The sequence below is a fragment of the Dromiciops gliroides genome, chromosome 1 (assembly GCF_019393635.1).
Source record: "Dromiciops gliroides isolate mDroGli1 chromosome 1, mDroGli1.pri, whole genome shotgun sequence".
Taxonomy (NCBI): Eukaryota; Metazoa; Chordata; class Mammalia; order Microbiotheria; family Microbiotheriidae; genus Dromiciops; species Dromiciops gliroides.
Window position 1 is genome coordinate 497721485 of NC_057861.1, and position 72089 is coordinate 497793573.

Here is a 72089-nt window from a genome sequence, read left to right on the forward strand (position 1 = left end):
AATAGACTGGAATGATTATAGGTCTGATCACTTTGGGAAATCCTTTGTACAAGTATATTAAAGATCCCAGGAAGGTGAAATAGCCTGTAGAGGGTAAAACAAGCAGACAGTTCTTAACAGAGCATATGACTAACAGGTTCTAGTCTACCACTGTTTTAGAGTTATTATTAGGAGAAATTTTAATCCACTGCTTTACTTTTACAGAGAAAGAAATTAAGACCCAGAAAGGTAAAGCTTTTTTTCCATTTCTTTAATATCATCAACCCAGAAAAATGATTTCTAAGCCCCTGGCTAAGAAATCCAAAATGTGTGGGTTTTTTCCCAAACAGATTGGTTTCTAACATATAGATTAATATAAATAATTGGAAGTATCTTTTTAAACTTAAAAGATCTCAATACCTTATTGATATGTTTTTTTCATATCAGAAGAAACCCATGCTTACCTAAACAAGAATCCCTTTATACCTGACTAGTGGCCATCCACCTTTTATATGAAAATTTCATGTGAGGGGGAATCAACTGTCCCTTCCACTTTGGGGTAGCTCTAGCTTTTTTAAAGATTTATTTTCTTTATATTAAGACTAAATTTTCTTCTCTGTAACTTTCAGCCATCTGACCCTGTTACTCTCATCTGGAGCCAAGAATAAGTCAAAATTGTGCAGTTGGGGGCAGGGGATGTTGTTATAGATCTGAATAGAATCAGAGGACTTGATTTTGATAACTGAGTGATGGTAGACAAGTCACTTCAATAGTCTAGGCCTCAATTTCCTTAACTATAAAATGTGGGATGAGGTTATAAACCAGATGACCTCTGAAGTCCCTTCCAGGTCTAAATCCTAAATGTTTGAGGGCAAGGACTGCCTTTTGCCTCTTTTTGTATCCCCAACACTTAGCATAGTACCTGGCACATAGTGTTAAATAAATGTTTATTAACTGGTTAAATCTATGATTCAATTATCTAAATTCTCCTTCCAGATAGCCCTTCAAGTATCTAACAGTTAACATAACCTCCCTTAAGTCTTCCCTTCTGTAGACTGAACATACCAAATTCTTTCAACCAGTTTCCATATGGCATGAACTATAGGCTCTTCACCATCCTGATTGCCCTCCTATGGAAATTCTCCTTTTTATAAAGAAAAAGTGGTACCTCAAAATGAACATAATACTCTAAGTAACAGGTCAAGATCTTTTTTAATCCTGACTCATGTGACTTAGTATGTTAATTATTCCTTTCAGACTTATTTCACCAGCAAGTTTAATAAGATTGTCATAAAAGCCTTTATCCAAAGGATTGATTTAAAAATAAATCTTGGTGAAAGACACAGAGCCAAAAAATATCCATGGAACACTCCAGTGGCCCTATGTGTTTAACAACTTGACATCAGACCACTGATGACCTATTCAACCCTTTTGCTTTGTTTAGCTTTCATTGCTGGTACTGTTCTTAATGGGTCATACCACATTTTCTATTCATTCTCCATTTCCTTCCATCTTCTAGATATCTTTTCTTTCTTTAAAAAAAAAAAATCTAAATCTGTTGGTGATTTCCACGTGCATCCACATTGTTCTCTTTGAATAACTACTCTTTTTTCCTACTCACTATTTTTTTTTCTCTTTGTGTCTTCAGAATTTCATTCTTGGGTATTTCCTACTTTCCAGGAACTATTTTTCCCTGTGGAATTTTAACCCATAAGATTTTATTTATCCTTCCTTAGAACCCTTTGAAATCTGTTCTCCCAAAATATAAGATACATATCACATATTCCCAGTCTTCCTCTCCTCTGTCATAAATTCCAATATGGAGTGGTCAAAGTTCCTATCACTCTCACCCCCAGATATAATGCACCTTCAGACATTGCCAATGCATCCCTAAATGAGTACCTTCTCTTCCCCTCTTCCTCCCTCCCTTTAGTTCCCTTTTAAGTATTGTCTTCAGCTATTAAAATGAAAGTTCCTTGAGGCCAGGGACTATACTTTTGCTTATATCTATATCCTCAATGCTTAGCACAGTGCCTGACACATAGTAAACACTTAATAAATCCTTGTTGTCTTGCTTATCCCAATAAGAATTCTCCCTTTTGAGTGAGACCCAGATTCCAAAAGAAATTTCCCTTATTGAATCCTTCACCTTTTGAAGGATAAAATTATATTAAGACAAGTCATGAGGAGGCAGCTAGGTGGCTCAGTGGTGTAAGCACTGGCCTTGAATTCAGGAGGACCTGAGTTCAAATCCAGCCTTTGACACTTGATACTTACTAGCTGTGTGACCCTGGGCAAGTCACTTAACCCCAATTGCCTCACCAAAAGATAGATAGATAGATATAGACATAGACATGGACATAGATGTAGACATAGACATAGATATAGATACATACACACATACTTACATAATGTATAAACATTTATAAAAGCTATACACAGGATAAATAGGAAATAACTAAGAGGGAAGATACGAGGGTTGGGAAAGTATAAAAATTGGGATTTTATTTGGGACTTAAAAGAACTCAGTAGGTGGAGCTAGATTGTTCCAGGCATGGGGAAATACTTGGAACCAAATAAATGCATGTTGGATTGAATTACACTGCAGCAACTCTTTATATCTAGTTTAGTGAATACAATTTTCCTATTCTCCCTTTTTTATTAGATTTGTGAGATTACAGATGGAAAAATTCTTATTTATCCTTATTAGGTATACTCTCCCTCATCAGGAGTCTATCATTCCTTTACCTTGAGCTATGGTCTAGCAGTACAAATTCCATCCTTAAAAAATCATTTTCCTAGCCAGCAATTCACTTACCATATCTAACTTTGTCTTCTAAATCCTTTGCCCTTGGAGGACAGCAGAGGTTAAGACACTGTCTATGTCCCTAGGTCATCAGGCTTCTAAACTAAGATTTCATAATCTTCATCAATGCACATTTTAGAATAAGGTATTGTTGCAGAATGCAACATTTTTCTTTGTTTTTTGTAGGGTAATGAGGATTAAGTGACTTGCTCAGGGTCACACAGCTAGTCAAGTGTCTGAGGCTGGATTTGAACTCAAGTCCTCCTGAATCCAGGGCTGGTACTTTATCCACTGCACCACCTAGCTGCCACCAACATTTTTCTTAATACTTAAGAATACTGGAGTCTACCACTATAGCAAATTATTTCAAAAAATATTACCCAAAGGGCTATAAAGCTGTGCATACACTTTGACCCAGCAATACTACTTTTGGGTCTTTTTCCCAAGGAAATCATAGAAAAGGGAAAAGAACCCACATGTTCAGAAATATTTATAGCTGCTCTTTTTGTGGTGGCAAGGAATTGAAAATTGAGGGGTTGCCCATCAGGTGGGGAATGGCTGAATAAGCTGTGGTATATGAATGTAATGGAATTTTATTGTGCTGTAAGAAAAGATGAGCAGGAGGAGTTCAGAGAAACCTGGAAGGACTTGCATGAACTGATGATGAGTGAGATGAGCAGAACCAGAAGAACATTATACACAGTATCATCAACATTATGTGTTGATCAACTGTGATAGACTGGATTCTTCTCACCAATACAATGGTACAAGAAAGTTCCAGGGGACTCATGATGGAAAAGGCTCTCCAAATCCAGAAGGAAAAAAAAAAACTGTGGAATATGGATGCTGATTGAACCATACTATTTTTTTTGGTTTTGGTGCTGTTGTTTTTCCTATTTTGAAGTTTTTCCTTATTGCTCTGATTCTTCTCTTATAGCATGACTGATGGAGAAATATGTTTAATGTTGTTACGTATATGTATGTGTGTGTGTGTGTGTGTGTATATATATATATATATGTATATATATATATATATATATATATATATATATATATATATATATATATAACCTATATCAGATTGCCTGCTGTCTAGGGGAGGGAGGGAGAAAAAATTGAAATTGGAAATCTTATATAAACAAATGCTGAAAACTATTTCTACATGTAACTAGAAAATAATAAAACACTTTTATTTTTAAAAAAAGAAAAAAGAAAATTTAGAAAGAAAAATACAATACAAAGTACTTGCAGAGTTTAAGGTTTTGTTTTTGTTTTTATTCCAAATACTTCTAATGTCTCCCTAAAATCAAAATGTGTTTTTAAAAGTCTTAAACACAGGGGCAGCTAGGTGGCACAGTGGATAGAGAACCAGCCCTGGATTCAGGAGTACCTGAGTTCAAATCCGACCTCAGACACATGACACTTCTTAGCTGTGTGACCCTGGGCAAGTCACTTAACCCTCATTTCCCTGCCAAAAAAAAAAAAAAAAGAAAGAGTCTTAAACACAAAACTGGACTTCTTCAAATTGCAATGGTTCATTTAAATATATTTCCTTGTTTCCACAATAATTATCTTTAAGCCTGCACATATTTTTTGTATCAGGGCTGTCTGTCTTATATTTTAAGTTTCTAGAAGACAATGGCTAGTTACATAATTATAGAATGATGGATCTTCAAGATTACCTAGTCCACAAGGTGCAAATAAGACATATGGCCAGTACAGGAATTGATTTTGCTTCACTATGCATGTTGTTGCAAAGGGTGTGTGTGTGTGTGTGTGTGTGTGTGTGTGTGTGTGTGTGTGTGTGTGTGTGTGTGTGTGTTTCCATTAGAAGAGATGGGAAGAAGAGAAAAGAAAATTTTGATAACATGAGGGAAAAAGTCCAAGTCCCTAACTTAATAAATGAAGGAGCTGAGTCCCAAAGAGTAGTGAATAATACTCTCTTTGTATAATACCAAATACAGCTTTACATGAAAGCACACTCTGGTAAATTATGAAGGCAGAAAAGGGGGAAATAAAATTGTTTTTAAATTATTTAGAGTGATTAGGGATCCTTTTATATTGGATGGTTGTGGAGTAGCAGGGGGGAATAGAGGGAAACAGAAGTATCAGGGATTGTATTATAAACACCATAAGAAGAAATTAGTGTCAGTTGGGCCTCTGCAGCCACTAGGACTGCTGGGAACTTTCACAAGATCTAAATTCATGAGCACTAAGTCCAGTAGCATCCCAAAGGAGGGGAAAAAAAGGAAAAGTAATTATATCACTTCAAAGGAAGCTCCAGTTGAATACAAATCCAGTTTGTATCACCATAACCTTTGGAAAAGAAGATCATCCCTAAGATTCTTTCTAGGTCTAACATTCTCTGGGGCTAGAAGAGATATAAGCAAATTACATACAAAGTTCATCCTTTGTACGGATGTCCTTTGGCACCTCACCAGGGTCTTTCTCAGGGAGACAACTTAAGGCCTAGTAATCGAATATAGGACCCAAAGGCCTTTAACAGTTTTCAAACAGCTAAAAGGATCCATCATTCTTTAGGTTGTTTGTAATCTCTTTAATATTGTGTCCCTGTACACCATGAAAAAGGAGGGGAGGGGAGTTGTTTCCACTTTTCTAATCAATTCCTTTAGCATCTTTTAGAGCTCTTTAGCAGTGGTCATTGTGTTTCTTGCTGTCATTTTAGCTCACACTGTTCAGTACAGAAGGAAGCTCCCCAGGGCCCTTCCCCAAGCACCTCTGGTGGGTGGGATGACTACAACCAGAGACCACTGTGTTGTACTCTGAGCTACCCCAGCCCCTACTGAACATGCCTCTGTTTTCTAAGAAGGTACAACAGGCATGCGAGAGACTAAAGTGAGCAAGGGAAATATTTTCTTCCTTTCCAAAGGTAAACTTTTCTCAGCTTCCCCATTTTGCAGTGATGCCTGGAGAGTTCCATTTTTTTTTCCCCAGATCAGCCAGTCCTTTTTTTTTTTCCCCCTGATTTTATGCAGACTGACTGTTAAAAATGCAGCCTTTACATCACAAAGCTGCAGCTGAGTTTTGTGAAGCTGGAGGCTGAGGTCACCATTGAAAACCACTCAACTGGAACTAGTCAAATATACCCATTAATCAGAACTATTTTACTCTTAAAGTTAGGCCCTAATCCCTAATGTGATCCCCAAAGAAGCCTGTGTTTTGATTTTTTTTTTTTAATCCCTGGAGTGTTTTGATATTTACATGAGCCACTGAATCTTTCTCTCCCTCCAGTTTGCTCCCTTACAGAGGAGTAGCAAGTACTGCTAAATTGGTGGAGAACCTAAACTAACTTTTCCCCCAACCTTGAGCAAAACCAGACATGTTTGGGGAACATCTGGAATTCCTATCTTTTTCTTCCTAAACACAGCAGGCAGCTTTCCCTGGAACGTCCCAACCTATAACTATCCCACCTGCCACCTGGCATTCACCCCCCCACCAAGTCCCAGATCCTCCTTCTCAGATACTAACTGTTCTGGTCTCCCTATTGTTTCTCTGCCTTTAAAAAAAACCCCACCAGGACCCTCCCACCAACAGGAACTCCCCACCAACAACTCCCTTGTTACAACATCCCTATTCCATAGGAAAGAAAAGAATGGAAAACACAGGGGGGGAAGAATATCTCCCAGAGAGGAAAGAATTAAAATTTAAATGGATCATTGAGATAAAGAAAAAAAAGGATTGCTATCCTTATCAATTTCATGGGTTTGAAAAGTATGTGTAGGAAAAATAATACATATACAGAAAAGCTCTCCCCTCTACATATTCTACCCTAGGGTGACACTCACCTCCTCTGCTGTTTCTTGAACAAGAAACCCCATCTCCTCACTCCAGGCATTTTCCCTGACTGTCCCTAACCCATGCCTGGAATGTTCTGCCCCTTTACCTCCAGCTCTTGGCTTCCCAGACTTTCAAATCTCAGCTCCAATCCTATCTTTTATCTGAGTCTAGGCACCCTCCCTCACTGATTATCTCTAAATTATCCTGTATTTATCTAGTTTGTGTATAGTTAATGGCAACTCCTTGAAAGCAGAGATTGTATTTATTTTTGTTTTTCTTTGCATCCCTAGTGCTTATACCTGGCACATAGTAGGTACTTAATAGATGCTTACTGACAGCTCTCCTAAGACATTTTTTCAAAGAACTAAAGGCTATTTAAAATTAGAATCACAGAATTATAAAGATAAAAGGGATTTAAGAATCATCTAGTCTAATCCCTTCATTTTGCAAATGAGCTGGGTCACCACAGGGGTTACAGGTACTGTGTATACTCCAAGTTCTTTAACTGTGCATGCAATTTGAACCAGTATTAGTCCTGGGGGAAATTGCCTTTAATAATAGAGGTTAGGCTCTCTTTCCTCATACTCATTGATTGGCTCATTAGAACCCTACTCCAGCACCTCAGAGATGACTTTATGACTTACTTCTAAGGCCTCATCCCAAAAAGGGGAGGGAGGAAGAAGAGTAAAAAGGAATTTCAATATACAATATTCATTAGATATGGGGCAGGTAATTTATTACCACACACAAAGGAATACTAAATACAGGACTGTCACAAGTATGTATTTGACAAATTTAAAATAGTATTCATTAACAACTTATAATCGGGGGCAGCTAGGTGGCGCAGTGGATAAAGCACTGGCCCTGGATTCAGGAGTACCTGAGTTCAAATCCGGCCTCAGACACTCGACACATACTAGCTGTGTGACCCTGGGCAAGTCACTTAACCCCAATTGCCTCACCAAGGAAAAAAAAAAAACAAAAAACAAAAAACTTATAATCTTCCATGAGGATGATAGTTATACTTCATCAGAGCATAAAGCAGTTTCTCAGTTTGCTGATTAGTTATCTTACATTTCATCCTATCTCAGTGCTATTACTCCTCTCCAAACCTGAATTTTGTTCTCAGCTGCTTCTACAATCAAAATCTCCTGCTTGTCCTGCTCCTCTCATTGGGCCTAAGTCCTTTTAGACCTCTCAAACTTTCAAGTCTGGATATATCCATTTTGAGATCCATGTTCAGTCAGTTAATTAAGAAAGGAAACAAAAAGAGGAAAAGACAGACAGGAGCCCAGCTTCAAGCTTACCAACTTGAGTTCATAATCTATGAAGGGAGTATAGAGGGGGCAATAGGATAGAAAACACCATTTTCTACATGCTACATGAGACAAAGCAAAGAGGGCACTACTTGTCACACCAGAGAGTATAACCCAAGAAGGCCAGCCTCTACCCTTCATAGACATAGCATCCTACCTCCCTGCTGCTGTCATAAGGTAGGGAAAGGACCAATAGTCAATTTAGGGTTTGATACAACTTTGGAAGACTTTAGAATTCTGATCAGTAAAACAATAAAGCACTTGACTACATGACTGAAGATGAAACATGAGACCCATGTCCTGCCAGTCAACAAGAATTTATTGCCTACTATGTCCCAGGAACTGTGCGAAGCACTGGAGATACAGAGAGGGGATGGCCTTAAAATACAAAATGAGAAATACATTTTTGGGCATAGTCAATGTGAGAATTTGTTTTGTTGTTCTATACATCCTTATAGTGAGGGGTACTTTTTTATTGTTCAGATGGAAGTAGAGAGACAGTGGGAGGAAGAATAATAGATGCTTTTAAAAATAAATATATTGGGGGCAGCTAGGTGGTACAGTGGATAGAGCACCCACCAGCCCTGGACTCAGGGAGACATGAGTTCAAATCTGACCTCAGACAACACTTACTATCTGTGTGACCCTGGGCAAGTCACTTAATCCTCATTGCCCTGCCCCCCCCCAAATAAAAAGAATACAGGCTAAAAATAAACATACCGGGACTTCTGAGCCAAGATGGTTGAGTAGAGAAAGTTGAGCTCTCCCAACATTCCCCTCCAAACAACTTAAAAATAAAGCTTCAAATTAAATTCTGGAGTGGCAGAGCCAGCAAAGGTCAGAGATATTCTTCCAACCCAAGACAACACAGAAGAGCTAAAAGAGAGATCTGTGATGTGGGGTGAGGAGGCTGACCTGGAGTCCGCATGGATGAAACACCAGTAATGTGAGTAGGTGATGGTGACAGGAATAGCAGCACCATCAGGAGCTCTCAAGACAAAGACAGTGAGGAAACCTAGTAACTTATCTGAAAGAGATTGAAGGGTATCCCTGTGCTAGCCCTAGATGCAGAACCAGACACTATTTGGCAACTACATTGCCTATATCCATTTCTGGGTCATACTCTTTAAGGGCAGAGAGGAGCACTCTCAGTCGAGAGAAAGTGGGAACCTTGAGGGGCAAATGTTTGTCAACTCCATTGCCTATACCCACTTCTTGATCACAGTCCAAAGGAGTACTTTTGGTCTTGAGGCAGTAGAAGCCCTGTTGAACAGTATCAGTTCCAGCCCCAAGAAATCAGGGACCCTGAGAAACAGTATTGTTTCTACTCTAGAAGACAGGTCCTGAGGAGAAGTATCAATTATAATACCAAGGGATCAAGGGCCTTTCCTGGATAAGGACTAGATTGAAGACCAAGAGATCAGTGACCACTACTCTCTCCAGATCACACCTCCTTGGAGGCACCAAAAACTTCCAAACCACCAAAACTAGCTCTGCAAAAACAGTGTGAAAAAGCCTAAAACTTGAGACAGAGCCCCTCTCCCCCATGCTGAAAAGAGAGCCCAATATCAATATAAAGTTCCAAATTAAGAAAGAGGGTATAAATGAGCAAAAAACAGAAAAAGAACTTGACCATAAAAGTTACTTTGGTAATAGAGAAGAACAAGACACAAACTCAGACAATAAAGTCAAAACGATTACAAGCAAATCCTCAAAGAAAAAAAAATGTGAATAGGACATAAGCCCAACAAGAATTCCTAAAAGAGATAAAAAATTATTTTCAAAATCCAATAAGAGTGGTAAAAGAAAAGTTAAGTAAAGAAATGAAATGAAATAAAGAAATTATGGGAAAAACAGCTTGGTAAAAGAAGCACAGAAAAAATACTGAAGAAAATAACACCTTGAAAAAATAATTGGCCAAATGAAAAAAGAGGTACAAAAACTCACTGAAGAAAATAATTCTTTAAAAAGTAGAGTTGGGTAAGTGGAAGTTAATGATTTAATATGACATCAAGAAACAATAAAAACAAAGTCAAAAGAATGAAAAAATAGAAGAAAATGTGAAATACCTCCTTTGAAAAACAACTGATCTGGAAAATAGATCAAGGTGAGATAATTTAATAATTATTGCATTACTTTGAAAGCCATGATCAAAGAAAGAGCCTAGACATTATATTTCAAGAAATTATCAAGGAAAACTACCCTGATGCTAATCCACTGTTGGTGGAGTTGTGAACCGATCCAACCATTCTGGAAAGCAATTTGGGACTATGACCAAAAGGTTATAAAACTTTGCATACCTTTTATCCAGTAGTATCACTGCTATGTTTATATCTCAATGACATCTCAAAAAAAGAAAAAGAACTATTTCTACAAAAATATTTATAGCAACTCTTTTTATAGTGGCTAAGAACTGGAAATCAAAGGAATGCCCATCATTTGGGGAATGGCTAAACAAGCTGTGGTATATGATTGTGATGGAATATTATTGTGCTATAATAAATGACAAGCAGGATGATTTCAGAAAGGCCTGGAAAGACCTATATGAACTAATATATAGTGAAGTAAGCAGAACCAGGAGAATGTTGTGCACAGTTACAGCAATATTGTTTGATGAAGAACTTTGAATGATTTAACTATTCTTAGCAGTGCAATTATTCAACACAATCACAAAGGACTAATGATGAAACATATTATCTGCCTCCAAAGAAAGAACTGTGATTGAACACAGATGAAAAGATGCTATCTTTCACTTTCTTTCTTTCTTTTATTCAAGTTTTCTTATACAAAATAAACACGGTAATGTTTTACATAATTGAACATGTATAGCCTATATCTGAATGATTACCTTCTCAATGACAGGGTGGGGAGGGAGGGTAGGAAGGATATAATTTAGAACTCAGAATTTAAAATAAAAATGTTTATTTTTTATAAAAATAACTACCCTCACATCCTAGAACCAGAGGGTAAAATAAAAATTGAAATAATCAACCAATTACCACCTAAAAGAGATCCAAAAATGAAAACTCCTAGGAATATTTTGGCCAAATTTCAGAGTTTTCAGGTCAAAGAGAAAATACTTCAAGCAGTTAGAAAGCAACCATTCAAATACCATGGAGCCATAGTCAGGATCACACAAGATCTATTAGTTACCACATTACCACATGAGCTTGACATATGATATTCTGGAATGCAAAATAGCAGAGATTACAACCAAGAATAATCTACCCTGCAAAACTGAGCATGATCCTGCAAGGGGAAAAAATGGATATTTAATGAAATCAAGTACTTTCAAACATTCTTGATAAAAAGACCAGAGCTGACTACAAAAATCTGACTTTGAAGTGTAATACTCAAGAGAAATTTTTAAAAGGTAAACATGAAACAGAAATCACAAGGGACTCAATAAGGTTAAACTCTCTGCCTTTCAATATGGAAGATGATACATGTATCTTTTTTTTTTAGTTATTCCAAATATTTTAATAAGAGTTCTTTGCCAGGAATTTAAAATGCCAGTTAGTGCAGATAGACTCCATTGGAGAGAGAAAATACAGAATGCAGGTAGCCACGGAGCTGAGGAATCTTCTTGATTTGATGAGGCAGGATCTGAGAGTCCACTGCTTTCTGGTCAGCCTTGTGCTGCTCTGTAATCTCGTATTTCTCTTTTTCTGTGTCAAAAATCTCTCCTTCTTGGTGTCTAGGTTTACAGATCCTCTTCTTTTTGAAGTAAGCATCAGTAAGGTGATTTGGAATTTTCACACCTGAAAGGTTAACCCTGGTAGAGGTGGCAATGACAAATTTATGATGGGTTCTTCGCAGAGGAACACGGTTGATGGTCAGAGGTCCAGTCACCAGTAGCAAGCCACTAGCCAGATACTTCAGGAAAACCACTCTCTTGCCCCTGTGGAGGCCAGTGAGCATGATCAGAATGGAGCCTGGGGTGATGCTAGATTGGAGTCTGCTCACGTGCTGGCTGATGGGCTTTTTGCCATAACTTAGCAGCTTTCTAGGCACATCCTCTGTAGGATAATACCCAGGCATTTTGTGAATCTTCACCACAAGGGTTCCTCCATTCTTATCACCACCAACTGGCTTTGAGATGGTAGCAGACACCTTCTCTTTCTTTTTCCTTTCAATCCAGGTTTTGGTTGCATAGTACTTGGTGCTTATACATGGCCCACCAGGAATATATGGCAGACCTTGATCATCTGCTGACCCCTCTAGCCAGGACCCGGTTGCTGCTGCAATGCTTTCAAGGCTTTTTCACCACCTTTTTGGCAAGATCTTCCTTTTTAGCCTTCTTTTCCTTTTTTTCCTTTTTGACCTTTTTTCCCTTTAGTTCATTTTAGGGGTTTTTTTGTCTGCCATCTTGAGAGAAGGGAAAGAGATATACATGCATCTTCTAAGAACTTTATCATTACCAGAGCAGTTAGAAGGATTCTATGTAGAAAGAGGGTGCAGGAGTGAGTTGATTATGTTGGGATGATGTAATAAAAAAATGGATAGGCAAGAGAAATGTGCTTGGATAAGGGTGAAGGGAGAGGAAGAATGGGGAAAATTATCACATAAAAGAGGAGCACAAGGAAGAGTTTTTATAGTGGAAGGGGAAATGGTGGGCAGGATGGGTAATGCTTGAACCTCACTCATATCTAAATTGGTTCAAAAAGGGAAAATATATAGCATACTCAAATGGTGATGGATATCTGTCTTTTCCAACAGAAAAGTAGGAAGGGAAGGGGATAAAAAAAATTTCACATGTAATTGGGAAATATTTAACGAAATAAAGAAAAAGAAAAAAAAGAATAGATCATTTTTAAAAATTAAAGTTCACTATTCATACTAAATTTCCAAGTGAGTCAATACTGGGCTGCCACAGAGACAGAAACAGCCAGGAAGTTTTTCATCCTCCAAAGGCCTAAGCAATGAGGGACGATGTCCTTTAAGGCTCCAAAATTTTCTGGATATCCCTAGAATGTCCCCCATATATCAATTCAACCACTATTACACGTTTCCTCTCAGTCAAATATTTGTTGTCCTCAGCAAGTTGGTTGAACTACAACTGGCACATATACCCAATGTTGGGGTCCCAGGACATCTCAAGCATTCTTTCTCTCTTCTGAACCCAAAGTTTCACTTGCCATCAGCACATGTATACTATAATAAACATGGCCTCAGCTATTGTGGTGGATGCTGCTACTGCTGCCATACTCCAGACCTTTTAAACTTACAAGATCATCTCAACCTGGACATGTCCATCCCCAGACTGATGCTTGGTCACCTACTCAGGAAAGATAACATAAAAGAGGAGATTAGGCACAATTGCTTCCAGTTAAGTCCTCCTTTCCTATGACCTGTGGCCATGGTTACTATGATTCTGAAAAAGAGAAAGAGCAGCCCTTCCCTGCTCCTAACTGGAATTCCTGAAGTTACGTGATACCACTTAGAGAGTCAAAGTCAAAGAGAAAAGGGAGGGGGTAGGACATTCCCTTTTGTGCAGCCATTAAGTCATCAGTTCTTCCAGCTCCCCAGATAAGAGAGAGACTCCTCATCATTTCACAATGAAAGCCAGGATGAGTCATCCTGGTCCAGAAGCAAGGTCCAAAAACTTTCAGGCAGTCATCTTGAACCAAGAAGGGAAACTCTGAGCACGACCCTTCTTGTAGAAATAAAAAATCAACAACTGAGCCTAATTCATACAATACTAATATGGAAATATTAATAATAATTAGTTAAAATAGGAAGCTATGAACCCCACTAATATTTAATACTACTCCTACTCCATTGAATTTGTCTTACTTATATCATTTTTATAGCAGGATAATTTGGGGAATTTGGTGTTGCTTGACATAGCCCAAGTGTACCGCTTGCCCCAGTTAGTTATAACTCCATAATGTTAGTTATAACTCTTTATATGCATACATATTTGTTATAAATATATGTGTGTGGGGGCAGCTAGGTGGCGCAGTGGATAGAGCACCGGTCCTGGAGTCAGGAGTACCTGAGTTCAAATCCGGCCTCAGACACTTAACACTTACTAGCTGTGTGACCCTGGGCAAGTCACTTAACCCCAATTGCCTCACTAAAAAAGAAAGAAAGAAAGAAAGAAAATAAATAAATAAATAAATGCGTGTGTTTGTGTACATATATATATATATATATATATATATATATATATAAAGTAGTAGGGATCGACAGGATTTTGAGCATGATGGGGACATGGTAATCCTTAGGAAAATTACTTTGACCACTTTGTGGAAGATGTATTAAAGAGGACACAGTAGAAGTAGGGAGGACAATTAGGCTTCCTTGCTTGATTTACTCAATCAATCCCACCCTTATACAATAGTTTAAAGCTGTACAAGACCTTTGAAACACTGTGTGTGTATGTGTATGTCTGTATTTGTTTATATGTATGCATATGTATCGAAAATTCATGGTTTATTATACAATCCTTTTTTGGTTTTCTTTTATATTAGGATATGTGTTTGTAGATGATTGTTAAGCTCATAAATTTTTTAAAGGTTGTATATTAAAGAATATGTCTTTCTACAGCTGTCTAGGGAAGATGGTGCCCTGACCAACCAACACCAGCATTCTTGTTACTAGGTGAATATATAGAAAAGGTAAACCCATCAGGCTGTTATAACTTACTGAGCTCTTCCTTGAAATCATCAAATTCCTTTGGTTCTGATTAAACACCAATCTGTTGATGTTATTTATATTCTCTCTCTCTCTCTCTCTCTCTCTCTCTCTCTCTCTCTCTTTCTCTTCCTCCCCTCTCCTCCCCTTCCCTTTGATCATTTCATCAAAGAGATCTGGTACACAGGGCATCCATTTGAAATCAGAGAGACCAGAGCAACACATCCAAGAACAGTGATACATTGAGAATACAGTTGTATACAGTAACAGCCATATTGTTTTAAGAACAACTTTGCATAAATAAGTCATTTTGACTATTATAAATGCCCAAAGACATATGAAGGAAGACAATATCTGTATCCAGAAAAAGAACTGATAAATTGAAGGTTGTATAGAATGATTTTACACACACACACACACACACACACACATATACACCTTTGTGTCTAATGGTAGATGCCTCTGAGGGAGGGGGGAAAGAAGAAATGATAAATTTATACAATAATTTTATTATATATTTAAAAGGAATAGCAAGATATACATAATAAATTTGCAGTTTCATGTAAAATTATCTTTTTATTATACTAGACTATCGAAGTACTTTTTTATTCCAAAAATTAAAAATAAAATAAAATTTTTAAAAATTTGGAAGAAAATAGAAGTGAAACCCCACAGTGCTTATTATCATTGATGAACTGCCTGAGTCCACTAATTTGGCCTTACCTTTGTTTCCTTCAGTGTTTAACATAAAGACTTTATTTTACCTGTAGGAGACTCTTGGCTCTTAACTTAGTCTGACTCCCCAAGATGGTACTCAAATTATGAATGAAATTTTGACAAATTCTTCTACCTATTTAGCTCCATTACTAACAAAAGGAAGGAAACATTCATTTATTAAGCACCTACTATTTGCCAAGAGGATTTACAAATTTTCTCATTTAATCCTCACAGGTAGGCATGATTATGATCCCCATTTTACAGATAAGGAAACTGAGGCAGGAAGCAGTTAAGTGCCTTTCCTAATCTCACACATGGGGTAGGATTTTAACTCAGGTCTTCCTGACTCTGCTCTAACTCAGGTCTGGTGCTCTAACCACCACATCACCTAGCTGCTTCAAAAATGTAATATCATTTGGTTCTCTAAATAAAGCCAGACTCATTCTTTTCTAAGAGGCTGTTTCATCTGTTTCAGTTATTGCCAGCAGGAACAACAGCAATAATGCAAAGAACTTGCAAGTTTCACTCAAAAGCATGAGGCTTCATTTCTTCCCCTATAAAACTCTTCTTTGAAAATAGTCTAACCAAGAATTTTATGGTCCCTTTCAGATTTTCTTCTTCTTTTTTATTATACAAAGGCATCACATTTTAAAACTAATAATTTTTTTTGCTTTTTAAAAAATAGAAATGAATAGTTTTCAAAGTAAATTACTTACAGGAAACTGGCAGACTGCTTAACAACATTTCATTAAAAACCTGGGATGAACATATGTCAGATCAAACACACACACACACACACACACACACACACACACTGGTGCAACTAACTAGTAAAGTAAGAGGCCATTACAGAAGAGAAAATTTTAATTTTTTTTAAAATAGAAAAGAATCAACCAACTTGGGAAAAAAAAGGAAAGCCCATAAAATATGAGAGATCAGGCAAACTAAAAATTCCTTCAAGGCTATGTGATTTCATTAGTTTGAACTATACCTACACTAATACATGTTGTAATATAAACTCTTCTCTTTGGTTTTTATAACCTGACCCCAACCTATCCTTCCAGGCTCACAGTATATTACTCTACCTCCAGTTCTCTATAATCCAGACACATTTGGCCTTCTCTCTGTTCCTAACACAGTACACTCTATCTCCCATCTCCATGTATTTGAACTGGCTGTTCCCCCATTCTAGGAATGTACTTCTTCCTCACTTCCACCTCAAAGAATCCCTCTCTATCTTCAAGAGAAAGCTTAAGTACCATCTCCTAGGTGAATCCTTTTCTATTCTCCCAGGTGCCAGTGCCCTCCTTCTCAAACTACCTTATATTTAACTACTTTGTCTTTATTTTTATTTATTCACTTTATTAGTATTCTGGATATATTTTAAAGTTTAATTGCTTGGAACTGAACTAAGACTTTTGGAACACCCTGTACATGTCCCTGATTTCCCTATTAGAATGTAAGCACCTTAAGGGGGCAGCTAGATGGCGCAGTGGTTAAAGCACCGGCCCTGGATTCGGGAGTACCTGGGTTCAAATCCGACCTCAGACACTTGACACTTACTAGCTGTGTGACCCTGGGCAAGTCACTTAACCCCCATTGCCTAAAAAAAAAAAAAGAAAGAATGTAAGCACCTTGCAAATAAGTATGATCTCACTTGTTGTTCTTTTATTCCCAGTGCCTGGCACATAGTAGATACTTAATAGATGCTTGTTGGTTGATTGATTGATTGATTGATTGATTGATTGACTGATTGACTGAAGGTATTAACTGGAACCAAGAAAAAAATGCCATTTTTTTCTTTTTTTAATTTTGATGAGGCAATTGGGGTTAAGTGACTTGCCCAGGGTCACACAAGTAGTAATTGTTAAGTGTCTGAGGCTGGATTTGAACTCAGGTCCTCCTGAATCCAGGGCCAGTGCTCTATCCACTGCACCACCTAGCTGCCCCCAAAAATGCCATTTTTAATGACAGGCCTTCTGCTTACAAGTCCCTTTAAACTTACTAGACTGTTTCCCAGATAGCAGATATATAGTCAGTCACAAGACCCTTGGTTGAAGTCTTTCCAACTTGCTGGTACCTGTCTGAACTTGTGTTTCACTGACACACACTTTAAGAACTCAGAATCCCCTCACTTACTTACTAATCCAGGAGTAGGAGTTGAGTAGAGGAAACTGGAAAATTGGGATGGCCAAAAAAAAAAAAAAATGAACAGCAGTCCTGGTCAAGGTTATAACTACAGTGGGACACTGAGGAATGTTGCCCCAATGAGAGTGCCCACGTCCCCACTGGAATTCCCTCCCCTCAATACATAGGTACATCACATGCACCACCACCCCCTCCCCAAGACTAGACTTAAAGCCTCATTAGAGCAAAATGGCTGCATTTAGCTCTGACCTACAGGATGAAGCAGAGTGGAAATAAGAAGAAAGACTTGGGTGTGTTAAGCTAGATAAAGCATGACTGTGATTATACCAATTACCTGCAATTTGCCCTCCTACATATAGTTTGTATCCTGAAAGTCTCTGCACTGTAGTTAAGTTTTTCCTACACTCAAAATAGTTAACAGTGTGTGAAATTCTAGTGACTCACTACCCACAGAGAAGAGACTGAAGAGGAGTAAAGGGGCAAGTCTGAGATCCCCAAGATCAAAGTCTAAAGATGAGAGCCTTCCTTAACTCCTTTGGTGGCTTTTTCAGTCATAAAACAAGGAGGGTTAGACTGGATCAGAGAGGTTTCTGGCAAATTTTTGTGAGGAGAAGCTGCCTTTCATTTCACTAAAGCCTTGAAATTTCATAGAAGGAAAGTATTGATAGTGAAGCCCCAGAGTGAAGCTGAGTAGGAATAATCCTGTCTGCAACACTGCCCTCCCCAGTAAAAAACCCAATATACCTCCAAGATGGAAGGGAGAAAGTGAAGGGGAGATACAGTGTGTATTGATGTCTACCAACGTGGAACTCCACTGGCCAAAGACCTGTGTGACATGTGTGACCATAGACAGCTTGGCTTAGTGGCTAGAGGCCTGGACTTGGAATCAGGAAAAATTAAATTCATGTGCCATCTCCGACATCTACTAGTGTGACTAGGGGCAAGTCACTTGACCTTTCTGAGTTTCAACTTCCTCACCTGTAAAATGGAGATAATCCCTAGAGTACCTACCTCACAGTTGTTGTAAGATTCAAATGAAATTAAATATTTAAAGTACTTAGAAAACTTTAAAAGGCTATGTAGGGGGGGACAGCTAGGCAGTGCAGTGGATAAAGCACTGGACCTGGATTCAGGAGTACCTAAGTTCAAATCTGGCTTCAGACACTTGACACTTACTAGCTGTGTGACCCTGGGCAAGTCACTTAACCCCCATTGCCCCCCCCCAAAAAAATTATGTAGGGGCAGCTAGGTGTCATAGTGGATAAAGCAACAACCCTGGATTCAGGAGGACCCGAGTTCAAATCTGGCTTCAGACACTTGACATTTACTAGTTGTGTGACCCTGGGCAAGTCACTTAAACCTCATTGCCTCACAAAAAAAAAAAAAAGAATTAAGGCAAGCTACAGAAAAGTTTTCCTTTTCCCAATACCCTCTCCCACTATTTACATGTTTGTCAATGCCCTTTTAATATGACCTACTATGAATGCCTTATACAGCATGTCTGTATACTTATTCCATTATGGGGAAGGAGAAATGGAGGATGTCAATGACCACCTGTGATATACAAAACCAGAAAACAGGACAGGAGATCAGATCTATACTAATGGTCAGAATTTTATTTTAACTTGAGAGCTCCAGAGCTATATGTGTGAAATGATATCATAATGATGGGGTTTTTTATTAATATTCTGTATTTAAAAGCAGAGAAAGGGACCCATGTGGACTTAAGAGCTGTTTTCATTGTTGGAGCCATATTCAGATCACTAGAATGGAGTAAACATAGACAAATCTCTAGCTTGAGACAATGAAAAGAAGCAGAAGAATCATGGACCAAAGGAAAGATCACACCCCATTGGCCACCTAGTAGGAGGAAAAAGATGTGGGTCTGGGAAGATTCAGGTCTTCCCCAAATTCCTATAGAAGGAGGGGAAAAAAAGATCTGAGTAACCAGCCAGTTTTATACCATAGCAACAACTTCAAGTTACACCAATAAAAGCTATTTAAGTTCTATAAGACTATTGACTAAATCATTCTGGAAATAGTTACCCTATTTTGCTCCAAGGAGTTTTGCTTCAATATACAAAAAACAAAAGAGGAAAATGTTTGTTTGAAGGATTTCAGTGTCATAAAATAGTGATCAGAGAACATTACAAAAAATTCAAGAGTACATATTGATTTCATAAATGTATTATTTTTTATATCATCTGCAGTAACAGATTAGGATTGGTTCATTAAAAGTCTAGGTAATGGAGATAATTGTGTTACTATAAAGATGTCATTTTTAGAGGAAAAATTTCAAGCACAGCACAGTAGAGACCCCTCAATCATCCTTAAAAGAAGTCTTTTGAATTGTCAATAATTGGTGACCCCGAGACAATTTGTATTGCTTTTATTCATAATGTATATAAACAGTGAGTTTTAAAAGAAACTTTTATTGAGTCATTTCAGTTGTGTCCAATTCTTCATGACCCCTTTTGGGGTTTTCTTGGCAAAGATACTGGAACAGTTTGCCCTTTCCTTCTCCAGCTCATTTTACAGATGAGGAAACAGATAAACAAAGTGACTTTCCCCAGATCTCACAGTTAGTAAGTGTCTGAGGCTGGATTTGAACTCACAAAGATAAGTCTTCCATACTCCAAGCCCAGCATTCTATCCACTCTACCACCTAGCCAAAGATAAACTAGTGGAAGTAATAACGAGAGAGGAGAAAAGTTGTATTCCACATACCATTCAATCTTTTTTTTTTAAGGGCAATGAGGGTTAAGTGACTTGCCCAGGGTCACACAGCTAGTTAAATGTCAAGTGTCTGAGGCTGGATTTGAACTCAGGTCCTCCTGAATCCAAGGCCAGTGCTTTATCCACTGCGCCACCTAGCTGCCCCTACCATTCAATCTTAAAAGTCAAAAAAAGAAAGAAATGTAGAGAAAATCTAGAGTAACTAAAGCTGAATCCATAGGATAAGATAAATGCATTGAACAAAGTAGAAATCTCATGAAATAACATATGATAACTGAAATACTTATAGCTCTTCACCTAAAGCCTACCCCACTAGCCAATTGGGGCCAGAACTAACAACCATGTAATTTTGAGTTTCAGAGTCCAGTTGTAGGAACTGACAATTGGTTCACCAAGTTCTTTATCCTTACTAAGCCTTGGTTTCTAGATGTATAAAATTAAGAAGCTAAACTAGATGACCTTTTTTTAGATGACCTTTAATGTGCCTTTCAGTTCTAGATCTGTGATGTAGAAGTACTAGCATAACTAAGGATTTAAAGAAAATGGATAATTACCTACAAAAATATGAAATGCCCAAATTAAGAGAACATAAAATTGAGGTCTTAAAAAACATAATTTAATTGCGGGGGTGTCCATCAATTGGGGAATGGCTGAACAAGTTATGGTGTATGATTGTAATGGAATATTATTGTGCTATAAAAAATGGTGAGCAAGATGATTTTAGAAAGACTCACATGAATTGATGCAGAATGAAGTGGACAGAACCAAAAGAACATTGTACACAGTAACAGCAATATTGTATAATGATTAACTGTGACTGACTTATTCTCAGCAATATAATGATTCAAGAAGATTTCAAAGGACTCATGATGAAAAATGCTATCCATCACTGTAGAAAGAACTAATGGAGTTTGAAAGCAAATCAAAGTACACTATTTTTCACTCTACATTTTTTGGGCTTTTTTGGGAGGGAGGTCTGTATTTTCTTTCACAACATGACTAATATGTAAATTTGTTTGTCATGATTGCATATGTATAACCTATATCAAATAGCTTATTGACTCAGGAAGAGGAAAGGGATGGAGAGAGGGAGAGAATTAGGGAGAGAATGTGGATCTCATTTTTTTAAAAAGATGTTAAAATTTTTCATATGCAACTCAGAAAAAAGAAAATATTATATGTTTAAAATATATTATCAAAAGTACATATTTAGATTGATAAATCAAAAATGAAGGAGTAGCAGAAAGAAGTTGAATCGGGCTCTCCCAGCCAAACTCTTCAAAATAGATCTAGAAAAAGAAATTCAAGAGAAAAAAATCACAGCGATCCATTTTTCCGGCCCAGGTTGGCACAGGAAGACAGACAATGCTGTGCAAACAATGGAGAAGATTGTCTAGCTAAGAATGGAATTGCAGGGAATCTTAGGCATGGAGGAGACTTTACACTTAGGCAAAAAGAAATTCCCAAGTCCAGCACAAAGAGGTCCAAATTTGTACAGAGTGCAAGAATGGATGAAAGCTGGCAGCTTTGTTTCTCACTACTCAGTTCCAAGTTACATATCTGAGAAGTGGACCAGTTCCTAAGTGTGGTCTTCCAGGTGTGAGGAGTTGGTCACAGGCCCTAGGCTGTGTACCAAGCAAAGAACAAGGTCAGAAGTAAGCAGCAGCTGTGTGGTTCTGACCCCAGGAATAGAGTGGATCTCAGTCTTAGTCTAAACCCTACAGTAGAAGAACCAAGGTAGTAATTCCACACTAAAGGGGAGCTAGCAGTTCTGTCACTCAGTACCAGTAGAGCTTTCTGGTTAATTGATAGTAGTCAACTCCAGAAGCAAATTAGTAGAACTCCAAAAGAAGCAAGAACACAGGCTTATTGCTTAGACCTAAACTCATGTCAAGAACTTTCAGAGCTCAGACCAAGAGGGAAGAAATCAGACATGGCTCTAAACCAAACCATTTTAGAAGCATTTAAAACTTGCCAGTTCTGGAAAGATATAACATTCAATATCAAAGAAAGAACCAGGAGGACTAGACATTCTCTTTAAAAATGCACAAAATCTGGGGGTAGCTAGGTGGCACAGTGGATAAAGCACCAGCCCTGGATTCAGAAGAACCTGAATTCAATTCCGACTTCAGACACTTGACACTTACTAGCTGTATGACCCCGGGCAAGTCACTTAACCCTCATTTCCCTGCAAAAAAAAAAAAATTGCACAAAGTCTGGCCCCAACATAAAATCTGAAATGAGGAAGAAGACTGAAAGAAACAAAATTTAAAAGCCAATAAATGAATAATCCCATCACAAAGAGTTATTATGGTGACAGAAACACTTAAAACACAATGTCAGGAGAAGGGAAGACACCAAAACAACTACAAGGAAAGCTTCAAAGAAATACACAGCTTAGGCACAAGTTCAATTAAAATTTCAGGAAGAGAAATAAGCATTTTTAAGGATTTAAAATGTGTTTATAAGTGAAATGAGAGTACTAGAGAAAAAAATCAAAAAGGAAATGAGAGCAATGGAAGAAAGAATTAGAAAGGGAACAGCTTGGCATAAAAGGAATAAAACCTTGCCCAGGCAACAAACTCCCTGAATATTCAAATGGACAAAAAAATAATATGATGACTACATAAGACTACCAGAAATATTAAAAACAAAATCAAAAGACTGAAAAAATAGAAGAAAATGTTAGAGATCTCACAGCAAAAAATAACTGACCTGGAAAATAAATTGAAGAGAGATAATTTAAGAAGATAACTTGAGTACCTGAAATCTATGGACAAAATTTAAAAGTCTAGACATAATATTTAAAGAAATAAAAGAAATATGGCTTGATCTCTTAGAACTAGAAGTTACAGTGGGAAAAGAAAGAAACCAACAATTACCTTCTGAAAGAAAGCTCAAAAGTAAAACTCCCAGGTTTATTATAACAAAAATGTAGAGTTTCTAGCTCAAAGAAAAAGTATTGCAAGCAGCCTTTAAGAAAGAATTTGACTATTAATGACCCATAATCAAGATCATATAAGACTTAGCAACTACAACCTCACAGAAACAGAGACCTTGGAATGCAAAATTCCAAAAGTCAAAGGGTATCTCACCATCAAGAATAACTTACCCAGGGGCAGCTAGGCAGTGCAGTGGTTAAAGCATGGGCCCTGGATTGAGGAGAACCTGAGTTCAAATCTAACCTCAGACACTTGACACTTACTAGCTGTGTGACCCTGGGTAAGTCACTTAACCCTCATTGCCCCGCAAGAAAAGAAAAGGAAAGGAAAGGAAAAAAATTAATAACTTACCCAGAAAAACAATATAATCCTATTGGAGGAAAATTTATCTTTAATAAAATATACAACTTTTTAATATTCCCAGTGGAAAAAAATCAGAGCTGAATAGAAACTTTGAAGTACAAACAACAGTCAAGAGAAACATCAAAATGTATATATAAGTAATCATGAGTAACTAAACAAAAATGAATTGTTTATTTTCTAACATGGAGAAATGATACCTGTGTCTCCTTAGAATTCTATCATTATCTAGGGGCCTAGAGGGAGTCTAATTAAGCAAAGTTCCTGGGAGTGTTTCTGGTATGTCTTGATCATCTTAAAAGAAGAATGAAATGGGGTTGTGGGGGAAAGACTACATTAGGTGGAAGAAGTAGAGAGAGGAGCAGGTGATACTTGAACCTTACTCTGGACCAAACTCTTCAAAGGAAGGAAGAATAAACATACATACACACACACACACACACACACACACACACACACACACTCAAGTTAGGTACAGAAATACATTTCACTGAACAGGGAAACAGAAGGGAAAGGCATAATGGAAGTGGAGAATAAGAGGGAAGGTAGACTAAAGAGGGGGTTGTCCTCAGCAAAAGAAACTCTATTAATAAAGATGTACAAAAATATTTATAGCAGCTCTTTGCAGGGTGACAAGGAATTGGAAAGTGGGGGAGATCCCCATCAACTGGGAAGTGAATGAACAAATTATGGTATATGAACACGCTGGAATACCATGATGCCATAATAAATTATGAAGGGAAAAGTTCCAGAGAAACCTGGGAAGATTTTATGAACTCATGCAAAATGAAGTAAGCAGAATTAGTGAACAATTTATACAATAACAATGTTGTAAAAAAACAATCAGGGGCATCTGGGTGGCACAGTGGATAGAGTGCCAGGCCTGGAGTCAGGAAGATTCAACTTCTTGAATTCAAATCTGGTCTCAGAAACTTACTAGCTGTGTAACTCTGGGCAAGTCACTTAACTCTGCCTTTGTTTTCTCATCTGTAAATAAGCCAGAGAAAGAAATGGCAAGTCACTCCAGTATCTTTGCCAAGAAACCCTGAAATGGAGTCATGAAGAGTTGGAAATCACTGAAAAATAACTGAACAACAACAATAAAGACAATCAACTGAAAATCTTAGAAACTACGATCAACATAAGGACCAGTCATGATCTCATAGGACTCATAATGAAATGGATCATCAACCTCTTGATACAAAGGTAATGTACGTTAAGACATTTTTTAAAGACACGCTTAACTATGAATATTTGCAACAGGAGATTGTGGTTTTCTTGCTTTTCCAGTGGGGGATGGAAGAGAAGAAGTAAAGGGATTTAGAGAACCAAGGGATGGCATTGTTGGAAGGGGTCTTACTTTATAGCAACAAGAGGAAGGTGAGAGTTTCTAACCAACCCTCACAGAAGAGGGTCAGTCCCTCAGGGACCTCCAATGTGGCAAAGATTTTGTATTCTTCCACCCATGAACCTTCCAGGGATAGAGAATTCCTGACTAATGAGCCAGAAAACACTAAGTGGGTAGTCATACAGGACAATTCTACCTGACCTGTGATAAGAATCGGTGACTATACAGGAAGTATTTATATATTTGCTAGATCCCAGATATTCCTAGTACTGCCCTTGGTTATGGTCACTTTTTTAAAAATGTTATTTGTGATATATAAATTATATATAAAACATAGATGTAATATGCACATACACACATATATGACATATATAATATATATTTTCTATGTTATTACATTAAGATATACCTAGATATAGTCTAGTACATATAACTTAGTATTTTAAATCCTTCCTTTTCCTTTTTTTTAATAAACAAGCAGTTTTCTTTTTTTAAACAGGTAAATAACTGTTTTATAACTAACGAATACATGTCAATTTATATAAATAATATAGGGGCAGCTAGATGATGCAGTAGATAAAGCACCAGCCTTGGATTCAGAAGGACCTGAGTTCGAATCTGACCTCAGACACTTTACACTTACTAGCTGTGTGACCCTGGGCAAGTCACTTAACCCTCATTGTCCTGAAAAAAAATTATATATATGACCAACTTGCTTAAATAAAATTACTATATAAATAAGACCTAAATAACTCATATATGCACAACATATATATTTATGTGTGTGTATATAGATAATATATAGATCCTGTACCCTTCTCAGCACACCCCTCCCCACCTTTTTTTTTTTTCAGGTTAAACATTTTTATTTATGTTTTTCTGTTCCAATCTCTATCCCTCCTTCTTCCCTATGGTCACTTTTTTATACTGAAATATCCACTGTCACCTGCAAACATTTGGCATCACCCACCACATGTACTTGATCATTTAGACCTGGGACTTGAACTTTACAGGGACTCTCTCAGATTCAGAACCCACCCCTTTCAGGGAGCTATTACATTGTTTTGGTTTTTTCTTGGGTTTCTTAGTTTTTCTCTTCTTCTTTGGTTCTGTCTGTATCATACTTCTTAAATACCAGAGGTCAGAGTTGACTAGCAATAGCCCTAAAGTCATTTAAGTGGTAGAAGGCCCTCCAGAATAGTGGCCATTAAACCATATAAAAAGATCCTTATAAACGGAATATTGACTTAGAAAACCACATATTAACATTATCTGTGTTCTGTTGTATTTTTATTTATTTTGTTAAATATTTCCCAATTACATTCTAATCTGGTTTAAGCCTCACTCCTGAGTGTTGTGGGTTGCATGTTTGATACCTCTGCTCTAGAAGACTTTAAGGACCTTGCCACTGAGAAGTAAAGTATTACAGGAGCAACATCCTAACCCACTCACCCCTGCCCCCTAATGCAAGTTAGACTAGGTTTTTTCCCTTTAAATGTAATTAGGACATTAGTAGTTTACATTACTAGGCTTGGTTGACTCAGGAGATAAAGACTCAAACTGTAGGCATTATTTTCTGGTTGCAAAAATTTCACTCTGCTGAATCAACTTGAGGTGTCTGTATTAAAGATAGATGCCTATCCTTGTTGAATATCTTTTCCCTACTCTGGCTAAATAACTTTTTTAATTGTTTAATGCGTTTCTCATTTTCTTCAACATTTAACCTAAACTACAAGGGGACTGGACAAACTCAGGCCCACCCAGAAGAGAAAGTGGGAGCTGGTGACCATATGCAGAATGCTAAGGTAACAAAAATCTCCATGTGGAAGAGGCTAAGGAAGCTGTTTCCTGAAAGTTATGATGCATAAAGAAAACGTCCTACTCCCTGATTTGGAATAAGCACAAGCATTCTGCAATTGGTTGCAGTCTGCTAACCAGGTGAAAAAAAAAAAGATGAACAATTGATTGACCGAAGGAACTCAAACTGAGCTGCATTCAAAGGACATTAACGAGGCAAAGTTTAAGTGAGCCTTCATTCCTGCCTGACTGTGTGTAAGTGATATGGGAAGGACTAAGAACTTAGTGGGAACAGAGGCCTCAGTTTTTATCTCCCCAATGGAGATGTTTGGCTGGTGAAAGAATGGCCCTGCTGTTGCTTCTTTCTCTGTTGTATTTATTTATTCTTCTAGGTGAATGAAATTGGAGATACCTATGACCCTGTGAGCTTTGAAAGGTCAGGAGAATGAGCTACCAGAAGTCCAGGAGATGATGGTGATGCCAGGATTTTCTGGGAGCCAGATGTTGAGGAACAAATTCCCAAACAACCTAGCTGGCCCAGGCAAGCAATAGCAGAGATACAGACTCAACCATCCATTAGCTATGCTGCATTTCGAAGTGACTAGAGGGGGATGAACACTTGTAGAAACTACTTTGAATCCACTTGCCCCAAATACTGAGATGATGTAGGGGAGAATCCCTTCCCAAGTTCGGAGCAGAAATATTTGTACTTTTGCTCTTACTACTCTTTCCTGGTAAATATCCTCTTGTAAAATTGAATTAAAGGTAACTGGTTAAATGGCATTAGTGTATCAACCACTAGCCACTGACAGTGAGGGGAGTACAGCAGAATGGAAGTTTGAGCCTATAGTAAAGGAGAATAATCACCCCCTATTCCCTCAAAGCTCCCCCTAAAACCATGACAGGAGGAAGATATGGCAGACTACTCTGCTACACATTTTCTGTATTTTTCTAGGTGTACTTTTGAGCTCTTTTGTCTCTTAATCATATCCTCTGATGAAGAAAACAAACAGCTATACCATTTGTATTCTTACTATACATTGAGTACTTGTTCTGCAAGGAACCTTGTTATTCACATTGTGGGGAGGCATGGGTCACAGCTTCATTTTAGAGATTTTTTTCAGGTTTTATTCTAGCATGGGGGCATAACTACTCCAGAATATAAGAAACATGACCCCACTCTTTGAAGTTTGTTCCCTTCTGGATAAATCAGGCTCTGTGTGAATTGAGAAAGCTCCTTTTTCCTTTGGGGGGTTCCAAAGACATAGTTCACATATATAAATTTTGTATATGATGATATGTGTACATGTTTCACTCAATGGAATGTAAGCTCTTTGAGGGTACAGGCTCTTTCCACTTTTGTCTCTATATCCCTAGTGTTTAGGGACTAGCATTTAATAGAAAAGGGGGAAAAACCCTCTATATTCTCCTTTTTATCCAAAGTCTGTCAATTTATCAATATAAAATTTATATTTTTAAGTAAATATGTTAATATACAAATATTTCTGTTATGAGAGAAGTCCCAAATTGGAAAAGATTCCCACTAATCATAATTCTGATCCAAGCAATATCCACTTACATTGTATAGCAATCACAAGGCAAAAGACAAAATTCCATGACAAAGCAATGCAAAAGTACATAGTTTGGATTTAAGGTTTTTTAATTGTTTAAAAAGAACAATAATAATGTCCATGTTGGTGGACCCAGGGGAAAAATATCTTCCCCAAACCAATTATTCTCCCTTTAACCACTCCCTCCAAGGATCCCCCTTTCAGTCTGGTCAAAGGTGCATCTATAATTGGATTAAACAAGACATTCCCACACTTGTTTTGGTCACTGTAAACAAAAAAGTGTCTTGATTTCAGAGAATCAAGATCACTTTCTGAAATTTATAAAGTCTTGTATTCAAGAAAGACCAAATTGGGATTTTGGTACAATTAAGTCCTAGGACCTCAGATAAGACACTGTCATAATATTTTCTTTTAATATTTCATAAGACAACCAAGGCCTCAATTCCATATGCTCTACTTTTACATTGAGCACAACCTAATCTCAAGCATAATCTATGATCATTTATTCTAGAATATTATTTTATACCTGCTCTTGATTTTTAGGCTATGTTGGAAAAAACAAGATATATTACACTGGTTGGATCTGTATAAGTGTGGAACTCCCTACAATTTACTTTAACACAGCATATGCTGCAAACAATAAGATAAAGAGAACCACTTCACGTGCTACAACAGTGTGCCAATGGCATAATAGGGCTGAGACAATGCTTTGAATTTGTGGCAGGTTTTATCAGTTGGAGGCAAAGACAGCCAGGCTTGGGAGGAGACAAAAGTCCATTGTTCAAATATACTTGAATCTCTAGTCCTTCAGTCTTCTTGACAGTAGCCAGAAGGCATGAAGGCTAAGAAACTGTCTGAGAACAGGGTGGTCCAATTAAAGAGCAACTGGAACTTAAAAGTAAATTTATTCTTCTGGTTATCTGGCCAGTACATAGTCTGATCCCCTTAGGCATGGCTATTACAAAATGAATACTCTGAATCTGTATGCCTATTTTTCTGATATGGTTATAACACTCATAAAGAGTATATTTCCTATGAATATGACAAATACAGAAAAGCATAGAAAGACCTAACTGAACTGATGCAAAGTGAAGTAAGAAGCACCGGGAAAACAATATACAAACAACTATAATATAAATGCAAAGAACTACCATAAAAAAATTGAAATTGAATTTTGTTAAATTATACAAGCCAAGCTTGGTCCCCCAAAAAAAAGATATATGAAAAGGCACCATCTCCCACCTCTTCAAAGAGGAGGGGTAATATGAATGGGGAACATTGCACATAATGTCAATGTTTTTTTCTATGTGGTAATTAGTTTTGCTGAATCTTTTTCTTTTGTCTTTTTAAAAAATCATATGTTATAAGAGATGGCTCTCTGAGAGGGGAAGGGAAAAGATGCAGAGGGAAGTGTAAGAAATTTTTTTTTAAAAGATACTTATAAAGATTAATATTTAAAAGAGTATGCTTTTTATTTTTAACCTAATTAATATTATCATGTACTATAACTAGATCCTCATATTTAATGTTTGTGTAACTAGATCGTTGAAAAAGGTAGAAAGTCTAGTGTTTACCTATTCCATACCAAACACCTAATGTTATTCCAAGAGCACTTAAAAATCTATGAGACTAGAACAATATTAAATAATAGGGGTGATAATGGACATCCCTATTATTTAATATTGTTCTAGAAATGTTAGCTTTAGCAATCAGAGAAGAGAAAGGAATTAAAGGAATTAGAATAGGCAAGGAGGAAACAAAACTATCACTCTTTGCAGATGATATGATGGTATACTTAAGGAATCCTCGAGAATCAAGTCAAAAATTACTTGAAACAATTAACAACTTTAGCAAAGTAGCAGGATATAAAATAAATCCACATAAATCATCAGCATTTCTATACATGACCAACAAAGTCCAGCAGCAAGAGATAGAAAGAGAAATTCCATTTAAAGTAACGGTAGATAATATAAAATACTTGGGAATCTACTTGCCAAGACAAACCCAGGAACTCTATGAACACAACTACCAAACACGCTTCACACAAATCAAATCAGATCTAAATAATTGAAAAGATATCAATTGCTCATGGATAGGCGAGAGCTAATATAGTAAAAATGACAATACTGCCTAAATTAATTTACTTATTCAGTGCCATACCAATCAGACTACCTAAAAATTATTTTATACAGCTAGAAAAAATATAACAAAATTCATCTGGAAAAACAAAAAATCAAGAATATCCAGGGAAATAATGAAAAAAAATTCACAGGAAGGTGGGTTAGCGGTACCAAACCTGGAGCTTTACTATAAAGCGGCAGTCATCAAAAACTATCTGGTACTGGCTAAAAAATAGAGTGGTAGATCAATGGAATAGGCTAGGCTCAGGAAATGCAGTAGTAAATGACACTAGTAATGTAGTGTTTGATAAACCCAAAGACTCCAGCTTCTGGAATAGGAACTCAGTATTTGACAAAAACTGCTGGGAAAACTGGAAGATAGTATGGCAGAAATTAGGCATAGACCAACATCTTACACCTTATACTAAAATAAGGTCAAAATGGATACATGATTTAGACATAAGAGGTGATACCATAGGTAAATTAGGAGAGAAAGGAATAGTGTACCTATCAGATCTTTGGAAAGGGAAAACAGTTTTTGACCAAACAAGAGATAGAGTATATTATAAAATGCAAAATGGATGATTTTGATTATATTAAATTTAAAAAATTTTGTACAAACAGAAGCAATGCATCCAAAATTGGAAGGGAGGCAGAAAGCTGGGAAACAATTTTTGAGACCAGTGTTTCTGATAAAGGCCTCATCTCTAAAATATATAGGGAATTAAATCAAATTTATAAGAATCCAAGTCATTCCCCAATTGAGAAATGGTCAAAGGATATGAACAGGCAGTTTTCTGATGAAGAAACCAAAGCTATCTATTCCCATATGAAAAAATGCTCTAAATCTCTAATGATTGGAGAGATGCAAATTAAAACAACTCTGAGGTACCACCTGACACCTATCAGATTGGCTAAAATGACAAAAAAGGAAGATAATAAATGTTGGAGAGGCTGTGGGAAAATTGGAACACTAATGCATTGTTGGTGGAGCTGTGAGCTGATCCAACCATTCTGGAGAGCAATTTGGAATTATGCCCAAAGGCGATAAAGCTGTGCATACCCTTTGACCCAGCAATCCCACTTTAGGTCTTTTGCCCAAAGAAATCATGGAAGGGGGAAAGGACCCCACATGTACAAAAATATTTATAGCTGCTCTTTACGTGGTAGCAAGGAATTGGAAGTTGAGGGGGTGCCCATCAATTGGGGAATGGCTGGACAAGTTGTGTATATGAATACAATGGAATACTATTGTGCTGTAAGAAATGATGAGCAGGAAGAGTTCAGAGAAACCTGGAGGGTCTTACGTGAGCTGATGATGAGTGAGATGAGCAGAACCAGAAGAACATTGTACACAGTATCATCAACATTGAGTGTTGACCTACTGTGATGGACTATATTCTTCTCACCAATGCAATGGTACAGAAGAGTTCCAGGGAACTCATGATAGAAGAGGATCTCCAAATCCAAGAAAAAAAAAAGAAAGAAAGAACTGTGGAGTATAGATGCTGATTGAACCATATTATTTCTTTTGTTTTGGGTGCTGTTGGTTTTTTTTTTCTTTCTATTTTGAGGTTTTGCATCACTGCTCTGATTCTTTCTCTTGTAACAGGATTAATGCAGAAATAGGATTAATGTTATTATGTGTATATATATATATGTGTGTGTGTGTATATATATATATCTATATGTATATGTATAGAGATATATAGATATAACCTATATCAGATTACCTGCTGTCTAGGGGAGGGGGGAGGGAGGGGGGAGAGGGAGAAAAATCTGAAATTGTAAAGCATGTATAAACAAAAGTTGAGAACTAAAAAAAAATTAATTAATTAAATTAAATTTTAAAAAAAAATCTATGAGACTTTCTCAGAGCTTGATTTCCTACACATTATAAAGGACATGCATCCCTACTATGGTCAGATCTCAGAATCTATTAATGGAGTAATAAGCATAAACTGGAACTGGGAGAGATGATGCGAGGAGACCAACCAAAAAGCTATTGCAATACAAAGGTGATAAGGGCCTGTACCAGGGATGGTAGCAATGTTAGATGAGAAAAGAGGATATATGCAAGAGATGTTATGAAAGTAAAATGGAGAAAGAACAGATTGGAAATAGGGGAAGGGGGGAAGGGAGGGTGAAAAAGTGAGGAGTTGAGGAAGCCTGGGTGACTGGGAGTATGGTGGTGCCCTCAACAATAATAGGGAAATTAGGAAGAGGGAAGGAGCTTGGGGAAAAAAGATAATGAGTTACATGTCGAGTCTAGGATGTGATGGGGACATCCAGTTTAAGATGTCCAATATGTAATGTCCGATGTCCAATAGCTGAAGATGTGAGTCTGGAAGTTAAGAATGCAATTAAGGCTGGATAACCTTACATCATGTATTACCTATACCTAATAATTCAATAAATCTTGGACCTCCAAGCATACTCTCTCTCCCAGTGAAGTGCCTCAGCTTATTCAACAACAATATCGAAACAATATGGAGCTCTCCCAAACCTACCTGGAGCTGATTCAATTAGGCTAATGTCTTGAGGTTAATGATTCATTCTAATTGTCACAATCAGCAGTCTCTAAGTCCATATGTATATACAACCCTGAGACTATAGTACAGTGTTGGCTCCATTCCAGAGTTGACCAGTTAAATTTTGTTTAGATGTTCTGGGAAATATGGTTCCTAGACACTAGTTGAGTTTTGTCAATTGGATAAATTTCCCACTGGAACAATTACAGTACTGGAAAGTCAAATGAAAATCTGTCAAAGGAAGGATAAAATAGTATTTCTATATAACCATCCATCATCTTTCCTCTCTCCTAGGGCTGGCACCAAAGCTATTTTGAAGTATTATACCAATATTTCTGGTGAAGTCGGGCAACAATCTAAGTTCTTGATATGGGGTACAAGGCCACATCTATTAAGTCCCTATCACCAACTTGCTACACTATATATTTCAAGGAATTTTTCCCCTGTGGAGATCTAGAATTTTCTCTTTTGCTTGAGCTGAGTTAACTCAACCCCAATGAAAGAGCCCATTCACTCTCTAATTGTCTGGTATATATTCTTTTATATTTTATATATATATATATCTACTCATATATTCTCATATATTCTTATATATAATATATATACTTTTTCTAATTTCTGTCTTGCTTTTGATTTGAATAAAGAGATTTCTTGCTATGTTCATTGTGGTTTTCATTGTGGAACTGGTATTGTGTGGGAAGGGAATAAAGTCTCAGATATAAAGTTTGGGTCCTCTTCCCCACCACCAACTAATGAAATACTGATCACATACCCTAGATTAAAAAATTGAGCTGAAGTCTGTTCAGTAAAGTGTTCAGTCCCTAACAAAATTGAGTTCAGTCCCTGACAAAATTGAATTTTAAGTGGTTTTTTTAAAAACTCAATGACTCCAACAGCAGTTTGCAATATTAATCTTGTCTTTAAGAACTCTGCCCCTCTAAGTACTGCCCTTTTAATTTTTTTCTCCTCTTCCTTTCTTTAGTGCTTTCTAAAGGTCCCCTTACATCTATTCATTTAATCTAAGGTTTTTCAAAGAAGAAAGGTTTCGTGAAGAGTAAAAATTGAGTTGGGCTTTAAATGGTGACTTCAAATTCAAAGACCAAAAGAAGAGAGAACTTTCCAGGCACAGGAAATAGTATGAATAAAGACATTAAGGCAGGAGATCAAAAGGCATGCTTGGAGAACAGAAAGCTGTCCATTTTCTTATTGGGTTGTTGTTGTTTGCCTTGCAAACTATTTTTTTTAATTATTTTTACATTTTTATTTGATCCTTTTATTGTTACTATACAGTTCTTTCTAAATTTTCTGTCCTGTATTAAAGTCACATTAATTCTTTTTGCTTTGATATCACATTTATTTCTGAATATACCTCTTCCCCTCTCTTATCCAACAAGTTTTCTCTTGGGACAAAGATTAAAGAAAAAAAAGAAAAAAGGTGGGAGGCAATATATTGACGGTCTGCAAATACTATATCCTATCTCATGATCCACCACTTCTCTTTTTTTTTTTTTTTGGTGGGGCAATGGGGGTTAAGTGACTTGCCCAGGGTCACACAGCTAGTAAGTGTCAAGTATCTGAGGCCATATTTGAACTCAGGTCCTCCTCAGGGCCAGTGCTTTATCCACTGTGCCACCTAGCTGCCTGGTCCACCACTTCTTAAAAGAAAGGAGGGAGATGTATTTTCTCAGCCTTTCATTGGGGCCAATCTTTGTCATAATCACACAATGTTCTGGTTTTTATGTTGTACTGTTGTTACTATTTGTGTTTACTTTGTTATAGTCATTTTGTATATTGCTTTTCTGGATCTGCTTACTTCATTCATAAAAATCTCTCCATGCTTCTCTAAATTCTTCACATTAATCATTTCTTGAATATGAAAAATATTACATTCATGTACTACAATTTGTTTAGCCATTGTCCTATCAATGAATATTTACTTTATTTCTAATTCACTGCTATCACAAAAAAAAGGAATTGCTATGAAAATTTTGGTGTACAGTGAACCTTTCTTTCTGTCTTTGACCCTCAAAAGTATTTGCCTAGCACTGCAATCTTCAGATCAGTAGGAATGGACATTTTAGACTTAACATAAATCCAAACTGGTTTCTAGAATGGTCAGAACAATTCACAGCTCCACTCACAATGTACCAACTATGCCTGTCTTTCTATAGCCCTTCCCGCATTGACTGCTTCATCTTTTTTTCATCTTTGCCAATGTAATGAGTATAAGATGAAAATTCAGAGTTGTTTTCACTTACATTATTCTTATTATTAATGATGTGGAACAACCTTTAATACAGTCAGGTTTTAATTTTCCCTTGTCAATTTATACATAGGGGAAATATATCCACCTTAGACTTGAGCATAAAATGCATGGGCAGGGGCAATATGAGATATGGGAGGGAGAGGGAAGGAAGGGAAAGAGCAATAAAAATTGGAACCCAAAAACTATAAATAAAAATGCTAAAAATAAAAAGATTCAAAAAGTAAGATGACACCATATTGAACAGAGGCCTTTGAATTTGGCCCACTAAAGATGTTTTGGTAAAGGTGAGGTGATGACCTGGTTTATTACATATGGAAGATGGAAGATTATTCTGTGTTTATGTGAAAAAATATATGGGAACTGAATAGAGGTGAGAAGACCTATAGGAACTACTTCAGCATAGAAAGAAGGAAGGAAGGAAAGGAGGGAGGAAGGGAGCGAGGGAGGAAAGACTTATTAAATATTTCCTATGTGCAGTCACACACAGATAGTAATGAGGTTCACCTGTACTAGGGTCCAAATAGTGGGATTGGGGGAAGGATGCTTTTTTTTTTTTTTTGCGGGGCTGTAGGGGTTAAGTGACTTGCCCAGGGTCACACAGCTAGTAAGTGTCAAGTGTCTGAGGCCCAATTTGAACTCAGGTACTCCTGAATCCTGGGCCGGTGCTTTATTCACTGCGCCACCTAGCCGCCCTGGAAGGGATGCTTTTAAAAGATATTGAAGATGGGGCAGCTAGATGGCGCAGTGGATAGAGCACCAGCCCTGGAGTCAGGAGTACTTTAGTTCAAATCCGGCTTCAGACACTTAATACTTACTAGCTGTGTGACCCTGGGCAAGTCACTTAACCCCAATTGCCTCACTAAAAAAAAAAGATATTGAAGAGGTCAAATCAGTAGAACTTGATACTTTTTTATATGAAGGAAGAAGAAGGAAGATTGAAAGACAACCACAAAGTTTTTAAAATAAGAGACAGAGGTTGCTATTTCTATCATAGACAGAAAGAATACATGTAAAAGAAGAGGAAGGGTTAGGAGGACACACTGGTGAGGTGTGCCAGTATTTCAGAGATATAACATGTGCAGTGGTTATCAACTTCTTTAGACTTATTGAACTTAAATACAATAGATATTAATACTTAAGCATTGAACCATGTGAAAGTTATCTCTCCCCTCCCCAAAAAAAAGTTCTGATTTGTCAAGGAAACACATTTGAAAACTGACTAATCCAATCAGGTCTGTAAACAAACAAATACTAAATTTTCTCCACTGGATCCATGCAAATGCTTAGGGTACTCAAAATATTCCAGACAAAACCCACAGTACAACAGCCTGTTACCATTCCTCAACACACACACATAGGTTTAGTCCAAGAAGTGGTAGGGGCACAGTGGGGGAGAACACACCAGGTTCAAGATATGCTGTGGACCTCAATTCCTAAAATTATAGCCCACAAACCTCTACCATTATATTTACCTTCATTAGACAGTTATTCAGTAAACATTTATAAAGCATCAACGTGTCGGGACACTGTATTAAAATGATGGGGATACAAAGAAAAAAAACAGTCCTTGCTTTTCAAGGAGCTCACAGTCTAATAGAGGAGACAACAAGCAAACAGTCATTTACAAGAAAAGTTGGAAATGACAAAGAGAAAGTACTGGAGAAGAGTGTGTGATGTTTAAAATCTATATTGTAGGGGGCAGCTAGGTGGTACAGTGGATAGAGCACTGACCCTGGAGTCAGGAGTATCTGAGTTCAAATCCAGACTTAGACACTTAACACTTACTTAGCTGTGTGACCCTGGGCAAGTCACTTAACCCCAATTGCCTCACTAAAAAAATAAATTAAAAAAAATTTTTTTTAATTAAAAAATTAAAATCTATATTGTGTGATCACCTTAAATTTAAAAGCTTCAGTACCAGTCTTTGGGCATTAAACATTTATTAAAGCATACAGATATTCCCATGGAGTTCAGAAAGTTAAGAAAAAGAAGTCCTACCTAGCCTAGAGTTCCAGCCTGGTTGGGTTCTTCCTCAAGTCCTCCTCCACAAGCTTGCTTTAATCAGGAACTCTCTCCAGCAAACTGATTGTGGAAGCTTTTTATAGGTCTGGAACAGAGGCGGTCCTTACACACTGCTTCAAGCTGATTGGTTGGCATCATCCAAATCCATTGGTTCTGAAGGTGTTCTCAAGGTGTGATTATAATCTAGTTAATTTGAAGTAGGCTAATCAGCAGTTAATCACTCTCACTTGATTCAATCAGTCTAGATTAATCTCCAGGTGGGTGTTTGAGTATCTGCTAAATCTCATTATTTCATCACAAGTGGGAGGGAAAGAAGAAAGGGACAAGCATCTATATAGTGCCTACTATGTACCTAGCATTGTGTTAAATACTTTACAAATATCTCATTTGAGATCCTAGAATTAAGGGAGATCAGAAAAGGCTTCCAGTAAAAGATGGGGTTTTATCTGGGACTTGAAAGAAGTCAAGGGAGCCAGGGAGGGGACATGATGAGATACATGAATATAACAAATAATAAAATGAAAAGCAAGTTCTAATATGAGCAAGAACTATGTTTAGTGTTGAAGATGTTGTTTGCTGTTGTCCAGTCATTTTCAGGCATGTCTGACTCTTTGTAAACTCTCATTTGGAGTTTTCTTGGAAGATATTGAAGTGGTTAACATTTCCTTTTCCAGGTCATTTACATGATAGGAAACTGAGGCAAACAAGGTTAAGTGATTTACCCAAGATCCACACAGCTAGTACATGTCTGAGGCCAGATTGAATTCAGAAGATAAGTCTTCCTGACTCCAGGCTGGCACTCTATTCACTGTACCACTTAGCTCCCCTAGGTGTTGAAGATACAAATAGAAAATTAAGATAGTCCCCTGTGTTCAAGGAGTTTCACCTTCTTCTAACAGAGGCAAACATGAAGAGGTTTCCCCCTGAAATCAATGTTATTGTGCAGTATGAACAATGAATAAGAAACTACGAGAAGAATCAGAAGAATGAACTGATAGAAATTGAAGTAAACAGAATAAGGAAAACAATATATATGGTCACTATAATAATGTATTTAGAAACAGTTGAAAACATTAAAATTGAATAATGTAGAAAGTACAATGACCAAGTTTGGCCCAGAGAAGAAATGAGAAAATACACTTCCCTCTTTTCTTTGCACAGGTATATGGGTAATAGGATGAAATCTATTAGACTTTTAAACTTGGTTGATGTGTTGGCTTGGTTTTGCTGAATTGATTTTTTTTTTCCTATTCTTAGTTACAGGAATAAAACAACTTTTTGATCCAGACTGTGATTTATCAGTCGGGAGGAACTCCCAAATGTAAAATTCTCACAATCAATGCAGAAGCCTAGAAGGGGCCACAATTCATAGTCCTAGAGAGTTGCCCTAACTGAGAAATTTCGACTTACACATAGTACACAAATGGAGTAGCAATTGTGACCAGGTCTTAATTGGCTACACGATACATACCATAGCCACAAAGCCATTGTTTTTTCTGAAAAAGTATTGTAAATTCCTTGAGGCAGGGATTGCAGGTTCCTTCTTTTCTTTGTATTACCTGTTCCTAACAGTCCTGGCACATAGCAGGCCTATGAAACAAACTGAATTGAACTGAATTGTATTGAAAACACAGGATGGTCCACTGAAAAATTACCTCCACTTAATGTTGCATTAATTAAAAGGCTATTTTAACTCTGTGTGTGTGTGTGTGTGTGTGTGTGTGTGTGTATACAACCAAGGCATACTTCAATATTTAACCAATAAATATTCCCATTGCCCTGAGGAATCCGGTCATTGTCTTCTTCTTTTTCCATATATTAAGTGTAGAATTTTACTTTGAGGGGGCAAATGTGGCACAGTGGATAAAGCACTGGCCCATGGATTCCAGGAGGCCTGAGTTCAAATCCAACCTCAGACACTGACACTAACTAGCTGTGTGATCCGTGCAAAGTCACTTAACCCCTCATTGCCCTAGAAAAAAAAATTTACTTTGAACTGAAAAGACCCAACTTTTTAAAAAGTTTTCTTTATTTTGTTAACAACTTCTTGTAGTCTATTTTTTCTCTATTGAAGCCCTTCCAAAGCATCTTATATCACCTACAGTTTTTCTGAAGAATTCAACATGAAAGTAAGCAATATTCACTCAAAAGTAAGCATTGGATCTGAATCCTCCACTTTTCAAAAATACCTTACAGAAATATATGCTATGCAGTCAAAACCAAATATATGATCAAAGATGTAGAAACTTGGTGGTTGGATCTAAATGCTCAGCAGATGCAAATCTGGGTCTAAGTTCTACCTGATGCTCTTAATGATGACGCTGCTGAAAGTATTTGTCATATTTTGCATTCTATAAAAGCAGAAAGTGTGAAGTGTGAGCAAGCAACACTGTCTGAAGCAATTCATTAGGGAGCATCTCTATAGACAAACATCTGGAACAACTTGAAAATTAAATTAGAGCATGACATGTTAGGCTCTTTCATATTCTAGCAGATAAAGAGTCCCCTGGTATTGCTCCTTCAGGAGAAAAATACGGTTTCTTATATCTTTACATAGACATAAAAGAAAGACCCAATTATTAGGGGGATGAAAGGACATTTAAGGTACCCCTGGGCAACCAGCAAAAAGGTAAGCTGGGAAATATGACTATGTATATACCCTATTGGACACAAGAGACAGATATTGCAGAGATCCATGTGACTCACTGACTATTTAAAAGACCAAAGAGGACTGCTGTCTCTTTTTTTCCCCCCAAGGTTTTAGCCTAGTGGAAGAACTGATAACTTTAAAACTTTTTCAAAATACTGAATTGTTTACTTTCTTTAAAAAAGAAAAACTCTTCTTGTATACCAGCACATTTTTAGCAATGTTACAATCACTAAACCAAAGTTTTTACAGTTTGAAGGGATCTCAGAAGTCACCTAGTCCCAAATTATATGTCCCATAATTTACCCAAATCATGAATTCCATCTACCACAATCTGGACAAGTGGTCATTCATCCTGTGCTTAAAGACGTCTAGTGATTTTATTTGAGGACAGTCCTAATCGTTTTCCTTTATGTTGAGCCAAAATCTGACCACAATAACATCCACCCCTTCATTGACCTACTTCTGGCCCTCAGAGACTAAGCAGAACAAATCGAATTCCTTTTATATGTAACCACCCTTTTAAAATTGAGGATTGTTTATCATTCTCTCACCCCTCCCCAGGTCTCCTCTCCTCCAGGATAAACAACATTTATTAATTCCTTCAATATGTATAGATGGCATGGTTTCCACTCCCATCACCATCATGTTTACCTTCCTCTGAATGAATTTTTAGTTTGTCAATATCCCTTCTGAAACATGGTTACTCAGAAGTGTACATAATACTACAGATGTCTGACCACAGGGTGTATATACACACACATATATACACATATGTGTTATGTATATAAATAATATGGGTGTATGCAGAGACACAGAGAAACTATAGAACTACATAGATAGCATGGGGGAGATAGTTTATAAATAGATAGCTGTTATATAGCGTCACATAGATCTCTGTAATGCATATATGTATGTAATTATGTATGTGTATCTATATTGTCCCCTTTTCCTGGAAATGATAGCTTCACTTGGGGTCTTAAGATATGCTTAACTATGAACTATTTCTTGGTCCCCATATTCCCTCTAATTCCCCATCAGGGACAGTTAAGTCTATAAAGCTAAATTTAGAAGACTTGATTGTTATCCCTATTAAAGTTCACTTCTTTTTTTTATTTTGCTTCTAGACAATTGTTCCAATAATTGGTGTTTTATGATAAAAGTACTATGAGGATGATTGCATTAAAGAAGTTTATTATTAAACATTCATTCATGACTCATGGGAGATGTGATAAGAATAAAATGAATAACTTAAGAGTCTTGCATCTGTGTGTTAAAATGCAAGTGCATCACCTATTAGTCGACTGGTGAGTTGCACATACCAAAATATATCAACTGTTAAAATCAGCATGAAGTCAGCAAGAAAAAAAATTGGGTTGGTCTGAAAGCCTTTGTGAAATCAAATATTGATGCTGCTGTCTGCAATTGCTATTGTTAATTTCATGATTCATAACACAAAGGTAGTGTGATGGCTAGAACACTGAAGCTGGAATCAGAAAACATTGGTCTTATCACTCACTTCCCTCAGTCACTGAGGGAATATAATAAGGTCTCTTAGTCTCTCAGAGCCTCCGTTAATCATCTGCAAAACAGGGATCAAATATATCTGCAATACCTAACAGTTTGTTGAGAGTGTTTTACAAAACCTTAAAGCACTGAGAAATGTGTTGTATTATGAAAGATAAAAATACTGATCTCTCATCCCAAGGCATAAGCTTCAATAAGAACACCTAGAACCTGTAAAAACAAAATTGTTACTTGTTCCACTAGAATTCGAAGTTAATGAGGAACACTAATCCATTGTTGGTGGAGCTGTGAACTGATCCAACCATTCTGGAGAGCAATTTGGAATATGCCCAAAGGCGATAAAGCATGTGCATACCCTTTGACCCAACAATACCACTTTTGGGTCTTTTTCCCAAAGAGATCATGGAAGGGGGAAAGGGACCCACATGTACAAAAATATTTATAGCTGCTCTTTACGTGGTAGCAAAGAATTGGAAGTTGAGGGGGTGCCCATCAATTGGAGAATGGCTGGACAAGTTGTGGTATATGAATACAATGGAATACTATTGTGCTGTAAGAAACGATGAGCAGGAGGAGTTCAGAGAAACCTGGAGGGTCTTTCGTGGGCTGATGATGAGTGAGATGAGCAGAACTAGAAGAACATTGTACACAGTAACATCAACATTGAGTGTTGATCTACTGTGATGGACTATATTCTTCTCACCAATGCAATGGCACAGAAGAGTTCCAGGGAACTCGTGATGGAAGAGGATCTCCAAATCCAGGGAAAAAAAAAAAAAAAGAACTGCAGAGTATAGATGCTGAATGAACCATACTATTTCTTTTGTTTTTGATGCTGTTGTTTTTTTTCTATTTTGAGGTTTTCCATCATTGCTCTGATTTTTTTCTCTTATAACATGACAAATGCAGAAATAGGATTAATGTTATTATGTGTGTGTGTGTGTATATATATATATATATATATAACCTATATCAGATTACCTGCTGTCTAGGGGAGGGGGGAGGGAGGGGAGGGAGGGAGAAAAATCTGAAATTAGAAAGCTTGTATAAACAAAAGTGGAGAACTATCTTTACATGTAACGGAAAAAAAATAAAATACTTTATTAATTAAAAAAAAAAAACGAGAAGTTAATGAGGAGGCAGCTAGGTGGCACAGTGGATAAAGCACTGGCCCTGGATTCAGGAGGACCTGAGTTCAAATCCTAGCTCAGACATTTGACACTTAACTAGTTGTGTGACCCTGGGCAAGTCACTTAACCCCAATTGCCTCACAAAAAAAAAAAAGACATTTACTAGTTCTTTTACCCTGGTTAAATTGATTCACCTCTATGACATTTAGTTTCCTCATTTCAAATTGGGAGTAACAAAATCTATATTACCTACTCTCACAGAGTTGCTACAAAGCCCAAAGTAGATGATATATGTAATGTGCTTTGCAAATATAAATTGCTAAATAAATATTAGGTATTATTATTAGATATTAGTATGTTCACTTCTGGTTTCTACAGATTAATATATGGAAGTATTCCTGCCTGAAATATTACCTCTAGTCCTTTCTAAACTAACAAAAAAAGTTCTTCAAGCATCATTTATATAAGCAAAATTAAATAGAGAGTTAAAATATGTATAAGATAAATCTGATAAAGAAAGGAGTTGAGATCTGAATTATCTATGTTGGCTGTTAATTAATTAAATTTTCCAGATAATTGTACACCTCTCTTCTACAACCTGAGTATATGCTTTTTCATAATGACTTGGAGAACACGGATTTTTGCATTGTAGCATTTCTATCTTTTTTTAAAATCTTATTTAATGTCTTCCTGCCCCTTGAACGCCCAGAACACATCTGACAAGATCTAAAATATTTGTGTAGGACAAGCAATAAATTCAGACACAGATCTGAATAAAAGCTTTTCTCTAGAATGCTTTGGATTTTCTTAGCTCCAGTGAAAAGTGATGTGACATCTGGATCCTTCTATGGTCCCCAAATCTGTATGCGCATGAGATATTCAGATGCATAATGTTGAAATGCCCTTGGAATCCTAATTGCTATTTTAATCCATCATTCTTTGGGTCATGTAGATGAGTCACAGAAATAAGAACAGACAGGAGACTCCAAGGGCCCAAGGCCTAGAGGAAATAAGACAAGCTAGATGAACATCAAATACTTAGCCTAATAAGAATCAGGAAGAGAATCTAAAAGGAATTTAATTAAGGCCAGCTCCACACTAGCTAAGTCAGGTGAAGGACTGAGGAAGTATTCAAGACAAATAAACCTTCACTACAACTACACGGATAATTGAAGCAAAACTCAGAGGGTTTTGTCTGAATTTTCTAGGCATCTGCTTCAATTTTCCATTTTGCTAGAAACTAACTGGGTCCAACTCTGCTTCTTACTTTCGTTTTCTGATTCTTCAGTTTTCTTAGATATTGTCAGGGAACCGGAGTAAAGCGGATGAACATTCGTGAGGTGAATCAGAATTCCTGATGAAGTTGGCCCTATAAAACCAAACTCAGCTTTTGAGAGTACAGTTTTCTTCAACTTAATGCATCCTAGCCTTACAACCTTCTGGCCTTCCCAGGATTTTTAAAGCCATAAGGTCATGAATTTTGAACTGGAAGGGAAATTATAGGTCCCACCTCTTCATTTTATAGGAAACCTGGAAATGGCTTCTGTTATGTCTCTCTGTCCCTATGCTCACCCCCATTCTCTTATCTGATTCTTATCCTTCTCCCCCATAACCCCAGGATGCCACCACAAGGACAGGTATGGGAATTTCAACAAAGCAGGGCCCAACCAGAGCCCTAACCACACTTTGGCTTCTCAAATTCTCAGGGTTCTAGTAAACACCCCTGTGTAAGAGATATAATCTGATTACTTGGCACTATAGCTCCCAAGCACCCCACTGGAGTGCTTTAGAAAATCATCACAATAATAAAGGAGGAATAATCTTAACACTTATCCATTCATAGGTCATTCTCTCTCTATAGAAACCTGAATCATACTCTCCTAGCAATACATAGAATATCCCTGGGGGAGACTGGTCACACACATAAACCCAGCAGGGAAGCACATGAGTAGAGAAAACCATGTGCCTGAGTCAATTTACAACCCTAGGCATCAGGCCTTAATGTTCTTGGCCTCTATAGGAAATAGTCTGCACCACTACTCCTTTGCTATCTGCTCCACTTTTGTTCCTCACAGCTTTCCTACTAGGCAAAATCCAGGCAAGTATCTGGTATTTCTGAACTACTGAAAAAGTACCAAACTCCTTTGGCACACAGCTACCCTTGACAAGGTGCCGAGAAGGTGTTATGCTCTTTTAAACAAAATATATTAGCATGGCTCAAAACAGTTATAAAGCTTCTTTTTCCTCTTTTACCCCCATCCCACACTACAGAAAGTGCTAAAGGACTGCACAGTCATCCCTGAGAGTTCTCCCCTCTTCCAGACCATAGATCCCCCTAGAAAGCAATAAGCTGAGAACGCTCCTCAAATAGCAGAGGATTCTACTTTCTTCTAAATATATTCCAGAAACTTAAGAGTCTATCTGGGGATTGGACCATACTATTTCTTTTGTTTTTGATGCTGCTGGTTTTCTGATTTGAGGTTTTTTCCTTTGTGCTCTGATCCTTCTCATATAACATGACAAATGCAGAAATATGTTTAATCTTATTATGTATATATAACCTATATCAGATTGCCTGCTGTCTAGGGGAGGGGGGGAGGGAAGGGAGGGAGGGAGAAAAATTTGAAATTGGAAATCTTATATAAACAGATGTTGAAAACTATTTCTACATATAACTGGAAAATAATAAAATACTTTTATTTTTTAAAAAAAGAGTCTATCTGGGGGGCAGCTAGGTGGCGCAGTGCATAAAGCACCAGCCATGGATTCAGGAGGACCCGAGTTCAAATCTGGCCTCAAACACTTGACACTTACTAGCTATGTGACCCTGGGCAAGTCACTTAACTCTCATTGCCCCACCCCCTTCCCCCAAAAAAAAAGAAAAAAGAAGAGTCTATCTGACATCAGTTGGCATTCTCATCTGACTCAGCCTTTCTATAGTCAATCATCTCTCAACAAAGCAATGCTTCTATTCCAATCAGCATGGCTCTCAGAAACATAGCTATAGTCTGCCAATCAGCTCAGCTCCTATCACCTTCAATTTCTGTATTATCTTTTGTATTTTGTGTCTCTTATCACCTTGTTTGTTTTTTCTCCTTGACTCCTCTCTCCTGACACCTAGTCTTGCATCTCCATCTGACAATCGGATGTCTCAAACTGGATTCCAATAGGCATCTTTAACTCAACATATCTTTTTTTTTTTTTTTTTTTTGGTGAGGCAATTGGGGTTAAGTGACAGCTAGTGTCAAGTGTCTCAGGCTGAATTTGAACTCAGGTCCTCCTGAATCCAGGGCCGGTGCTTTATCCACTGCACCACCTAGCTGCCCCTTAACTCAACATATCTAAAACTAAACTCATTTTCCTTTCCCAAAACTCTCCCCTCTCCCTAATCTCACTACTGCTATCAGGAGTACTAACTAGGATCAAACCCTAGATGTCATCCTCAACTCTTCACTCTCTCTCCTCCTTCATATTCAGTAGTAAGTTGGCAAGTCCTGACATTTCTACCTTTGTAACATTTCTCATACATGTCCCCCATTCTCTCTTCTGACACTGCAACCACCTTGGACTATTCCACTAGTCCTTCTGTTTAGTCTTCCTAACCATGCCAAAAAAGGAGAGAAAGGGAGAGCGAGAAAGAGAGCGAGAGGGACAGCAGAGGATGAGATGGATAAAAAGTGCCGTGGGAACAATGAACGTGAGCTTGGACAGACTTCAGGAGATAATGGAGAATAGAAGAGCTTGGCATGCTATGGTCCATGGGGTCATGAAGGGTTGAACATGACTCAATGGCTGAACAACAAAAAAACATATCAGTCTCTCCCGCCCACACACACCCCATTCAACAAACTCCAATTGCTTCAAGCAAATATTCCTTAATGTTGTTCCATTCAAATCCTCCTGAATGGGAAATGCCCAATCAGTTACAGAAATGAATGTTCCTAGTGACTTAGTTGGTCTCTGGCTATGGACAATTGGACAATTAATGACAAGCTAGATTCAGATGATGATTCCTCTATCACCTGCTTTTCTTGATACAAGCTATTCTATATTGGTCATAACTCTGACTTATACTGCCTTACAACTCACTTCCTGAGTCTGCTTCTGGGCAGAGACATAGTCTAATTATTGAAATATAGCTAAAAGACCAGAAACAGACTTTTCCCAATGTCATATTGTCAGATTTGTGACTCTCCTCCCAAAAAGCACCCATCAGCCATGTATACTTGATTTCCAAAGAACAATGTCAGCTCCCCATCCCCTTCAATTCTTTTCATCTTTTTCATTTTGCCTTCTGGGCAAAGTCAACTAAAAATACAAGACCAGGCTTGTCAGATGAGACAGAGCTATAATACTAGTTATAGCTAACACAGAAGAAGATGGGTAGATAGCAGAAAGTCAGAAGATCTGACAGGAAGGTGCCCAGGTAATGGCTATTAACCTCTATCCCATGGTCACAAAGGTTAGAGGTAGCTGGAAGGTGATGATGTCACCACCTTCTCCAAGCTTCTAGACAACAGTCACACCCCTCCCAAATTCTCAGCACTTGGAGTGCTTAAAATGATTCATCAAACTACTAATGCCTTCCCTATGTTGATTATTTCCTATTTATCCTAGATATAGTTTGCGTGAATATAATTCTTCATATGTTGTCCTGTGAGGTCCCTTAGGGCAGGAATTGTCTTTTGCTTTTCTTTTTATCCTGTTAGCACTGTGACTGGCACATAGAGAGCACTTAATAAATGTTTATTCATCACTCACTGACAGTTATTACTTTCATATTTTCATAACAATATTGTCCAAGTCTTCATAGCCCAAAGTGAAATGGAAGAGGAACAATTACTTGTTAAATGCTAGCTGTGCAAAGAGCTAAACTTGGTCCCCTTCAAAGTATAACTACACAGGTTCAGTATACTTCATGGGTCTGTTGTGCTCCTAAAACTACAGCTCACAGGACCCCCATTGATGCATTTATCTTTGGGGGGGGTTAGGGGTTGTTGGGGGTTTTTTTTGTTTTTGCTGAGGCAATTAGGGTTAAGTGACTTGCCCAGGGTCACACAGCTAGTAAGTGTCAAGTGTCTGAGGCTAGATTTGAACTCAGGTCCTCCTGAATCCAGGGTCGGTGCTCTATCCACTGCACCACCTAGCTGCCCCGCATTTATCTTTCAATAGTCAAACAAGTGACACAATTAGCTCAAAGCAAAGGAATTTACTGAAATGGCATAACTAGAAAAAAGCAACACATCATTTCCCCAAAGAATCCGGAATGAATTCTCCCACAAAGCCACCTAGCATCACCAGGGATCTGGACACACATAAAGGATACAAATAGAGAGGTGCACAAGCAGAGAACAAACACAGCCAAGGAATGCATATGAATCTGCTCATGTTTCTGATGATTCAAGGTTGAAGATATCTTCTGATGTTCCTAATGTTCTTGGTTTCAGTCACCACAAGGTTCTGCTTTCTAAATGCTACCTTACTGGATGCTTCCAACACATTGGCTATACATTGCTCTGCTGGCTAGCAAGTTGCTACCATACACTGCTTGACCATAGTCCCTACTGCCTGCAGCTTGTGACTCAGCTGAACAAGGTCACCTCTGGAGAACCGGGGGAGGGGGAGAATGCCAGCAATTTTTTTTTTTTGCAGGGCAGAGTGGATATCTGTCTATATAAACAATTTTATGTTTAAAGTATATTACAAAATTTATGGGCCCATGTGAAGTATTACTGGCTTAACAATGCAGATTTAGAATAATTTGCTTACAACATTCACCTTTACATAAGAAGTATTGTGATTTAAAACATCAAACCATTCAGAGCCAAAATGACTATCTAAATATGGATTACTATTATGGTCCAGGCAACCTCTTGAATTACAATTCTGTGCATTGAGCCACTACTGGTTAAAGAGTAAATTCTCCTACCCATCCTCTTGGTTATTTGCAACACTATTTGCCAGACTGCTCAGCTCTAACATTCCTGTGCTATCTGCAATCCTTCAACATGCCACAAATATCCATTTCCAGAAAGTCTTTGCACCGTGATTTGATAGGGGATACCTAGAAGTTAGAATATATCAAACAGCCCACGATCACTCCCCAATAATATAAACTCCAAAAAAAAAAATTCTTTTTTTACAACAGCCTGTGTAAAAGAATAAAACACAGTGAAAAAAAACTTCATCATAGATTGGAACTCTTGTTTCTATGCATTTTTGCCCTTCCTAGAAGGCCCTGATAATGATATTTATTTTCAGGAAATAGATTATTTAAAGATATTTTTTGTTGTGTCAGGAGTACAAATAAATCAGAGAATAGAAAGCTGATACTATGTTTACACCTCAGATACAATAACTATATATTTCTCAAAATTAGAATAATAGTCACTTTGTATTAAAAATGCAAAACACATCAAAATGATCATTTAAGAAAATGAAATCAAATGGAACTTATATTTAAACTGTTGCTACAAATTTGTAAAAATACTTTCATACTAAAAGTTACAGTACTCCCTTTTTCTCCACTGTTATTTCCCATAGTTTAAACATAAACACAGGGGGGCAGCTAGATGGCGCAGTGGTTAAAGCACCGGGCCTGGATTCAGGAGTACCTGAGTTCAAATCCGGCCTCAGACACTTAACACTTACTAGCTGTGTGACCCTGGGCAAGTCACTTAACCCCAATTGCCCCGCCAAAAAAAAAAAAAAAAAAAAACATAAACACAGGGCAGCTAGGTGGCGCAGTGAATAGAGCCCTGGCCCTGGATTCAGGAGGACCTGAGTTCAAATCCAGCCTCAGACACTTGACACTTACTAGCTGTGTGACCCTGGGCAAGTCACTTAACTCTCATTGCCTCACCAAAAAAAAAAAAAAAAAACAAACACAAAAGTACAAAATTAAAATATTCTGGACTATACAAAAATTATTCAGTCTCTAATGTAACAGAATATACTATCTTATACAATATGATGAATTTATGCACATTTGTACTTTGACAACAACCATCAAACTGTCAATTCTTTAGATGGCAGAATTTTTTTTACTTTATGTTTGTTACAGTTAGTGTCATAAAATTAATGATTATAACACATTTTTGAAACTAATTTGAAGAAATGGTGGCTCATTTTGTGAATTTATAAAATTTAGGCATATGTATCATCTATATCTAATTTCTTGCCTTCTCAAAATTTAAAAAAAAAACAAGTGTTATGTTTTGTTTACATATAATTGAGAAAAAAATAAAATAAAAATTAAATGCAAAATGTACCCAGAATTTTCAAGCAGTTAGTGTAGGACACCAAAAGCAGGTAACTATTCAGAAAATGAAGAGTATGCAATTAATTTCAATAATTAAAGATTTTTTCATTAATATTTTTGAAGCAAATTTGTTGACAGGCCTCATTTCTCAAACACAGAGAGAACTGAGTCAAATTTGTTAAAATAAGAGCCATTCCCCAATTGATAGATGATCAAAAGATACCAATAGCTGTACGAAAAAAAATGCCCTAACTATGGCCAAAGGGCTATAAAACCATGCATGCTCTTTGACCTAGTAATACCACTACCAGTTTGGTATCCAAAAAGAGATAAAAAAAAAAAGTTGAATTTGAAATTGAGGAGATACCCATCAATTGGGGAATGGCTGAACAAATTGTGGGATAAGATTATGATGGAACACTATTTGTGCTATAAGAAATGATGAGCAGGATGCTATCAGAAAAACCTAGAAAGACTTACATAAGCTGATGCAAAGTGAAATGTACTGTATACAAAGTAACAGCAATATTGTAAGATGATCAGCTGTGAATGACTTAGCTATTTACAGTAATACAATGATTCAAGACAACTCTGAAGGACTTATGAAAAATGCAATCCATCTCCAGAAAAAGAACTGATGGTAACTCATTACAGATTGAAGCATAATTTTTTTAGCTCCTTTTTCTAAATTTTTTTGACTGTTTTCTTTCACAACCTGACTAATGTGGAAATGTATGACTACACATGTATAGCTTATATTGAATTGCTTCCATTCTTGGTGGCAGGTGGGGAGGGAGGGAGAAAGAGAATTTGGAACACAAAGTTTTAAAAATTGATGTCAAAAATTGTTTTTGCATGTAATTTGGGAAAAAATAAAATTCTAAATAAAAAAATTAACATTTTTGTAAGAGTAAAATTTTTGTTAGTAAAATAAAATATTTTAAATTGTTTATCTCACCTTTATCTCTTTTAAAAATATACTTTGAATGCATTTAATAATTACTAATAATTAGAACAATAGTACATACATATAGTTTATTTAAAAAATTTGTTTGTTTGTTTTTACTGATGAGGTTTCCTGTCAAAATTGTTTGCAATGGGGGCAGCTAGGTGGGGCAGTGGATAGAGCACTGGCCCTGGATTCAGGAGGACCCGAGTTCAAATCCTACCTCAGACACTTGACACTAACTAGCTATGTGACCCTGGGCAAGTCACTTAACCCTCATTGCCCCACCCAAAAAAAATTGTTTGGAGTACTCTAGCCTACAGCATGAAGAATTTAAGTGACTTGCCCAAGATCACAAAATTAGCTGTGTGTTAGCTTCCTCTGCTGTCAAGAGCAGGTCTTCTCTATACCAAACTGCCTCTCAACAGCTCTTTACATTGAGCTGACATCTGCTTCCTTGAAGATTATATCCACTTCTAGTTTCTCCCTTCAAAGCAACAGAGAATTAATACGTGTTTCCAAATCCAGAGTGGTTGAGATGTCTAGTCTAGGTGGCTCAGGGAAGGGAATGCTGGATCTGAAGTTAGAAACACCTAAATTCAAATCCTACCTCAGATAGTTAAAACTACTTAACCTTTCTCTCCTCAGTTTCCTCACCTGTAAAATGGACATAATAGCCTTCCAGGGTTATTGTGATAATTAAATGATGTGTAATTTAAAATTCTAAATATGGGTTCTAATCTGTCCCTCCAGTTTGGGGGGAAACTGACTAAAATCACTGATAAATGAATTTAGGTTTTTTAAGGGTTTATTGAAAGATAGTAAAAGAAAGAGAAAGATTGAGAACAGAGTTCCTATAACCTGGCCATGCTAAACTTCCCAATCTCCAGGTGGGTCCCTGAGTATCTGCTAAATCCATTATCTTAACACAATGAGATAACATATGTAAAGTGTTTTCTAAAACTAATATATATATATATACCTTAGCTGGTGTTATTATTATTATGTCTCCATTATTATGTCTCCAAAGTATGTTGGGTCCTATCCTATTGCTTTGGGGGATGGGAAGGAAAGAGGCACTCACAGTATCAAGACAATGACACACCACTCTAGTTGGAGAAAAGATGATGATTCCTTTAACTGCATAGTTTCTCCCCCAAGCAAAGGACTTTGGAAATCCCAGGGAAGGCCTCTAGATCAGGGCTTCTTAAACTTTTTCTACTAAGGACCCCTTTTTGCCCGAGAAATGTTTACACAATCCCAGGTATATAGATATATAAAATAGGTATACATAACCTTTTACTGTTGCACAACCCCATATGGAGGTCTTGACCCACAGTTTAAAAAGCTGTGATCTAGATTATCCTGAGAAAAGGGTGGTTCCTAAGCCAAGGCAGCCCCTAGAAGGCTCAGAGGCCTCTGGGGAGAGCCAGAGACTCATACCAAGATAGCCCTTGACCCTGTCCCCAGTGTGTGGTCCTGCCCCTGGGTTCAGGCTCTAGTCTAGGCAAGGCAGCCTGAGGCCTAAATACCCTCCAGCCCAGCCTGAAGATTCTGGGGCAATGTGACTCCTGCCCCCTTAACCATAGGCTTTTTCTGCTGTAGAGGAAAGTAAATTAACCCCTTCCCACAAATCACAACTGCTGGTCCTGAGGGAGCTGGAGTGGAGACTTCTGATGTGGAGTTAAGCTTGTTTAGCACAGAGGAGGCTGTCTCAGCTCCAAATCTGGAGCTTCCCTGCCTCAAGGTTTTGGTTTTGGTTTTGGTTTTGGGGGGGGGGTTGGGTTTTTTTTTGGGGGGGGGGTTACAAGCCTTTGTGTACTCTTCTGCCTAACGTGTCTGGTTGTGCAGGTTATGCATAAATATTTTGTTTTAATCTGCATATGTCACTTTATCTTAATCATGCTTTGTGCCTCTTATGAGCCAGGTTTTCCAAAGCATGGGGTCGGGTTGGAGGGCAGGGCTTCAGGGGGTGTGGAGAAGGGAGAGCCTGAGGCACAGGCTCTTAGGGTCATACCGAGGATGAATCCCCAGGGCTTTCCATCTTCCAAGCAGGATCCCAGAACTGGGGGCCAAATTCCCAATTTCTCTCACCAACAACTGGACTTGATTCCACAATTGAACACATTGGGTCTGTTCTCTCTTATGATGTCTCCTGCAGCCATGGGATTCTACTGCAGGTTGCTACTGACAAAAAGAGAAAGAAAGAAAGAAATTCTCTACCAACCCTCCATTCTGAAAGAGGTGGAAGGAAAAATGGTGAAAAGAGAATTCTTTCCTTATAGCCCATGGCCTCAACTGATTCAGCTTACTATTCAGAGCTAGGTAAGCTTGCTTTTTTTTTTTAGCTTGCTTTTTTATAAAGGCCTAACAGGTAGGGTTGGGGTCTAGAGCTCAAAAAATCAAAAGAAAGTTCCCCCTATGTCCAAGTTTCCCTATAGTCTCATCAAGTTGATTGAGGAGCTTCTTCACACCTTTTTATGAGGTTGAAGGAAAATTCCTTAACACATCCTTTAGATTTCCATTACAGTAGAATTAAAGATTTGCAGCTAAAAAAGACTTCTGAGGTCAGCTAGTCCATTTTATAGTTGAGGGATCCTAAGACCCAGAAAAACTAAGTGATTTCCTCAAAGTCTTATCAATAGTAAGCATGGAGCTAAGATCACTGTCTCAGAGTCTATCAGTTATGAAATGATGGGCAGTAAGAGACAAGACAACAAAACTGGTCAAGAAGAATCTAGAGTGACAGGTAGTGCTGGCAAGGAAAGAGTACAGACCTCAGGAATTACTTAGAGACTGGTAGTAAAGAAGCAACCAAGAAACTGAAGTTAGATGAGATGACCAGATCAGAGTCAAGATGTACTGTTGGTCAGAACAAGACAACAGGCAAAAAAAAAAAAAAAAAAACTAGATGAGTAGATAGTCAGACATTAAGAACATATGGGGGGGGCAGCTAGGTGGCGCAGTGGATAGAGCACTGGCCCTGGAGTCAGGAGGACCTGAGTTCAAATCTGGCCTCAGACACTTAACATGTACTAGCTGTGTGACTCTGGGCAAGTCACTTAACCCCAATTGCCTCACTAAAAAAACAAAAAAAAAAAGAACATATGGGGAGAAGCTAGGTGGTGCAGTGGATAGAGCACCAACCCTGGAGTCAGGAAGACCTGAGTTCAAATATGGCCTCAGACGCTTAACACTTACTAGCTGTGTGACCCTAGGCAAGTCACTTAACCCCAATTGCCTCACCAAAAAAAAAAAAAAAGAACATATGGAAGAGCTAAATGAGAAAGTATATAGGTTGAAGAAGGTTTGGGGGGTTGCTGCTATTATTTTGGTATAATGCTCTTCCATCCCCTTCAAAGTAATAGAGTTTATATAAAAAAGAGTTGAATAATCTCATAGCTACTCTAAGAAAAAAAGTAAAGGTAAGTAGTTTTGAAATATTTACTATTTTTAGATGGTTCTACTATAGTCAGAAGAAATGAGCTGAAAATTTTAATGATGGAAAAAATTCAAAGGAGGAAACAACATAGATAATGTGAGACAGGAAATAATGATTAAAACTAAAGATAGGAAGGAAATTATCATGATAAATTAATATGTTAGGAGATAATAGTAGGGGCAGCTAGGTGGATAAAGCACTGGCTTTGGATTCAGGAGGACCTGAGTTCAAATCCAGCCTCAAACACTTGACACTTACTAGCTGTGTGTCGTTGGGCAAGTCACTTAACCCTCATTGCCCCAAAAACAAACAAACAGAAAAAAACAACAGGAGATAATAGTAAAAAACTAATTCAAGATAAGAAATATTAATGATAAATTAATATGAGGTAGGAGATCATTTCTAGGTGCATAGTTTAGACCAAAGATTTGATTGTCATATTTGTTGGAGAAGATTGAATTATTTCAGCTCTTTGTGCTGGCAAAGAGCTGAAAATCTCAGGGATGCCTCTCAATTGGGGAATGGCTGAACATATTGTAGTATATGCTTGTGATGGAATAATACTGTGCTATAAAAAATGATGAGCTCAATGATCATAGAAAAACACGGAAAGAATTGCACAAAATAATGAAGAATAAAATGAGCAGAACCAAGAGATCATTGTATACCATAACAGCAATTTTGTTTTAAGAACAACTTTGAGTGAATAAGTCATTTTGGTTATTATAAATATCCAAAATTTCTATAAAGGACATATGAAGAATGACTATCTGTATCCAGAGAAAGAAGTGATAAATAGAAATACATATAGAATAATTTTACAGAAATGATGAGCCGCCAGATTTTAGAAAAACCTGGAAAGACTTAAGTGAACTGATGCTGAGTTAAGTGAACAGAACCAGGAGAACATTGTACATAGTAACAGAAACATTGTGTGAAGATCAACTGTGATAGACTTTGCTCTTCCCAGAAATACAATGATCCAAGACAACTCCAGAGGACTCATGATGGAAAATGTTCTCCACATTCAGAAAAAGGAACTGTGGATTCTGAATGCAGATTGAACCATACTGTTTCTACTTTCTTTTTTTGAGGTTTTTCCCTTTTGTTCTGATTTTTCTTTCACAACATGATTAATCCAGAAATATGTTTAATGTGATTATACATATATAATTTATATCAGATTGCTTTCTGTTGTCGCAAAAAAAAATTTTAAGTCCGACGGAAGAATGAAAATAACAAAGTTTCCAGGCTGAAGCAAATAGGTTTATTGAGAGAGGGCCAGTCCCTCAACAAAACCGGTCATCCAGGCTTTGGGCCTGAAAGACCCAGAAGTACAAACTGCATGGGTTTATATACCCTTGGGGACATTTTCTAAAATTAGAACATAGTCTTGAGTAATAACAGGGGATCAGCGTTATGATATCAATAGGGTGGATCATTGGTAGGCCAGTGGAAAGCGGCGTGAACAGTATTACTGACCACCTACAGACCCTGTGACATTTCCTAAGGCGGATATCACAAGATCTACTACACTATGTCATAGGAAAATTGAGAAATATGGAAAAAGGACTTGACCTTATAACCTTATGCAATCTATATGAATCACAATTATTTTTTAAATATATTGATTATTATTTTAATTAAATCACTTAAAACTATAGTAAATCTCTTATAACTAAGGGATGGGGAAAATCTCACTCACACTGTCTTGGGGAGGGGGAAGGGAGGGGAGGGAGGAAAACATTTTGGAACTAAAAATCTTATGAAAACAAATGTTGAAAACTATCTTTACATGTAACTGGAAAATTATAAAATATTTTTATGATTTAAAATAAATAATTAATTGATTTTACAGACATACATATAGAAATATATATACACATATATATATTCTAATGGTAGCCATCTCTAGGGTGGGGGAAAAGGGAAAAAAGAGAAATATTTATGATATTTAAAAGGAATAGCAAGTTGTACATAACAGATTTCCAATTTCATATGCAATCTCCTCCCATTATGGAAATTCTTATTTAGTCTATAAACTAAAATTAAAATAATTTTTTAAAAATAAAGAGATTTTTTTGCAATCACAAACGGGATAGAACTGGTTTTGAGAAAGAGCAATAAAAAATAATTAAAGGGGGGCAGCTAGGTGGCATAGTGGATAAAGCACTGGCCCTGGATTCAGGAGTACCTGAATTCAAATCCAACCTTAGACACTTGACACTTAACTAGCTGTGTGACCCTGGGAAAGTCACTTAACCTTCATTGCCCTGCAAAAAATAAAAATAAAAAAAATAATTAAAGGATAAAAAATAGGACTTTTTAGAAGATTAAAGGAAATAACTAGACAGGATGAGAAAACCAATATCCAAAAAGAAGGCAACATATTAAAACAGTGGCCCAAATCTAAAAAGCCAAAATGGAATATGGAGAAATGTTAAAAATCCTATATTTGTTTGAGTCGAAGAATCAACTATACATGTACAAGGATGGGGGAAGTAGAGTTGAATTATACTTTTCATAGCTCATAGTTTCAAAGTTCATCTTCCATGATCACCTTCATGCTAATGATTCTCAGATTTCCTCATCCAGCCCTAGACTCTCTCCTCACCTCCAGTCTCCCATATCCAAAGGCTTATTGACCATCTCAAACAGGATATCCTCTAGATATTTTGAAAACTTAACAAATCCAAATCAGAACCCATTATCTTTCTCCTCAAATCCCCCCTTCTTTCAAATGTTCCTATTACTGTTGAGTGTTCTACCATCCTCCCAGTCACCCTAGGCTCACCCCATAAGTGTCATCCTTGACTCCTCACTCATACTCACCCCACATATCCAAGTCCTATTATTTCTACCTCTGTAATATCTTCCATATGCGTATCTTCATTCCCACAGCCACTATCCTGGTGCAGCTCTTTATTACCGCATTCCCAGACCTTGGAAAAAGCTTGCTGCTTGGACTCCCTGCCTCAAGTATCCCCCAATCCAGTCCATCCTTCTCTGAGTTTTCAATTCATCTCCCTAAAACTAGGTCTGATCATGTCACCTCCTGCTGCCACTCAATAAACTCTAGTGCCTCTCTATTATTTCCACAAATATAAAATCCTATTTGTCTTTGAAAGTTCTTCATAAACTCTGACCAAGGGGACAACCTTTAGTGCACATCTTTATGAGAAAGGGATTCCCTTTCTTCTGCCTCTCTTCCCCACCTCTCATACAGGAAGCTCAACTGACTGTCACTAGCTCTCATATATATTCCCTATAAGAAGATGAAACTTGACATGGTCTCTTCCCTCACAGGAAACAGCAAGGCACACTGAAGGAGAGAGAGGAGGCAAGTCAAACCACCACCTTGACCACAGTTTCCCCACAGACCTTCATGGTAAAATAACAGTACAGGGGTCTTTTTTTTTTAATTGTATATGTAAAAGAGGTTATCAGGGAAGCTCTTGTTCTGTTGGGGGAGAGGGAGAGGACTTTCAAGGAACAGGGCATATGCTTGATTCCTTTTTGGTTTGGGGTCTTTAAAATTTATTTATTTAGAATTTTCCCCACCTTACATGTAAAAACAAATTGTAACCTCGATTTTTAAAACTTTGTGTTCCAGATTCTCTTCCTTCCTCCCTATCCCCCACTTAAGAACTCAAGCAATTCAATATAAGTTATACATGTGCAGTCATGGAAAACAAAAAACTTTAGAAAAAGGAACTAACAACAACAACAAAATATACTTCCATCTGTATTCAGATAGAATCAGTTTTTTCTCTGTAGATGGATTGCACTTTTCTTAAGTCCTTCAGAGTTGTCTTGGATCATTGCATTGCTGAAAATAAGTCATTTGCAGTAGATCATCTTACAATGTTGCAGTTATTTTGTATACAGTACATTTCACTTTGCATCAGCTCATGTAAGTCTTCCCAGGTTTTTCTGATGGCATCCTGCTCATCTTTTTTTTTTTTTCTTATAGTAAACTAAATTTATATAGTCCTTTTTTTCAGGGCAATGAGGGTTAAGTGACTTGCCCAGGGTCACACAGTTAGTAAGTGTCAAGTGTCTGGGGCTGGATTTGAACTCAGGTACTCCTGAATCCAGGGCCAGTGCTTTATCCACTGCGCCACCTATCTGCCCCTATATAGTACTTTAAAGGGAGATTTCCTTACAAAACACCTATGAAGTTGATTATCACAACAACAATAATAGCTAACATTTATATAGTACCTTATACCTGACAAAGAATTTTCTTCACAATAGCCCAGCAAAGGAAGCACCACCACCACCACCATCTTACATTGCTCTTGCCTCTGCTTCAAATTTTTCTCCCAGTTACTATTGCTAACTGTGTTTCCCTCCATCCTATTCACATCCCATAATATGTATTCTATTTTCTATCTTCTTTTACCCTTTCCCTCTTCAAAAGTGTTTTGCTTCTGGGGCAGCTAGGTGGCACAGTGGATAGAGCACCGGCCCTGGAGTCAGGAGTACCTGAGTTCAAATCCGCCCTCAGACACTTAATACTTACTAGCCATATGACCCTGGGCAAGTCACTTAACCCCAATTGCCTCACTAAAAAAAAAAAAAAGTGTTTTGCTTCTGACTTCCCCTCCCACAATAGTTTTTGTGTGATGGATCAACTGTGATAGACTTAGCCCTTCTCAGCAATACAATGATTCAAGACAATTCCAAAGAACTCATGATGGAAAATGTTCTCTACATCCAAAAAAAAAGAACTCTGTATTATTAATGCAGATTGAACCATACTATTTCTACTCTTTTTGGTTTTGTTTTTTCTTTTTTGATGTTTTTCCCTTTTGTTCTGATTCTTCTTTCACAACATGACTAATCCAGAAATATGTTTAATGTTATTGTACATATATAAGCTATATCAGATTACCTTCTTTCTTGGGGAAGGGGGAGGGAAGGGAGGGAGGGAGGGAGAAAAATTTGGAACTAAAAATCTTATGAAAACAAATGTTGAAAACTGTCTTTACATGTAACTGGAAAATAATAAAATAATTTTATGATTTTTTTAAAAAAGAAGTTAATAGTTCCTTGTACAACTCCCGTTTTTGTTCCTTATACATGGAAAAGTCCATGTTTTTAATTATTAAATTCATAATAAAAGACTTTAAATTTAAAAGAATACCAGTAAAGGGATCCCCAGACCATCAAAAACATTTCCACATTCCACAGCCTTCACAGCCATCATCGAGGGGAGAAATCATTGTGGGGTGTGGGGCAGTCATTTTCCTCACCACCAACAACAACAACAAGTATTGACCAACAGTTAAATAGGTACAGTAGCCCTGGGAGTGATAGCACCTCCCATACCATCAGTCTTGCTTCTAGTCCAGCCCTCATAGCCATCATCTAGGGAAGCAATTCCTGTGGAGAAGGGTCTAATCATCCTCAACGAATGACATCCACAGAGTGGGCAAGTCAGCTAGCTGAAGCAGCAAGGCACCATGAGGGAGAGAGAGGAGACAGGATGTGTCAGGCAAATCAAACCAGCCCCACCACATTGGCCATCATTTCCCCTCAGCTATGTGCCAAGCAAAGTGCTAATTTCTGGTGATATAAAAAAATAGGGGGCAGCTAGGTGGCACAGTAGATAAAGCACCGGCCCTCAATTCAGGAGGACCTGAGTTCAATTCCAGCCTCAGACACATTTAGTAACTGTGTAACCCTGGGCAAGTCACTTAACCCTCATTGCCCAACCAAAAAAGAAAAAAAGTAAAAGAAAGAAAAAAAAATAGTCTAGCTATACCCCACCACCTACCAATTAACTTCCACACACAGGGCAGGCGAACAAACCCTGCTGAAGCAATAAAGCACCCTGAGGAAGAGACAGAGAGGCAGCATGTATCAGGCAAATGAAATCACCACCTTGATCACCTTTCTGTCCTTGGCATGCCTTCTATCCCTTTATCCAAATCATGATAAAAAAATTTTAAATCGCAAAAGTCAAGCACAGGTCCCTGAAGTAATCCACTGAGACCTTCATCCATATTGATATTGGACCCATTAATGACAATTCTTTGAGTCTGGTCATCTGATCAGTTCTCAATCCATTGTCTAGTTCACATTTCTCCATCTTCTCCAACAAGAATAACATGAAATACTTTTCTGAAAAACGTCACCAAAATCTAAACAAACTATATGCACACTATTTTCCTCATCTACCAATTAGATGATACTGTTTAAAAAAAGAAAAGAAGTTTAGTCTAGAATGGCTCATTCTTAATGAAGCCATTCTCTTTGTAAACAGTACTCCTCCTGCTTTTATATTTTTGCCAATCATCTCTTTAATGACCTATTCTAGAATTTTCCCAGCAATATATGTCAAGCTCAATGGCCTATAGTTTGCAGACTCTGTATTCTTTCCTTTTTGGAAAATTGGAATATTTGCCCTTATCTAATATTGTGTGAACACTCCAATTTTTCCATGAGAATTTTAACTGTTGAATAACAGAGGCTTAGCCATCATATGTATGTATGTATGTATGTATGTAGGTATGTATGTATGGTATGTATGTGTACGGTATAGCATTCTTCCAGTATCTGAGAATGTAGTTCATCTGAGCCAGGTTGAATTGATTTATCAAGGGTAGCCAGATGGTCTCTTTACCATCTCTTATTTACCTTGGATATAAATCTCTGTTTGTTTTTAAATATTTGCCAGTGCAAAGATCATGATCCTTGGCAGAAAAAGGGAAGCAAATAAGAAATTCTGTCTTCTCTCTTGTCATATATGATCATCCCATCCACCCAAAGTAAAGGTCTTATCCCTTCCTTGAACCTCATTATTCCTAATTTAGACAAATCTAATAATTATAACTGTTGCTATGTGCAGGGATTTAGGGGGAAGGTAATCTCTCCTCTCCACTAAAATGGTCCCATCTCCTCTGACCTTCACATTTGGTCAGGTCACTCACAGGGTAACATGACTACCTAAAACAAGAGTCATATACTTTTCTCTCACTATTTGGATTGTTCTACCCTGGTTCATTCAGTAAATATTCCACAGCCACCAACAAGGGGATTGTTTCATCATCCCTAATGTACTTAAGTCATTCTGTGCTGACCAAAAACAAGCAGGGCACTTCTACCCATGCTCTGTGGGGTAGCCTCATTATATTTAAGTAAAATTTTGTTGTGGTGGCTGTTGTCCTTGAACTTTTTTACCAGTCTATGCTCATTCTTGCTTGACCCTGGGAGGGGGAGGGGATTCCTCCTCTCCACCTCTACCCACCTCTACCATTCATAAAGACATCTGGAGGAAGAATTACCAAACATCAAGGGGTCTTTTCCTCCCCGCTCCCCTTTCCTAAACTGCCCACAACCCATCTGAACACTGAAAAAAACATACCAAGATCCTCTGAGTTTTATCATCTACCCTGCTGCTACAATCTTCAGACTGCTGGCCTGGTAATACACCCTACCCCTGGGCTTTACCATCTGCTGACCCCACCCAGAAGCTATGTTTTATGGATTGGTTCCTCTGATTGGAGTGTGAGTTCCTTGAGAGCACGGACTGCCTCATTTGTCTGTTTGTATCCCAGGCACTCGGCACAGGTGCTTGGCACATAGTAAGAGCTTAATAATTTTTTAATAATCATTATTCATTTATTAATTCAGAGATTTTGCTCTCCTGGCACTATTTTTACAGGTACATTCTGTACTCTCAGAATCCATCCTTTCTTAATGAAACTTGCTTCTTTCCTCTGTACATTTGTTATTAGTTTTATTTAAATCTGTTAGTCAATAAGCATTTATTAATTATTTACTATGTGCCGGGTACTTTGCTAAGCTTGGGGGTTGAGGAGGAATCCAGAAAATGCAAAAACAGTCCCTCCCCTCAAGAAACTTACATTCTAGGTTGGTTTGTAAGTTTGCAGTGTACCCACATTGGACTCTTCAGACAAATCCCTTTTTTCCTTCTCATTGGAATCAATTCTCCTAAAGGCAAGGAAGTGTTTCATTTTTTCTTGGCATCCCAGTACTAGGAGTAGTATCTGCAACACAATGGGCTTGATAAAAGTTAGTTAATTGATTTGAAGTGGCTGAGCTGAAATTAGAACCCAGAGCTCCCAATGCTGATCCAGCTTTTCTGGTTTTTGGTTTATACCACTTTGAAAGTGGATAACTGAATAAATCTGCTGGGAAGGGGGAGTGATAGAAGAGAGAGAATGGTATATATTTGTACAAAAAAATTCTGCTATAGATTATGGATCATCTAATTTACAGCTGACAACATCACTAGGTTAACTGTGCCTGTGTTAAACCAAGCTTTGAAAATGATAATACAAATAGTATTTAAAGGGCAGGTTTTTTTTGTAAAGAAGACTTTTGAATACTTGATATGATTAGAAGTCTCAGGGTTGAATTTTACCAAAAATATCCACTACTTTCCAAGTCATGAAATGTTTACAGATCTCTGACTTAACATATAAAATCACATGTAACTTGTATATATTCCTTTCCTCTATTTAGATCGATTTTACAATTAATTTTATTCTCTATATCTTCTTTGGTTGTAAATTCTTCCCCTGTCCATAAATCTGACAAATAAATAATGTCATGCTCCTTTAATTTGCTTATGGTATCATCTGTTATGCATAAATCATGTGCCCATTTTGACCTTATTTTAGTATGTGGTGTGAGATGTTGGTCTATACCTACTTTCTGCCATACTGTTTTCCAGTTTTCCCAGGCAGTTTTTGTCAGATAATGAGGTTTTTGTTCAAAAAGCTTGGATCTTTGGGGGGTTTTCATATACTAGATTACTATAGTCATGTACCTATAGTATAAATTTCTATTTTATTACACTGATCTACCTCTCTATTTCTTTGCTAGTACCAGATTGTTTTGATAATTGCTGCTTTATAGAAGTAGTTTGAAATCTGGTACTGCTGGACTACCTTCCTTCTTTTTTTTTTCATTGATTCTCATATCCTTGAACTTTTGTTTTTCCAGATGAATTTGTTATTATTTTTTTCTAGGCTCTATTAAATATTTTTGATAGTTGGATTGGGCATGAACTATGTTGTTACTGAATATATTACTAGTAGTCTGCCATATTGTTTATAAGCCAGTGCCATAAATTGGAATGTTTAAAGCCCAGCAAAAGGCCCATAAAATAATATTTCTATTATCTAATTCTTCCTGAAGATTTTTTTAACTTCATTCCTTTTGAAAATATTACATGTTCTTTTTCTTCTAGATGAAGTATGTCGCATACTTGGGGGAAAAAACAATAGCTATGGTAACAATTTATTGAAAATATGGAGAGATCTGTTTGGTTTGGTTTGGTTTTTAAAACTGACTCCAATGCTAGTTAACTGTAAAGTTGAACAAGTTATTTAACCTCTCTAGGCCTCATTTTCCTTAACTGTGAAATCACGGGATCATATAAAACACTAGATAACCCCTTCAGGTTCCTTTCAGCGTTATGTTTCTATTAAGTAAAACCTTGCTGTCTTGAATTGATGTGGGGAAGACCCATCTTAATTGGTGAGAAGAGTCTAAATTTAGTCATTCGTTCACACTTGTGTTCCAGTCAACACATAGAGAGGACAGATTTAAGAGTACTAGAATTGGGTCATCCTGGGCGTTCTGCCTCCATTTCTGTAGAAGCAACCAGATCATTGACAAAGCCAGTCTGATGAGTGCCACCTATAGTCTATCAGCTCTGTTATGAGCCTGCCTTAAATCTCTTTGTGTCATAAACTATCTCTGGTATACCTGCCAACCCAATCTAATAAGGGAACTTTCCTTGTCAGGCAGTTGTAGAGAAATCTGCATGTTATTGTTTTCCTTGACACTGGATCTGAGTTATAGAATGATCTGAAGAGACGGGGGGGCGGGGGGCACAGTTGATTTTCAAGTAAGGACAAAAGGTAGACCTAGATGAACCAGATGTTTAAGAGAGTTAACTGCAATGAACAGGTAATTATAATTGTTATTTACATATAAATAGTGTGCTTCTAAAGCATTCTTAAGTGCTTTAAAGCAGTTCCTTCTTTTAGATACTAAAATCTACCATATCCCATTAAGAATGTACCTCTTACCTAGTCTGGGGAGCATGTCAAGTGAAAGGTTATTTAGGGGAAATTACAAAGCCTCTAAAATTATAAACTTCAACTTGATTATAAGCTGCATGAAAGCACATTGTGTATTTTTTTTTAAATCTTTGTCTGCCCAGAACCTACAACCATGACTTTAAAAAAGAAATAGTTCATGTAACCCCTGTCCCATTGGTATAGAGCCCTCTCCTTATTATGGAGATGAATGCCCTGCCCTGCTTGAGCAAGTGTTGGTAAGAACAAAGGATCTTAGTTCTTGGTCCAGTATTCTTCAGGATGCCTTGAATGATGATTTTAGATATATAGGTCGAGAAAGTACCATAGAGCTGGTAAGATACTGATTTTAACTAGCCTAAAATAGCTGTAGATGTCACCAAGAAGTGTGAAACTTGTGCCAGATGTATACAAAAGAAAACATTTACCAACTCATCCTGCATATTTGCAGCACATGGAAGACACTAGGGCACAGAACCATCCAGTAGGGCATTCCCCCTATCAAAGAAGGCACTGTGCTCTGTAAACAAAGAATTGCAGTAGCTCAAAGAAACATGAGATGTGCAAATTTATAGACCTCTCCACTCCAAATGTCATATAGACTGTTGATGCCTGACCGGTGGCAAAGCCTTCTGAGCTCATACTGTCTAATCAGCCACAGTTAGAAACACTGCACTTTGACCCCAACATAGTGATGTCATTTTGGTCCTCTTTGAGATGAAGGACAACAACCATTTGGAGCACATAAGTACCAGTAAGCCTTTGGAACTTCTCTGTATTGACTTTCTTTTTTTTTTTCTTTTTTTTTTTTTTTTGCGGGGCAATGGGGGTTAAGTGACTTGCCCAGGGTCACACAGCTAGTAAGTGTTAAGTGTCTGAGGCTGGATTTGAACTCAGGTACTCCTGAAGCCAGGGCCAGCGCTTTAATCACTGTGCCATCTAGCTGCCCCCTTTTATTGACTTTCTATACCTGGAAGGAGATAGTAAAAGTATGAGTCATATGTTGTGGCAACTGACCATTTGAGTATGACAAACATACACAACCAAAATGATAAAGCATCCACTGTTGCTAAAATGTGATGGGGAAAATTATTTTTCATTATGTGGATTTCCTGCCAGGATCCACTCTGACAAAGTAGGGGCTTTGAGAGTAAGTTACTCAAGAAAATGATGGCCTTGGGAGGTAAACAAAAGTCAAAGACTATCCTTATAATCTTCAAAGACACTCTCAGCCTGAACATTAACTGCACACGGTTGAACATGTAAGGAACTTTGAGACCAGAAGAAAAGTCTCTGTGAAATCAACATGTCTCATTTCCTAGCATATGTAAACAATTCCACCAGTAATGACCTATGGGCTTTACACCATACTTGCTCATTGTTAAGTAAGAATCACATCAGCTTATTGACTTGGATGTTTGGTACCTCGGATGAAGGAAGTGATAATACTCACATTCAGTTCATCTCCATTGAAAGAGAAACTAAAAGATGCCTGCCCACTAGTCACATCTTCAACGCAGAAGATCCATGCCAGAAAGCAAGATGTTTGAGGCCAGAACATAGGAGACAAAGTTGCTACCGAGAAACTTAGTATTCAAATGACATAAAATTAGCTGGCCAATGGAAAGCTATCCCATACAAAAGTAATGGAGAGACTACAACTTATCTGCTTACAAAATATTTCCAGAGGATGGAGGGGCTCTACCAGTACTATTCACTGCAACCACTTATTCCCCATAAGAGAGTTTGTTGACTTTTTTTAAATTTTTAGTGAGGCAACTTGCCCAGGATCACACAGCTAGTTAAGTTATTAAGTGTCTGAGGCCGGATTTGAACTCAGGTACTCCTGACTCCAGGGCCGGTGCTCTATCCACTGCGCCATCCAGCTGCCCTGTTTGTTGACTTTTTAATGAGTGGATGGGAAAGAACTAATGGACACCCACCGTAAGAAAAGACTGAGAAAAAGAGACTGTCCAGCAACTGTGCAAAGACCCTCTGATCCCATATGGACACTGAAAGTGATGCATTCAGTGAAGGAAACTGTATTATTACAGAACAGGAGAAATGAAACCAAAGGTTATACCTTTCCTGCCCCCATACCACTACTGAGACTCACAGGGCAATCGGTTCTACCCACAGAGCTCAAAAATATTGAAAACCAAAATGGAATGGTTGTCAGTCCAGGGGTAGACACATAGATCTATAATAATTCTGAACCCATACTAACTACTAGCTCAGGTGTAGGACCTGAAAGATAAGTCAGTGTCAGAGAACTAGCCTAAAGACTAGTCACTAAGCCTAGCTATGATGTTACAGTAAGCCTGAAGATATATACATGTCTCTAGGTGACAATAGTTGAGATTGCCCTGTGAAAAGTGGCTTACATGTAATCGCACACAAGTGAATTACTGCATGTTAGAATATGGTTTTTTTATTTTTCTGTTGTTCTTTGACTATGTTTTATGTTATTTTTATGCTATAGAGAGGTCTTTTGTTGATCATGGTTGTATATATGCTATTGCTTATTGATAAGTCGTAGTTTATTGTAAAGGCCTATTAATAGTATTATTATTGCCGCTAACTAGGTTGCTTTGTTAGTTCGACATGCTTATTGTTTTTTGTTTTGTTTTTTTGTTTTGTGTAGGGCAAATGCGGCCGGGGGAGTGGGGGGGTAAGTGACTTGCCCAGGGTCACACAGCTAGTAAGTGTCAAGTGTCTGAGGCTGGATTTTAACTCAGGTACTCCTGAATCCAAGGCCAGTGCTTTATCAACTGAGTCACCTAGTTGCCCCCCCCCCATTCTTATTGTTTTTAATTGATTGCTGTAATCTGTGGATATGTATGGTTTTTGAAATATGCATATGTTATGTACTATGATGAGGCATGTTGTCATTGTAGTATATGCCCAGGTAATGCTCTGTATAGTGCCACTTCTCCTGCCTGTACTGCTTGTGTACATTTGTTTTATTTCAGTTTCAGTGCAAAAAAAATGATTACTTCTCTCTCCATATTAATAGCCAATTATTGAATTAGAAGTATGGGTTTTTCCCCTCCTTTTTCCTCATTTAGAAATCAATCTCTTGGGCAGCTAGGTGGCACAGTGGATAGAGGCACCAGCCCCTGGATCAGGAGGACCTGAGTTCAAATCCAGCCTCAGACACTTGACACTTACCAGCTGTGTGACCCTGGGCAAGTCATTTAACCCCAATTGCCCTGCAAAAAGAGAAAGAAAGGAAGGAAGGAAGGAAGGAAGGAAGGAAGGAAGGAAGGAAGGAAGGAAGGAAGGAAGGAAGGAAGGAAGGAAGGAAGAAAGAAAGAAAGAAAGAAAGAAAGAAAGAAAGAAAGAAAGAAAGAAAGAAAGAAAGAAAGAAAGAAAGAAAGGAAGGAAGGAAGGAAGAAAGAAAGAAAGAAAGAAAGAAAGAAAGAAAGAAAGAAAGAAAGAAAGAAAGAAAGAAAGAAAGAAAGAAAGAAAGAAAGAAAGAAAGAAAGGAAGAAAGAAAGGAAGAAAGAAAGGAAGAAGAAAGAAAGAAAGAAGAAAGAAAAGAAAGAAAGAAAGAAAGAAAGAAAGAAGAAAGAAAGGAAGAAAGGAAGGAAGGAAGGAAGGAAGGAAGGAAGGAAGGAAGGAAGGAAGGAAGGAAGGAAGGAAGGAAGGAAGGAAGGAAGAAAGAAAGAAAGAAAGAAAGAAAGAAAGAAAGAAAGAAAGAAAGAAAGAAAGAAAGAAAGAAAGAAAGAAAGAAATCTGGAGGCTATTCAGACAGCCTTTGAAGTGCAGGACTAATAATGAGATGAAATATTGGGTGACATGCACCCAACTGGGAAAACTTAGGTCTGACCAAAAGGTAAAGAGATTCTAGTCCAGTGAAATCTGGTCCATTGTGTTTTAGTCAGACAAGTCTGAGGGAAAGTGTATTCTGCCTTTTGTCTAGATTATCCTAGATGGGGTGGTATGGGTATAAATGAATTTCTTTCACCAAGACAGTGATCAGAGTCACATTCCACTCACACTCATTAGAATAAGCCTGCCTCTCATTTTAATAGTCATTCTCTCATTATTTGTTAACCAATAAGAGTTGATTTCCACCCTCAGGAACACCCACTCTTCCAAGAGCACATAAGTATTGGGTGGGTTCCATAAGAGGTCTCTGATACTCAAGAGTGTCACTGACCCGTTTTATTAATTATTCATTAGCACAATTAATAAAATGATTAATTAGCAAGAAATACTATCTCTCAAACTTGTTAATGTCACAAGAGATTACCAAAGGTAGGTTGCCTAGAATACCAGGAAAATAATCCTTGTTGTTTTAGAGCACTGATGTCTGTGTTCATACTTTATACTTATAGGTTTTGAACTTTTCCCAGTTGATCTTTGCAAGGGACTGCAAGATGTTTCAGCCCAGGGAAGGAATGGAACCCCTGTCCTAAGGCCTATTGGTATAGGATTTCCTCATCATTGGTAGGGATCAATGCTCCATACCTTCATAGGGGTGGGGGAAGAGGGGAGAGGGGAGGGTGCTTCGATTCTTTTTCTGTCTTCATCAAGACTCTTTGAGCTTCAACTCACTTTGAGAACCTCTGCTTCCATTATCAAGAAGGGAAGATGGAAGAGGTCAACCAAACTTCAGGTTGCTGAAGAAAAGACTCTGGGGGGACATCTAGGTGGCGCAGTGGATAAAGCACCAGCCCTGGATTCAGGAGGACCTGAGTTCAAATCCAGCCTCAGACATTTGACACTTACTAGCTGTGTGACCCTGGGCAAGTCACTTAGCCCTCATTGCCTTGAAAAAAAAAAAAAACCTAATGTAATTTTGGGGCAGCTAAGTGGCACAGTGGATAGAGCACTGGCCCTGGAGTTAGGAGTACCTGAGTTCAAATCTGCCTCAAACACTTAACACTTACTAGCTGTGTGACCCTGGGCAAGTCACTTAACCCAATTGCCTCATTTTAAAAAAGAAAAGAAAAGAAAAGAAAAGACTCTAGGAAGACATGAAAGGAGCTAGTCATCTCTATCTTGTAATTATCTCCAATTTGGTACACTAGAGACTTTGGGTGAGATCTAGAACACTGTCTCAGATTGACTTAAGTTAGTTTCATTCTCAATGGAAGAGCTCTTTCATTCTGTATTGTCTGGTATATATTATCCTATGTATACCTTTTCTGACTTCTGTTTTGCTATGATTTGGATAAATGCGTTTCTTTGCTATTCATTATGTGTACTCATTGCAGAACTGGTATTTGGTAAGAGATGGGTCAAGCTTTAAATATAGAGCTTGGGGCTCTTTTCCACCCAGTAATGACACAGTGATCAAAGTTAGATTGACTCTGGAGCATATCCCCTAGATTAATAATCTTTAAAAGAGCAGATAGATAGACTTCTAGCCTGGAACCTCCTCTCTCTGAAGAGAAGAAAGTGACCTCAAGCCTCAACTTCCTGCTTCCCCTCCTGGCAAGAATTAAAGTTTCCTCTGGGCCTCAGTTTTCTCATCTGTAAAGTGACTCAGTAATCTCTAAGTCCCTTCAATGGATACTACGACCCTATTGTCGAGGTATAATTAAATGGCATCCTCTTCTGATGGCTCATAATGGAATAGAGATGACCTTCAATTCATTAAAGCAGCAGAGTCCAAGTTCTGATAAGTCCTACTAAGCTAGAAATTATTTACTTCAGCTCAGATGTCTGTCTAGCCAAAGTCCAGCCTAGATAAGATTAGAAAGGTTCATCACCAGGTTGGCTTCAGAATGATGAATTTTTCATCCCTAGTTCATAAAGGTGTAGAGGAATTGCTATCTGAATCAGTGAAGGGATGTCCACACTGATAAAAACATAGATCCATTGAAGTATTATTTCTATATAATCAACATTTGCAACAAATATCAATCCATTCAACAGACATATATTAAACACTATTATGTACAGGGCACTGTTTGAGTCCTGGGAATACAATGATAAAAAACAAAAGTTTGCCCTCAAGGAGCTTGCATTCTACGAGGGGAAATACAACTTGTGCACAAATAAATAACTACGAGATAAATACAGGGGCAGCTAGGTGGCACAGTGGATAAAGCACCGGCCCTGGATTCAGGAGGACCTGAGTTCAATCCGGCCTCAGACACTTGACACTTACTAGCTGTGTGACCCTGGGCAAGTCACTTAACCCCAATTGCCCTGCAAAAAAAAAAAAGAAAAGAAAGAAAGAGAAAAAGATAAATACAAAAAAAAAAACCCAAAGTAAGTCTGAGAGGAAGGAAAGGAGACAGAGAGAGAGAGAGAGAAAGAGAGGGAGAAAGAGAGAGAGAGTTAATAACTAAAGGGATATCAGGAGAGGACTTTTGTAGGAAATGACACCTGAGGCTAATGAGTCTATGAGGCAAAGATGAGGAGAGATATGGATAGAGTACTTGTGTAAAATCACGGAAGGAGGAAATGAAATATCATAACTAGCAGACCAACTTGATTCTAATGAAGAGTTCATAGAGGAGAATAATAGGCATTGTCATACTCCTTTCCCTATCTTGAATCAATCAGTTGTTTCATGTTTGGTTCTAACTGTTGCTTCTTGGCCCACATACAGGTTACTCAGGAGACAATTAAGATAATCTGGTACTTGGATCTCTTGAAGACTTGCCACATTTGTTGTGATCCACACAGGCAAAAGTTTTAATGTAGTCAATGAAGACATAGATGTTTTTTCGGAAAATCCCTTGCTTCTCCATAGTCTAGGAAATGTTGGCAATTTGGTCTCCAGTTCCTCTCCTTTTTTGAAAACCATCTTGCTCTCCTGGTAATTCTCAGCTCACATATTGTTTATGCCTAGCTTGCATAATCAAGTATAACCTTGCTGGTATGTGAAATGACACAATTGTTACTATTTGAACATTCTTTGGTATTGCTCTTCTTTAGAATTGTGGACATAAACTGACCTTTTCCAATCCAGTGGTCACTGTTGTGATTTCAAATTTTTCTGGTATATTGAGTACACTTTAACAGCATAATCTTTTAAGATTTTGAGCAGTTCAGATGGAATTACATCACTTCCACTAGCCTTATGGTATGTAATGCTTCCTAAGTACCCACCTGACTTCATCTCTACAGGGAAGTATGGCTCTATATCAGTAACCACATCATCATGGTTATCAGTGATAAAAGATCATTTGTATAATTCTTCTGTATACTATTGCCAACTCTTTTAATCTGTTCTACTTCTATTTATTCTCTACTCATTTTTGTCTTTTGCATGAAATATTCCCTGATAGCTCTAATTTTCTTGAAGAGATCTTAGTGTCTTTCCCATTCTATTGTTTCCTTCTATTTATTTACATTGCTCCTTTAAGAAAACCTTATCTATTGCTATTCTCTGAAACCTGCTATTCAATTGGATATATATTTCCTTCTCTTTTACCTTTCACTTTTTTTCCTTCCTCAACTATTGGTAAAGCTTCATCAAACCACCATTTTGCTTTCTTACTCTTCTTTTTAGGGTTTTTGTTGTTGTTGCCTCCAGTATAATATTGTGAACCTCTGTTCATAGTTCTTTAGGGACTCATCTACCAGATCTAATACCTTATATCTTTTCATCACTTCTAGTAAATATTGATAAAGGATATTATTTAGGTCATACTTATACCATCTAATGGTTTTCCCTACTTTCTTCAATTTGCCTAAATTTTGCAATAAGAAGTTCACAATATAAGGCTACAGTACAGCTCCAGGTTGTGTTCTAACTAATTGTATAAAGTTCCTCTACCTTTGGCTGCACATCTGATTTCAATATTGACCATCTGATGATGTTAATGTGTAGAGTCACCTTTGGGTTATTGAAAAAAAAGTATTTGTTATGACAAGTGAATTATCTTGAAAAAAATCTATTAGTCTCTGCCTTGCTTCTTCTGCCCTTTTTACTCCTAGGGGGAGGGGCCAAATTTGTCTATTAATCCAATTATCTTTTTATTTCCTACTTC

The 72089-nt window shown here is 37.5% G+C and overlaps 1 pseudogene; it reads right to left on the reverse strand.

Moving 5' to 3' along the window:
• Positions 1-11415: 11415 nt before the first annotated feature.
• Positions 11416-59258, reverse strand: LOC122750821 (annotated as a pseudogene).
• Between the last annotated feature and the right edge of the window lie 12831 nt (positions 59259-72089).